The 71012-nt window shown below is 46.0% G+C and overlaps 4 protein-coding genes and 1 long non-coding RNA gene across 11 annotated transcripts; 2 read left to right on the forward strand and 3 right to left on the reverse strand.

Annotated features, from left to right (window-relative positions):
• Nucleotides 1–23155: 23155 nt before the first annotated feature.
• LOC120644149 (protein LEAD-SENSITIVE 1-like) lies at nt 23156–24271 on the reverse strand. Its single transcript, XM_039920710.1, has 2 exons — nt 24101–24271; nt 23156–23750 (listed from the first exon to the last, which is right to left on the reverse strand). Exons 1-2 carry the CDS (start codon nt 24210–24212, stop codon nt 23263–23265), a joined length of 600 nt encoding a protein of 199 aa, XP_039776644.1. The 5' UTR covers nt 24213–24271; the 3' UTR covers nt 23156–23262.
• Nucleotides 24272–27300: 3029 nt separating this feature from the next.
• LOC120644150 (eukaryotic initiation factor 4A-like) lies at nt 27301–29110 on the forward strand. 2 transcript variants are annotated; one of them, XR_005663456.1, is made up of 4 exons: nt 27301–27677; nt 27761–28312; nt 28428–28529; nt 28628–29110. XR_005663456.1 is itself a non-coding variant. In XM_039920711.1 (3 exons), exons 1-3 carry the CDS (start codon nt 28288–28290, stop codon nt 28762–28764), a joined length of 264 nt encoding a protein of 87 aa, XP_039776645.1. In that variant the 5' UTR covers nt 27314–28287; the 3' UTR covers nt 28765–29110. The 2 variants fall into 2 exon arrangements, 1 of the variants encoding a protein (XP_039776645.1); XM_039920711.1 differs by having other exon boundaries at nt 27314–28312.
• Nucleotides 29111–32708: 3598 nt separating this feature from the next.
• LOC120644151 lies at nt 32709–33315 on the forward strand. The gene is made up of 2 exons (XR_005663457.1): nt 32709–32903; nt 33009–33315. It is a non-coding gene; the product is annotated as an uncharacterized LOC120644151 (long non-coding RNA).
• A 4736-nt stretch (nt 33316–38051) lies between these two features.
• On the reverse strand, nt 38052–40792 carry LOC120644153. Its single transcript, XM_039920717.1, has 7 exons — nt 40695–40792; nt 40527–40619; nt 40087–40391; nt 39756–39968; nt 39578–39670; nt 38871–38975; nt 38052–38779 (listed from the first exon to the last, which is right to left on the reverse strand). Exons 4-7 carry the CDS (start codon nt 39912–39914, stop codon nt 38498–38500), a joined length of 639 nt encoding a protein of 212 aa, XP_039776651.1. The 5' UTR covers nt 39915–39968; nt 40087–40391; nt 40527–40619; nt 40695–40792; the 3' UTR covers nt 38052–38497.
• Nucleotides 40793–41319: 527 nt separating this feature from the next.
• Nucleotides 41320–46462, reverse strand: LOC120644152. Of its 6 annotated transcripts, none has more exons than XM_039920713.1 (7): nt 46076–46462; nt 45841–45940; nt 43107–45755; nt 42940–43027; nt 42602–42858; nt 41685–41905; nt 41320–41577 (listed from the first exon to the last, which is right to left on the reverse strand). In XM_039920713.1, exon 3 carries the CDS (start codon nt 45753–45755, stop codon nt 44619–44621), a length of 1137 nt encoding a protein of 378 aa, XP_039776647.1. In that variant the 5' UTR covers nt 45841–45940; nt 46076–46462; the 3' UTR covers nt 41320–41577; nt 41685–41905; nt 42602–42858; nt 42940–43027; nt 43107–44618. The 6 variants fall into 5 exon arrangements, 4 of the variants coding, with proteins under 4 accessions (XP_039776648.1, XP_039776647.1, XP_039776649.1 ...); XR_005663459.1 differs by having other exon boundaries at nt 41685–42858; nt 43107–45070; nt 45213–45755; XR_005663458.1 differs by having other exon boundaries at nt 41685–42858; nt 43107–45070; nt 45159–45755.
• Nucleotides 46463–71012: the final 24550 nt, after the last annotated feature.

A 71012-nucleotide genomic window follows, 5' to 3' on the forward strand; every position in this document is an offset into this window, starting at 1 on the left:
TTCTCCGCGCCGCAGCCTTGGTTTTTTTACATTTATGCTAATGAATTATTTAATAGTCTTAGAAATAATTTATATAGTTATTTATTAGTCTAAGAAATAATTTCTATATATATGTTGATAAATGTATCCTAGAATTTCCTAGAAATAATTTTTGTAGTTATTTACTAGTCTTAGAAATAATTTCTGTATATGTTGATAAATATATCTTAGAATTTCTAGAAATAATTCCTACAGTTATTTAGTAGTCTAAGAAGTAATTTCTATATATGTTGATAAATTTATCCTAGAATTTCTAGAAATAATTCCTATAGTTATTTAGTAGTCTAAGAAATAATTTCTATATATGTTGATAAATGTATCCTAGAATTTCTAGAAATAATTCCTATAATTATTTATTAGTCTTAGAAATAATTTCTATATATGTTGATAAATATATCTTAGAATTTCTAGAAATAATCCCAATAGTTATTTATTAGTCTTAGAAATAATTTCTATATATGTTGATAAATATATCTTAGAATTTCTAGAAATAATTCATATAGTTATTTAGTAGTCTAAGAAATAATTACTATAATTATTTATTTGTCTTAGAAATAATTTAAGGATTTTAAATTATGCATAAATTGTGGAATTTAAGAATTTTAGCATTATTCATTTGAAAGACTTAATTATTGTGTATATATATTAACTGTGGACTTAAAGGACTTTATTGTTGTACCCCTATATATAAGTTGTGGAATTAAGGATTTTAGCATTATTGACTGGAAAAACTTATTATTGTGTATATATTTAAAATGTTGACTATATATATATAATGTGGAATAACTCGTTTAATGTCGCATTCTGTTCACGTCTCCCTTGCCACATGCTGGCCATCGTATGACACGACTAAACTCGTTTGGCCATCCTCGTTTAATGTAGAAGTTGTAAATGTCTGATCCGTCGCCATCTTCCCTGCCAAGGGAAACGCCAATGTCGCAAGAGGCGGAAATTGAACAACTCGCCTCTCAGATGGACTGGGGCGACGCCGGAGTTGAAAGTGGGGATGACGATGGTCCCCAGGAAGGACAAGGGGCGTACGTAGCAGGAGTTGGTTGGATGCACTAAATCTACATCCGATCGCTCCAAGACAAAGGTCTTCATTGTCGGATTTTTATCCAGATTATGTTCCGAGTCCAGCTCAGGTAAGGTCGAGTATTTATTGTGTATATATATGAAATACACGTAATAAGTTGATGAATTTGGGTACGATCCATGTAGGACGCTGTGACAGAAAGAAGTAGACGTCGAGGCCAACATGCAAACGCAACAGAGGAAGAACTTGAAGGCAAAGAAAGCTCTGGTCCGGAACCTCAAACTACTTCCTCTGGCAGCCAGAATAAAAGGAAACGGGGTCAGCGTGGAAGAAACAAATACCTCGAAGGCCAATGGGTGGTCAACATAGTTAGTGCAGCAGACGAGCCCATAGAGCCTCCAGAGGTTTGCGCAAAGTTTAGGAATGCAATCGGTTCTATAATAAGGACAAAGATGATTTTGGATCCAACGATGCCCGATTGTCCAACAGTTCCTGAGGGAAGGGAGGAGGCGATGTGGCAGATGTTGAGGCAAACCTTTATTTTGCCAAGAGAAACTCAAGATAGGGTCAGGTATTATGCTAGGAAGATGTTGGGTGAGAGTTTCCGCCGGTGGAAGAGTGAACTCAACACTAATTATGTGAAAAAGGGCCGAACACCATTTGCGGATTAAGGGGAAATCACTCAAGCACAATGGGAAGAGTTTATTTGGCAAAAGAGCACCGAACAATCTCTAGCGCTAAACAAGAAAAATACTGATATGGCAATGAGCAATGTACATAAAGTCCATCTTGGCCCAGGTGGAGACCAAAGGAAGGCCCCTCAATGGCGGCGTGAAAGAGAGGCTGCAATAGCCGCAGGGCAACCAGACCCGTTTGAAGGCCTTACTGAGCATGCCTGGTTCTGGCTTGAAGCCAGGAATCCTAAGATAGTGGAAGGCCAGCCACATTTTGACACACCTGAGACTAAAGCCGTCTCACAAAAAATGTACGAACTTGTCAAGCTTTAGAAACAAGGAAAGTTCAGCGTCAAGAGGGACAAGGAAGTTCTTAGTACAGCCATTGGGACCAAAGAGCACGGAAGACGCATCAGAGGCGTGTCCTCAAATTTGACCTTTAGGGTTGGATTCGAGTAGGACCACTCTACCTACAAGAGGCATGACCGCTGTAACGAACATGGCACCATTTATGCCATTTCAAGTGATTTTGGTGATCGAATGACAACGCAATCAATGGGATTAATGCTTTTGTTAAGTGAACATTTCTAGATCCCAGGGATGAAGTAGAAAGGCCATGCAAAGCAAAACACGAAGAAAGAACTCAAAGAAACGCCGAATTGGACGAGTTCTATTGAAACCAGTAGCACCGGAAGAACCGATGCCCCTAGCATCGGTGCATCTGATGGTTGTCGGAAGATCCGACGCCCCGTTGTGTGGCACAAGTCTGTCCGCCTCTGGAGATCAAGTGAAGCAACAAGTGAAGCACCGGATGAACCGATGGCTTCAAGAGAGGCATTGGTGCATTGGATGTACTATGTTCCAGAGACGATGTCAAGCGCGTAGGAGCCAAGTCTTCAGCACCGGTTGAACCGGTGATGCATCAGAGCATAGCACCGGTGTAATGATGTCAGCAGAAGAGGGAGGCCCAACGGCTAGTCCAGTTGTTGTGTGTGACCGGTTGAACCGACACCCTAAGCATCGGTTCAACCGATGGTCGCTGGAACAGCTGCAATTGTGTCAGAGAAGCCAACGGCTACTTCGGGTCTGAGAGTGACCGGATGAACCGACGCTACCCCATGCAGAGGCATCGGTTCATCCGATGGTACGCAGATTTTTGCTGACCGTTGGAGCAACGGCTCCACGATTTGGAGGCCTATATATATGGCATCCCCCGGCCATTTGAAGATTGCTGGAGTTGCTAGATATCCCACACACACCCAAGAACATCTCCAAGCCATACAAGAGCATCAAGATCATATCCTTAGCCCTTAGCACACATTGAGAGTGTCGTGTAAATGATTAGCTCTTAGTGAGTGAGATTGCATGGCCTTGAGCCCTTGTGCTGTGGTTCTCTAGTGAACCAAAAGAAGAGCTTGGTGTGCCGGCCCCTTGGATCTTTGAAGCTCGCTGGCAACGTCATCGACCCTCCGACTTGGTGTGGAGCGGCGACGACACTTTGTGCGGGGGACGTGGAGACCCCCATCCTTTGTGGAGAAGCTCCTCAGTGGAACCCGGGGCTAAGGTGACCGTGACTGTGTTCGTGGAAGAGACTTGGTGGCCGAGTAGCAATACTCTTAGTGAGTGCTATAACAACGTGGACGTAGGTGTGCCTTTGTGGCTAACCGAACCACGGGATAAACACCCGCGTCAAGAGTTTGCTATCTCCTATCCCGCTCTTTAAGCTTCCGCATTTCATACTAGCAATTTGTATGCCTTTACTTTCATAGAGTAGTTTCTTGATAGGAAAGGCTATATGTTGCTAAACTCTTTTGAGATAGGGGTTTCACACTAGAACAATCATAGTTGCACATCTAGATAGCTTGTTTTAGTTTAAGTTTTATGCAAACTAGTTGGAGCCATAGGTCTATATTTTTTAGAGTGCCTAATTCACCCCCTCCCCCTCTTAGGCTAGAGCACCCGATCCTTTCATGTGGTATCAGAGCCGGGACTCACTTGTCAATTTGTGTTTACCGGCTCACTTGATCGGTTAGGCCTCACCGCCTAGTGAGTTAGCTCTTTTAGGGGAAGGGATTGATTCTCTAGGACCTCCTCCACGTTTCAATGGCACGGGCTTCCAATGATGGAAGATTTTGACGCAATCAGACCTCCAAGCAAAGGGCCTAAACGTTTGGGGAGTAATGAGTGAAGGAACTAAAAGCAATAGTCAAAAAGAGAAGCAATATGATGCTATAGCCATGTGTGCTATTTTAAATTCTCTTGGTGAAAGTGTTTTCAACCGTGTGTTTGCTTGCGAAAATGCTAAGGTTTTATGGAAAACTATTAGTGAGAACCATGAAGGCACAAAAGATGTTGCAAATGAAAGATATCATGTTCTCATTGATAAACTTAATAGCTTCAAGCAAGTTGATCATGAAAATGCCGAAACTATGTACTCACGGTTGAATATTCTTGTGAATGAGATTAATTCTTTAGATGTGAAGAAAATTGAAGATTTGGAACTCATTCGCAAGATCCTTCACTCACTTCGAAGGCCGGACTATGATTTGGTGACAACAATTCTATATGAGAAATATTTCACAACAATGACGCCAAATCAAGTCCTCAACAAGGTGATCGCCCATGAGCTACGTCAGGATATCAAGCCAAGAGCGCCACCTTCTTCACCAACACATAGTGCACTTGCATGCAAGCAAGTCAAAAAGTTGAAGAAGATGGCCATCAAAGGTAGCTCATGTGAAGAGGAATAAGAGGAGGCATGTCAAAGCTCCTCAAGTGATGATAAAGAGCCAATGCACCCCAACATCTACAAGCAAGCAAACAAGATGAACAAATACTTGAAGGAAATCAACTCAATGGGGTATATGGTCTTCCTCAAAGATGGGCCTCACCATCAACTTATGAAGGTTGAGAAGAAGTTCAAGAAAAATAAGCAAAAGAAGGAGAAGAAGCCCAAGCATAAATCATTTGCCATACTTGGTTAATGGGTTAGCGGTGGTGAAGAATCAAGTGTTAGCTCAAGCGATGAATCAAGCAAAAGATTCACCACCCGCACCAACATCGAATCATCATCAAACACTTGCCTCATTGCCAAAGGTATGGATAGCGATGTAAGTGATGATGACTCCGATTCTCCTTCAATTGATGAACTTCTTGACCTTGTTCATGAGCACCAAAAAGTCATTAAGAAGCAATCAAAAGAAATTAAAAACCTTAATGCTCTCAAGGATCTAAATGCTTCTCTTGCTACAAATTTTGATGATTTGATGTGCAAATTCAAATTGCTTAGCGAGGAGCATGAAGAGCTCAAATTAAAATTTGAGAGCACTAATGATACCAATGACAATTTGGAAATGAAGCAAACTATCCTGTGTGCAATTCCTATCTCTAGGGTAGATGCTTCAACTTCTTGCATTGATTTAAATGATGAATCTTGCTCTAACCCTTACAATGAGAAATGGTGTGAGAATGTCATTGTAGAATCATGTGATGATCTCATTGCCAAGGAGAATGATGAGCTCAAGCAAGAAGAAGAAAGGCTCATGAAGGACTTGTATAGATTGAAGGGCAAAGGCATAAAGAGCAATGTCCAACCTTCTCAAGATAACCGTGAAAACATGGTGAAGAAGCTTGAGAAGGGGTCCACCGTGACTTGCTCCAAGTGTCACAAAGAAGGCCACAAGTCCAACAAGTGTTCTCAACCAAGGAAGAAAGTTTCGGATGAGAAGAACAAGAAGAAACTCACAATCAAGAGTTCTCTTATCTACACCAAGCCCAACCGGAGAAATAAGAGCAAAAGCACCACCTATGTGATCAAGAAGAACACAAATGGCAAGGTGATTGCTCACAAGGTTGGGAAGCAAGAAAGGAGTTGGAACCACTCCATTTGGGTGCCCAAGGATGTTATAACCAATTTGAAGGGGCCTCAAATGGTGTGGGTTCCAAAGGAGACTTGAAGCCCAAGAATGGCTTCGGGGGATTTGGAGGCTTAGCTTACAAGTTGAAGTGAAGGTTCAAGCCAAAGAAGCTAAGCTCAAATACATTGTCATTTATTGCCCAAGTCCCCCATAAGGTAATGGTAGCTAAATTTCAATTCAAGCATCATGTAGCTCCATTGCTCTTTCTAGGTTGTTTGTATTGCATCACCTAGTGTTATATATGGTGGGTTGCTTGTGACATGATACTAACCCATGAGCAACCTACATGGTTTGATAAGTGTGTAGAAAGCTACACAAGGTTACCCTTCTGTTGTCGACCGAAACCCACTGGCGAGCAACGACGGGCAACACGAAGAGCCGGGAGGTTGCTAGGGCGCTAGAGGCACTGCTCCCTCGTCGACGGCCCGCAATTTCTGTCACGCGCCCGGAGGTTTTGTGGAAAACCGGGCGTGCCACCTGACCTATACCCGATCAGGAGGGTGCAGACGTGCTCCGAACAGTTTCCTGCATACAAAGACACGTGTAAACGTAAGTCCGAGCCGTGTTCGGCTCCCCGGGACGACTCTTGCATCGGCTTTGAAGAGCCGATCGAGACCCGGTGTCAGATGGGATCTGATTGTATCCGGATATGATAAATAGAGCAAATTACTATAAAACTGCTTCAGTCAAATCTAGTTGATCTAATCCACAATGGTAATAGCTTCACTGCTAGATCGGAACATCCTACACGTGACTAGGCCTAGCGAACGTAACAAATAACTAAACCACAACCTAAAACAGAGGCCTAAGAACTAGCAAGAGCCGATTCCCGGAACAATCCCTATCAAGGCTAAGATAAAGCATCTACTACGCCACCGGATCATCCAATCCGTTTGCAAGGCCTAACCTAGCAGATATTACGCCAACTCTTAAGATAAGAGCAAACCATAACAGATCGGATCTACTAAACATGAAAGAAGCAGGGTGTTGTCCCTGTGCGACTAATTCTATGCGATAAGAACTAGCATGAAATTGGAACGTGACTACACAGAGACAACAGGATATTCGTAGATGATAAGCAACAAAGCACAATGGATTTACTAAAAGCCATACTACGAACATCATGATAACTAGTACTACTCGCCATCAAAAACGCTTCAGTACGAGTAATACCAAGGTAAAAGCAAGAACAATACTGCCCTGATCGCAAGAAGCGATCAGGGCAGCATGGCACTTACTTGGATGAAACCCTAGGATTAGGGGTGGCGATACGCCGAGAGTTGTTGTTTGCGAGTCGTGATGACGCTCTCCCTTTACAAATGTCATAGGGTACATATTTATAGTCCGGAGACTTCTTGCCGTGCAAGGCAACCTCTAAACTCTTTCCTAAACGAAGACTAGAGATAAATTACAACTCAATAAAGACTCGAAGATTAGATAACATGATCTGGACTCTTTCCTCCACCGGTCCGGATATTCATGAAGCTTCCAAATAGCAGCCGAAACATGCCGTATAATCGTGGCAGATTCTGGTCGTCCTATTGTTTCGGAAGTTCCCGTCAACTCCGAGCGAATCTGGACGTGATTCTAGTTGTATTGGAAAGCTTATCTCCTTAGCTTTCCATGCATATCTAGAACGTCCAAAACAGAGTCCGTATGTGGCCTGGGCGTCCATTTTCGTCCGGCCTCTTCCTGCAGTCCGAACCAGCCTCGTGAATAAACTGGGCTTCAACATGGATTAGGCCTGTAACTCCATCTCGGCTTGAGCCCTGAGTGCACAGTTATCATCATATTTGGCCAAACTTATGATATAAGCCTGGTTAAGTGGACTCCTTTACCGTGGGCTTCTTCTGACATTTGGCCTACCAATCCTGGTCAAATTATGGCGATAATACATGCCCCCCCAAGTTTGGCCAAATATGACAGAACCTTCTAAGCGCCAGCCATAAACCAAATAAAAACATCATCTCCTCAAATTGTCTTCTCATGCCACTGATGGTCTTGCCCCCCGAGTCGATAGATCGGCTATTAGCCAACTGACTTTGTGACCGATTGCTTGAACCAGCCTCACGCCTTCCTCGACCAATCTCAATGTTGTTGCAGACCGGTCCTAGTTTTCATATTCCATGGATGACACTGACTTATGTGATCATCCTCGTGCTTCATCAGCTCAGCATCAACACATACGGCCTCTCCTGCAAAACAATCACTTGCCGAACCGGCGCTACAAAGATCATTGTGAATCGGCTAAAAGCTGATGAATCATATTCGGTTAGCCAAACAATCCACATAAACCAAACCATCATCATTGATAAAAATTTCTTCCCCCCACAAAAATATGCTATGTCATGCAAAGAGTGAGTGTGAGCTTCCAGGTATGTCTCAAAGCATTTACAAGTGCTAGCATGTATATACAGTGAGGGTATAGCATAAAGACACCGCATAGAAAAGCTCAAAAGAATATATCTATATTAGAACATGAGCAAGCAATTTTTAGGATTTTCAATAAAAAACATCACCACTTAGCCCAACCAACTAGTACATTAAAGCATGACAAGCAAAACCAGCAAGTACCTACACCAGTGAGCTCTTTCCGATACAAGGATCTTTTAACAAGATTGATTACTCATGCCCTCAGGTCTTGCAGGCTAAAACATATTGCATTTGAAACTCAAACAAGCCTTTTGTTCTATGCCAGGGGTTATTTGCTTATCAGGCCACTTCTTACCAACCAATGCTAAGCCTAGGTCCGTTGAACCATTAGAAGCTTAAAGCAAGGTTTTGGTCATTCACAGCCTAGTCCAAGTTCATGCTAAAGTGCAATAGCAAGCAGTCCCGAACTAGATCAGTGAGACAAAACAAACCCACCTGGATCTTTTCATTATAGCACAGCATGGATATCATTCAGATTTTAATGTAATTTAGCACAAGATTATCATATAAGCATTGAGACTCGAGCTGCATAAATGATTCCAAGAAAAGGATATAGCTACCAGGCATGTACAAGATAGTAAAAGCAAAGTCAGCCTACACATACTAGTAGCCAAGTAAAGCGGTGACCATATTTCAGATTTTCAAAAGAATAAAAGCCATGCTCGGTATCAGATATTCAACATATTCAAATGAGCCTAACCACACATGGTCACCAGCATCCACACCTCAAAATATATACACGAAACACAAGTAGAAGCTACTAAGCATACAAGGAAGCTAGTGCAAGTGATAAACGCATATACTGTATGATGATGCAATGGTGGGTTTGAATATTACCAATCAAATTAGTTGTTGACGAGCCGATGGTTAAAATCCCGCCTGGTCCGTACTTGCCATAATGCATTCTCATCACAACTATCGGCTGTTAGAAAGCCGAACATCTGTAGCCTAAAGTCCAATCAGCACATCTGTTGTCGTAGAGAGCTCTTCAAATGCTTCGTCGACGTAGATGAAGTAACCGATGTTGATCGCATCGAAGGAGCACAGAAATCGAATCAGCCGGCTGATGTGACGAATGCCTTGACCCCGTAGGAGCCGAATTTGCCGATGTCGATGGTGTCGCAGGAACAGGAATAGCCGATGACGATGACGATGCAGAAGTACTGTTGGCCGGATCGATCGGCTAATGTATCAGACACTCCCACGCCCACATGGGAGCAGAAGTAGCCGATGTTGATGGCCGGAACTGCGAAGGAGCGGAAGTAGCCGATGGCGAAGAAGCTGTAGGAGCACCGGCGGTAGTTCTTCATCCGGACAAAATTTTTTGTAAGGGTCTCCATATTTCATCAACAAATCTCCGCTTATGCCCCCCGAACCGGATCCTTCATGTATTGGAGGAGATTGGCTCTCCAATCGGCCGTGCCCAATTCACTATGAACCAGAGAATTCAGATGTTTTGTCGCCGATTGCTGGAATCAGCTGTGTTTGAGACTGCGCAGGCGTTGGACCCTACGCTTCTGCGACCTCGACAGTCCTCCTGGGTACCACCTCGGTAGGTGGCATTCGTCACGGCGCTGCCAGAATGTGTTTATTCTGTGAGGCCAGTGGATAAGACCAGCCTCAACCCGTTTTTTGTCACTTCGATCCGATCACAACCTTCCGGTGCGATCCCTGAGATCGGCTCTTGCCCTTCCGCATCCCAGGAGTTCATGTTTGCGAGCGAGACCTCGCTGGAGTCGTCTGCAGGGACCACCTCTACTTCATCGCCATCCCATTGGACCAGATACTAATGCATTGTGGAAGGGATACAACAGTTGGTGTGAATCCAATCTCTCCCAAGCAACACCGTGTATGTACTCTTGTTGTTGACGATGAAGAACGAAGTTGGGATTGTCTTGCGGCCCACTGTCAACTCCACATTAAGAACCCCCATTGCTTCTGATGGTTGTCCGTTGAAGTCATTGAGCATCACATTGGTCTTGATCAGATCAGCAGAAGAACGACCCAATCGGCGCAGCACAGAGTACGGCATCAGGTTGACTGCGGCGCCAGTGTCGACCAACATCCTATTTACAGGCCTGCCGTTGATGAGGCCCTTGAGATACAATCCCTTCAGGTGCTTGTAGCTTTTCTCCTTGGGCTTCTCGAAGATGATTGGCCGTGGGCCGAGATCCAGCTGCGCGATAGCCAATTCTTCCGGTTGGGGTGCCCGAAACTCCGATGGGAGCATGAACACCATATTCACGTCAGCCGATGGCCTCTCATCGGCTTTTGCCTGCTTGGGGCGCCACTCCTTCCTTGGAGAGCGCCTCTCCTCCCTTCGCGGTCGCCTGATTTGCTCCGCGAGATCCGGACGCGCCTTCCTCAGCACGTCGAGGTACTTGGCCTCTGCCTCTTCCAGGTTGCGCAAACGCTGCACTCTGCGTTTCTGCGAGTGATTCAGCCCGTCAGGACACCACCGTGGGCGATGGCACCTGTCTTCTTCTTCTGGCTCGGAATCACCCCTGGATGGTCGCCTCACATGATTGTCTTGACGTGTTCTGGGCCCCAAGCGCCGGAACACCGATGTCTCATCCTGGTGGCGCCCTCGAGGCCAGCACTCCAAGCAATCATCTATAGTAGGCAATCGGCTCATGCCGGAGTTCCAGCAGTACCTGAAGAACGGGCAATGCCAATGGTCGCGTATAGCCTGGCGCCTTCCCAACGTCCTTCCCGTGCGGTGCTCGTACTCGTCTTCTTCCGATTCGCGTCGGCGGCGCAGCTTGTACTGGTACTGGTATTTCTCCAGGAGCCGATTAGAAGCTGGGAGCTGGTTGCGGATATGACGTACTTGCTCTTCAGTCACATGTTGCTGCTCCAACTCGCGTTCATCCTGCGGCCGTTTGCCAGAAGTGGCCTCTCTCTTCTGCTTGTCATGGCGACGCACAGGTCCCACCATGTTGATCTGGAATGCTAGATCCTGGCCCTCGAATCCGAAGTCTGACAGCTCCACAACATTAACCTGTGGGAAGGGCTTCGTGTCAACCTTCATTGTGTGTTGAGCCAGGATTAATCGGCCTTGTTCGATAGCCGATTGGATCTGTCGACGCAGCTCCTTGCATTCACCCGTGGTATGAGTGAACGAGTGGTGCCATTTGCAGTACAGCCTCCCCTGCAGCTCTTGTGGCGTCGGTAGCTTGTGGTTCTCTGGGAGCTTCAGCTGTTTTTCCTTGAGGAGCAAATCAAATATCTGCTCTGCTTTCGTTACATCGAAGTCGAAGCCCTTCACAAGTCCCTGATGTTTGACCCACTTACACGGGACAGGGTTTGCCCCCCCCCCCCCGGGTCCACTCTGCCACGGCTACTTCTTGCTCCTCGCCGGAGTCGTCAGATTCTTCAGCTTGTGCCATGTTTACATGGCGCTTGAACTTGTCCTGGTACAGCTCAGGATGGTAATGCTCGTATGCTGTAAACTTCTGCACCAGGTGCGCCAGAGACGTGAACTCCAACTGAAAAGCCGCATCCTTGATCGGTTTAGCGAGTCCCAGGACAGCCAGATCGACTGCCTCCTTTTCTGTGATGCGCGACGAGTAGCATCGGTTCTTGGCCTCCCTGAAGCGCTGTATGTATTCTGACACAGTCTCTCCTCGCTTCTGCCTGACTTGAGCGAGGTCGGCAATTCCAGCTTCAGCAGCCTCCGAGTGGTACTGGGTATGGAATTGATCTTCGAGCTGCCTCCAAGTTCGGATCGAATCTGGAGCCAGTGATGCATACCATCCAAAAGCTGGGCCTATAAGGGTTTGGCCGAAGAACCGGACCCTCAACGGATCCGACACTGAGATCATCCCAAGCTGCGTTAAGTATTGGCTCACATGCTCGATGGAGCTGGCTCCTTCTGACCCGTTGAACTTGGTGAACTCAGGAAGCCGATACTTGGGTGGCAGTGGGAGCAAGTCATAGTCGCTTGGATACGGCTTGGAATAGCCGATCGCTTTCCTCTTGGGCAGGATGCCGAACTGGTCTCTCAGTATTGCACTGACCTGCTCCACACTAAGAACTCCTGGGGCCGATGGCTCAGCACTCGGCCCAGTAGCGTACTTTGCCAGCCATGCTTGTTTCTCTGCGTCTGCTCCAGAAGCTCCTGGGTTCACCATCTGTACCGAGCGTGCTGGACTGACGCTGTCTGGGATGTAGGCGCAAGTGTAGCCGTGCGGGATCTCCTTGGTTGGCTCGGTGAGGAATTGGCTTTCTCCAGGATCACCGCCGATCTTGTGGACGACGTAGATCGGCGAGCTCTGTGGTCTGGGAGCTGCAAATGAGAATGGCAGTTGAAGTCTAGAATGCAGTGCAGCTTCCTCTGTGTGACTCCCCAGGGTTGGCCCCGATGGAGAGTACTGGTTCTTGATTATCTCCTAGATGACGCAGTGCGCCATGCGCTCAAGCTCGTTCATCAAGCTCTGAGAGTGCCGATGAAGTGCATAGGCCACCATGTAGTTCATCTCCTGACGCAGGGCCCTGGTGCGCTCCTCTGATGGTATAGACAGGTCCACGTTGTCGAGAGCGCCTTCAGGCGAGAACCCCTTCCACCTGATGCCATGGTTGCGGGTCCTCTCAAAAGAGCCGATGAGATCGGCTTCCAGCAGAGCTTTGATCTCATCATATTTCTTCTTGTGTTCAGGAGAGAGCTCTTCATACGTGACGGGCTTGGGGGCAGCTCTTGATCTTGCGCTCCGGTCATTGTTGCAGTGGACGTTGTTGCCGAGAAGAGTGGTCCCACCGGGCGTGCCAGAATGTGTTGTCGACCGAAACCCACTGGCGAGCAACGACGGGCAACACGAAGAGCCGGGAGGTTGCTAGGGCGCTAGAGGCACTGCTCCCTCGTCGACGGCCCGCAATTTCTGTCACGCGCCCGGAGGTTTTGTGGAAAACCGGGCGTGCCTCCTGACCTATACCCGATCAGGAGGGTGCAGACGTGCTCCGAACAGTTTCCTGCATACAAAGACACGTGTAAACGTAAGTCCGAGCCATGGTCGGCTCCCCGGGACGACTCTTGCATCGGCTTTGAAGAGCCGATCGAGTCCCAGTGTCAGATGGGATCTGATTGTATCCGGATATGATAAATAGAGCAAATTACTATAAAACTGCTTCAGTCAAATCTAGTTGATCTAATCCACGATGGTAACAGCTTCACTACTAGATCGGAACATCCTACACGTGACTAGGCCTAGCGAACGTAACAAATAACTAAACCACAACCTAAAACAGAGGCCTAAGAACTAGCAAGAGCCGATTCCCGGAACAATCCCTATCAAGGCTAAGATAAAGCATCTACTACGCCACCGGATCATCCAATCCGTTTGCAAGGCCTAACCTAGCAGATATTACGCCAACTCTTAAGATAAGAGCAAACCATAACAGATCGGATCTACTAAACATGAAAGAAGCAGGGTGTTGTCCCTGTGCGACTAATTCTATGCGATAAGAACTAGCATGAAATTGGAACGTGACTACACAGAGACAACATGATATTCGTAGATGATAAGCAACAAAGCACAATGGATTTACTAAAAGCCATACTACGAACATCATGATAACTAGTACTACTCGCCATCAAAAACGCTTCAGTACGAGTAATACCAAGGTAAAAGCAAGAACAATACTGCCCTGATCGCAAGAAGCGATCAGGGCAGCATGGCACTTACTTGGATGAAACCCTAGGATTAGGGGTGGCGATACGCCGAGAGTTGTTGTTTGCGAGTCGTGATGACGCTCTCCCTTTACAAATGTCATAGGGTACATATTTATAGTCCGGAGACTTCTTGCCGTGCAAGGCAACCTCTAAACTCTTTCCTAAACGAAGACTAGAGATAAATTACAACTCAATAAAGACTCGAAGATTAGATAACATGATCTGGACTCTTTCCTCCACCGGTCCGGATCTTCATGAAGCTTCCAAATAGCAGCCGAAACATGCCGTATAATCGTGGCAGATTCTGGTCGTCCTATTGTTTCGGAAGTTCCCGTCAACTCCGAGCAAATCTGGACGTGATTCTAGTTGTATTGGAAAGCTTATCTCCTTAGCTTTCCATGCATATCTAGAACGTCCAAAACGGAGTCCGTATGTGGCTTGGGCGTCCATTTTCGTCCGGCCTCTTCCTGCAGTCCGAACCAGCCTCGCGAATAAACTGGGCTTCAACATGGATTAGGCCTGTAACTCCATCTCGGCTTGAGCCCTGAGTGCACAGTTATCATCATATTTGGCCAAACTTATGATATAAGCCTGGTTAAGTGGACTCCTTTACCGTGGGCTTCTTCTGACATTTGGCCTACCAATCCTGGTCAAATTATGGCGATAACACCTTCATGGTACATGGACTTCATGAGGTATGTATTTCATATGTGTACCATGAACACAAGCCATAGGGTAAACTTCCCAATTGTGTCAAAATCAATGTGCATACATTTGCTAGGTGATTCAAACACTAAATGCACACATTTAGGGGGAGTTCACTCTATGGGTTGTGATTTTGAGACTAATATTTTTTAAAGTTTATATTTTGTAGTCTCACGTGGAGTTAACACTCTAAGAGAATGTTTCTCACGATTAATGTGAACAAACAACTCTATAAGAGTGATTAGATAAATTGTGCTTTCATGCATATTGAGCCATGCTCTATCGAACTTAAATGCTCATATCTAAGTTCATAGGCTATGTGCTCATACATTTGCTTAACCTTGGTGTACCAAGTGCTCCTTGTTTAAAGACTTTAAATTGGTACATGCAAGGTAAACAAAGAAATCCCTCGGAGGTATGCAAGGTTCTAAACTCTTTTAATTGGTATTATTGTCATTTTCTAATTATTTTAGAGCTACCTCCATGCATGATATGATCTAAGCTCTCTAGGTATAACATCTAGTTGTGTACTTGATTTTCACATTATCATATTGGGTACACATCTATGGAGAGCTTAGCTCATGTCATGCTAGTTTCGTGATTTTGTGATCCACCGTAGTAAAATTTTCATTTGGTATCTTCATTGATATCATACAATTGGATCATGAGTCATGGAACTAACTCCCTAGGCTACTAATCCTCTCTTGAGCTATATTGTTTTGCAATACCTTTTAGGTGCACGACCTTTTAGGCGATTTGATTCCAAAGGGGGAGAAATGTGGATCAAAGCAAGGCATGTTCCCAACAATGGGGGAGAGATATTCCCAAGAAGGAAAAGTATACTTCAAAGAAGGAGACATGCCAAGTGAATCAAGTCATGAGGGAGAAGTAGCGAGATAGGGGGAGGAACAAAGGGGGAAATCATGGTTTTAGGGGGAGGCCAAGCCATCATTGGATGGTGGTAAACATCCAAGCAAGCGTAAGCGGTTTCTATTGGTATCAAGAGGTTAAATTTGTCAATTTTTGCAAATTTATGCTTGTTTTGATTGTGTTGTCATCAAGCACCAAAAAGGGGGAGATTGTAACGAACATGGCACCATTTATGCCATTTCAAGTGATTTTGGTGATCGAATGACAACGCAATCAATGGGATTAATGCTTTTGTTAAGTGAACATTTCTAGATCCCAGGGATGAAGTAGAAAGGCCATGCAAAGCAAAACACGAAGAAAGAACTCAAAGAAACGCCGAATTGGACGAGTTCTATTGAAACCAGTAGCACCGGAAGAACCGATGCCCCTAGCATCGGTGCATCTGATGGTTGTCGGAAGATCCGACGCCCCGTTGTGTGGCACAAGTCTGTCCGCCTCTGGAGATCAAGTGAAGCAACAAGTGAAGCACCGGATGAACCGATGGCTTCAAGAGAGGCATTGGTGCATTGGATGTACTATGTTCCAGAGACGATGTCAAGCGCGTAGGAGCCAAGTCTTCAGCACCGGTTGAACCGGTGATGCATCGGAGCATAGCACCGGTGTAATGATGTCAGCAGAAGAGGGAGGCCCAACGGCTAGTCCAGTTGTTGTGTGTGACCGGTTGAACCGACACCCTAAGCATCGGTTCAACCGATGGTCCCTGGAACAGCTGCAATTGTGTCAGAGAAGCCAACGGCTACTTCGGGTCTGAGAGTGACCGGATGAACCGACGCTACCCCATGCAGAGGCATCGGTTCATCCGATGGTACGCAGATTTTTGCTGACCGTTGGAGCAACGGCTCCACGATTTGGAGGCCTATATATATGGCATCCCCCGGCCATTTGAAGATTGCTGGAGTTGCTGGACATCCCACACACACCCAAGAACATCTCCAAGCCATACAAGAGCATCAAGATCATATCCTTAGCCCTTAGCACACATTGAGAGTGTCGTGTAAATGATTAGCTCTTAGTGAGTGAGATTGCATGGCCTTGAGCCCTTGTGCTGTGGTTCTCTAGTGAACCAAAAGAAGAGCTTGGTGCGCCGGCCCCTTGGATCTTTGAAGCTCGCTGGCAACGTCATCGACCCTCCGACTTGGTGTGGAGCGGCGACGACACTTTGTGCGGGGGACGTGGAGACCCCCATCCTTTGTGCAGAAGCTCCTCAGTGGAACCCGGGGCTAAGGTGACCGTGACTGTGTTCGCGGAAGAGACTTGGTGGCCGAGTAGCAATACTCTTAGTGAGTGCTACAACAACATGGACGTAGGTGTGCCTTTGTGACTAACTGAACCACAGGATAAACACCCGTGTCAAGAGTTTGCTATCTCCTATCCCGCTCTTTAAGCTTCCGCGTTTCATACTAGCAATTTGTATGCCTTTACTTTCATAGAGTAGTTTCTTGATAGGAAAGGCTATAAGTTGCTAAACTCTTTTGGGATAGGGGTTTCATACTAGAACAACCATAGTTGCACATCTAGATAGCTTGTTTTAGTTTAAGTTTTGTGCAAACTAGTTGGAGCCATAGGTCTAAGTTTTTTAGAGTGCCTAATTAACCCCCTCCCCCTCTTAGGCTAGAGCACCCGATCCTTTCAACCGCTATAAGGAAGAGATGATACAAGCGGCCGAGAAAGCAGCAGAATCAAAATTTAAGGAAATGTCTGCACAAATAGCAGAGCAACAATCAGGGCAAATATGGATGAATCATTGCAATTGGGGCAGCAGCAATCCGGCCAAATGGTGACGATGCCCCCTCTGGTATTAGCCCTAGCGAATACGGCCTGTGCTCAGAGCAGTGTTGCCTCAATCACAGCACAACCATATCCGGTAGATTGCATAACAAATACTACTCCATGCATGCTGCTCTATCGAAATAGCCAGAGCTGGAAAGAGGAGGGCTGCCAAGGCGCACATGGATCCTATTGCGGGTTTATTTGATGGAAAACCAATCCCGCCCCTATATGCATGCATGTGAGTGCAGGAGCTACTGAAAACAAGCTACGAGGACAACAAGATAGACATCCCTACTTTGGATGAGAGGACCACGCTTGGAGAGTGCATTGGCATCACCATTCTGTGGCACAAATAAGATACCGTACTGCTTGTTTCACCAGATGGGCTGGCACATCAGACTCGACCGGCTCCAGATTATCTACCGGCGGCCCCATCACCACGAGTTCCAGCATCGCCACCAGTGGCTCTAGCCTCACCGCGACCGGCTCTAGCATCGCCGCCACCAGCTCCAGCATCGCCGCCATCGGCTCCAGCTTCACCACAACCAGCAGCTCCATCTTCACCGACCCCAGTAGCTCAAGCTTCACCGCCACCAGCAGCTCCAGCTTCACCGGCCCCAGCAGCTCAAGCATCACCACCACGAGCGCACACGGCACCGGCTCAGCCACCACCACCACAACAATAACAACAACAACAACAACAACAACAACAACAACAACAACAACAACAACAACAACAACAACAACTAGTTGGGTATGTACCACTAGTGATACGGTCATACCAGAAGGAGGACTCAGATATTGTAAATAAATGGCACGCCGCAAACACCAAGCAGAGGTCAAAGGAAAAGTCAATGGATAAGGCAAAGGAAACATTAAAGGATGTTTCATATTTTAGTGCCACCAGATGACCGGGCATTTCCGTGCCCCGCACTGACCACGACTTCATTAGGAAAATTGGGGTCAATGACATAGCAAATTTATCGGATTGCCCGAAAAAATTTGAGTATGGTAAAGATTTTCTACCCCACTCTATGTTGGAAGGTGTCCAGGTTTTATGAAAAGGATGCACACTTGGTACAGAAGGGCATGTAGACTTCAGCTCAGAAGCATTTGGGCTCGGTACCCTCTGGAAAATTTTGGATTACTAACTGAGGGTATCACTAATATCATGTTCAATTTTGAAGACATCCAAGAAATGTTCCGCCTCAAAGAACTTAACATAGAAATGATCAGACTCTGGTGCATGTAAGTGTCGCATCGAAATTCATATCTTATATGCAATGGTCTATACTTATATATGCATACATATCTAATTAGTTGTGATATTTCGTTCTACAGGATGATGCAATGACAAGCGGATAAGACAAGTACGAAGGTCGCGTTCCTTGACCCGTTAGCTATTGCTGAGAAGCGCCATTACAGCCCAATGTTGTGGAACGACGACCACGATGATTTCAAAAACTGTTAATCGCGCAAGGAAATTAATGAAGTGCGGAAGAAGGAACATAGAAAAATCATTATGATAGTTGCTACGTACATATCGCATCAGTTTCAACTGTGGCAAGGCAAGGATGTCATATGGGCACCATATAACTTTCGGTAAGTGTAGTCTCAATGATTTGGTATAATATGCACTTCCTTTGAATATCTGACTAAGAAATCATATATGATATTTTTGCAGAAATCATTGGATTGTATTTATGATCAGCCCAAAGCGTGGATATATGCTTATATTAGACTCCGCTGATTTTGATCCGAAGAGTTATAAGGAATTCGAGGGCATCCTCAACATGTTAGCAAAATCGTTATCCTATACTTCGACTCCATGTTGAATCTTGCATACATATATAACTACTTATTTCTTTTCTTTTTCTTAAAAAATAGGGCTTACAAGCACTACGTGCTCAAAGGAGGAGAACACCCCCCGATAGGGAAAAGAATATGGTGATGCGCACACACTATCCATGCCACAAGCAACCTTCAAGTTCCGTGTACTGTGGATACTACGTGTGTGTTGTCGGTCGAAACCCACCGGTGAGCAGCGACAGGCAACACGAAGAGCTGGGAGGTTGCCGGGGCGCTGGCAGGCACTGATCCCTCGTCGACGGCCCGCAATTCCAGCACACGCTGCAGCTTGTGAAGACATAGGGCGTGCCACCTGACCTATACCCGATCAGTAAGGTGCGAATGTGCTTGCAACGATTAGCCTGCATATACAAACACATGGAAACGTAAGTCCGAGCCGTGGTCGGCTCCCCGGGACGACTCTTGCATCGGCTTTAAGCAGCCGATCGAGTCTCGGTGTCAGATTGGATCTGCATCTATCCGGATATTGATAAATAAAGCAAATAACTGTAAAGCTGTTTCAATTAAATCTAATTAATCTAATCCACGATGGTAAAAGCTTCACTGCTATACCGGAACATCCTACACGTGACTGGGCCTAATAAACGTAACAGATAACTAAACCCGTTTGCAAGGCCTAATCTAATAGATATTACGCCAACTCTTAGAGATAAGAGCAAACCATAACAGATTAGATCTACTAGACATAAAGGAAGCAGGGTGTTGCCTTTACGCATCTAACTCTATGCAACAAGAGCTAGTACAAGATGATGGCATGATCGCGTAAAGACAACATGATATTTGTAGATGATAAACAACAAAGCACAACAGATCTACTAAAAGCCATGCTACGAACATCGAGATAACTAGTACTACTCACCATCAAAAACATTTCAGTACGAGTAATACCAAGGTAAAAGCAAGAACAACGCTGCCCTGATCGCGAGAAGCGATCAGGGCAGCATGGCGCTTACTTGGATAAAACCCTAGGATTAGGGGTGGCGATGCGCCGAGATTGTTGTTTGCGAGACGTGATGACGTTTTTTCTTTTTGAATAACACAGGGTACATATTTATAGTCCGGAGACTTGGGAAACAATCTAAACTAATCTTGTCCCGATCAGACTCTATCTCTAATCTTAAATTAAATCTAAAGATACATGGCCCATGTGGCCCAAATGCTCATGCAGGAGCCGATTTACAAGCCTTCTTGAATCTTATGCTTTAAGCCCATCTTGCTCTCGGCCCATAAATTAATCCTGCTAATTTATGGCGATAACAGTGTGCGAGCACATGAGGGAGTTCGGGAGGTACACAACAGATCCCGAACGGGTAAGCATCTACTCTTTGCTAGGATAGATGCATAACTGCATATTGTAAGTGTTTGCATCTAACACTTGGCTTAATTTTGGAATGAATTTCTTATTTTCAGGATCAACGGCCACTCCACAAAGGTCCACTCCATGAGCAACAAGTTCTTTTTATAGTCGACGATTTATGTCGCTTCATTTTGCATGAAGTGGTCCATATAGGTGGAGAATTTGTTCACCCTGAGCATCAATTATCAACCGACCCAAAATATGAAAGCCTCCGTCAGTGGGAAAATCAGGATCTTTAGGCCGGCTCTACTAGCGTTTCTCAGCGTAAATGATGTCTGTACTCTACGCACTTTTATGATGGATGTACTCTAATGATGCATGTAATGATACTTTTATATGATTTTATGTTGAATTTGTAATTAGTAATGTTTAAGAAATATATTCATAACCGATCAAAAAATCCTCAATAGCGCACTAGCTGGACATGTGAAAATTGGAGGGAAACACAAATTTAAATATAGCGGAAATAGAATTTTGAAAAGCTGAATCGAATCGCGCAATTGCTTTACAGGTGAAAATTGTCGGGAAATGAAAATTAGAATAATTAAATACAGAGAGAAACGGATTAGAATAAATTAACGGGAAACAGAAATTTGAATGGAATAATAAAACGGGAAACAAAAATTTGAAATTTCAAATCTGGCTTGGCGGGAAACGAATTTCAGGGGCGGCTCATGCTTTGAGCCGCCCCTGTAAAAGGATTTCCAGGGGCGGGTGATGGCATCAGCCGTCCCTGGAAACATCATTTTCAGGGGCGCCTCGTGAAAAAGAGTTTCCAGGGGTGGTTGGTGCCGTGGCTGGCCCTTGGAAATTGATTTTCAGGGCGGGCCCTTTACCCGGCCCGCCCCTGGAAAACTTAATTTCTAACTGCGCGAGACAGGGACGGGTGGCGCGCCCGCCCTTGAAAATGCCAATCTATCCGCCCCTAGAAATGTTGGTGACTTCGGGAATCTCCAGATCTGCCGGCTCAGTACTTCGGAGGTGCTCATAGGGGTAGGGTTTGCATACGTGTAGTCATAGGGATAAGTGTGCGTGCGTGTTGTGAACGTCTGCGTTGTACTGCGTAATTCTAAAAAAAACAGAAATCAGCCGAATGATGCCTAGCCCTCCCATCACAAATACCACTCGTGGATAATGGCGTTTATGGACCTCCAGAAGCTGACTCATATTTAGGCCAAAAAGAGTAGTCCCTAATCCGCAAAGATGTGTGTACTCCCTCCATTCCAAAAATAGTACCGTTTTATGATTTTAGACATCTTGTTTGATCATCCGTCTAATTCAATTTTTTTATAAATATTATTGATTTTGTTATGACTTATTTTATCACTAGTGATACTTTAATAATGATTTATTTATTTTATAATTTTCACAAAAAATTTAAATAAGACAAATGGTCAAATATGATGTCTAAAAATAAAAACGTCATTCTTTTTGGGAGGGAGGGAGTATATGTGAAATTCCTTTGTCCTAAATTATCTGTCGCTCTTGGTTTCCGTACCACAAGTTTGATTCAATTTGTAGAAAATACGTGCAACATTTGTATATCTAAATAATTTTTTATTAAAAATCTAGATTTAAAGATCTTTCCAATGATATCAATTATGTATCATAAATATTAATATTTTTTAATATATATTTTGTCAAAGTTATTTCTCAAAAAGCAAACAGCGCATATTTTGGGACGTAGGGACTACATATAGACGTCGCTTCTGGCGCAGCGTAAGGTCAAAATTCCTGCAGCACCGGCATTTGAAGCTAGCCATTATCACTACTCGATATTTTGTCAGGGACGAAGCAGCAGCAAGCCAGGTAGCCAGCAACTTAGGCTGTGTTTAGTTGGTGAAAAAATTTGGGTTTGGATACTGTAGCACATTTCATTGTTATTTGATAATTAATATCCAATTATGGATTAATTAACGTCATTAGATTCATCTCGTATGAATCAGTTAGACTATATAATTAGTTATTTTTTTTCAAATACATTTAATGCTCCATGCATATATTCGAAAATTTGATGTGACAGGTACTGCGTAAATTTTTTTTGGAACTAAACGCCCCCTTACTCCCTCCATGCCTCCATCCCAAAACAGATGTCATTCTCACCTCCTGAGAAGTCAACGTTTTTTAACTTTGATCATTTATATATTAAATAATATTAATACTTATAATATATAATTAGTATCATTAGATAGATCGTTGAATATACTTTCATAATAAACTTGTTTGGAGATACAAATGTTGCACGTATTTTCTACAAATCTAGTTAAAGTTGAGAAAGTTCGACAGGTATGCATCCCATAACGGCATCTATTTTGGGACGGAGGAGGGAGTATTTAAAGTATCTCAGTTTCGTCAATACGATAAAAAAGCTAGTCTGCTACAGTGCTACACGTGACGAAACCTGCTGCATGGCTTGTGTGTCTAAACCAGCCAGCGTTCATTGGTCACAGCAAGGTGGACGATGTTGTGTTTAGTTCCTGGTCACCTCACTTCAAAAGCCAAAAAGTTTTCAAGATTTTCCGTCACATCGAATCTCTTGACGCATGCATGGAGCATTAAATGTAGGTAAACAAAATAACTAATTACACAGTTTGGATGTACTTTGCGAGACGAATCTTTTGAGCCTAATTAATCCATGATTGGACACTAATTATCAAATATAAACGAAAAGTGCTACAGTGCTTTTTCAGCTTCACTTTTCAGTTTCCAGGTGAACTAAACACAGCCGTAGTCAAAAGATGCTCAAGGCAAAGCAGAGATGGAAAAGCCTGGCAGACCTTTATATTTTCTATATATATGATATGACAAGAGCCGTATGGACCCCTCGAAAAAAAAAGACAAGAGCCGTATGTCTATAAGTATCTCTACATGATTGTACATGCCCTTGGGGGAGACGTCGAGGGGTCAACAAGCGCCTCTGGTTGTAAACGATATACATAACCGCGTCCTGTTTTGCAGTAAAAGGCAAAGTGGAAGCAGTTATTGTGCACAAGGTCATAAGTGCCGAAGTCGCCGTGGTCAAGCAGGTCGTTGGCCACGTACAAGACCTTGTCGGGGTGCTCTTCAGGTACCATGGAGCAGGTGTCTTGAACTCGACCAATAATGGTCAGATTATAGAACCACTCAGGCACCGAGTAGGCGAAGAGGTGAAGATTATTTCCTTCTAGGAAGCAGTCAAGGCAGCACTTGACAACACCGCCTGCACGCATATTGTCACGGCACTTCGAGCAGAACGGAAAAGAGGAGGACGAGGAGGAGGAGGACGACGACGACGACAACGCCGAAAAGCCAGAGGAAGCAGACTCCGCATCGTTGATGAAGTTGATCACCTTGCCGTTGCTTTCGTAGATTCCTGTACGTACGCTCAAGTTAATAGAGAGAGAGAGAGAGAGAGAGAGAGAGAGATTTTGACAGACACAAAAGAATTACTACTTTTTGTTAGTATAGGAGTACTTATTTTTTTTAACAGGGAGTACTTAATTATTAACTAGGTCGCGGTCCCAAAACCAAATCCTGCCAACAGCAACGCCCGAGTGCAAAATCGCTTGTGCACAACGCCAACGTTATATACCTTGGGATTCGTGCACTCATCAGGACAAAGCTAAACTAACCTTCGCCCTCTTTTCTTTTTAATAAATCATAAATGTACGCTTCTTCCATTAAGGTGCATGGGACTAAATACGAATATACGATTGGTCTTACCATGATGAGCGTAGGGAATGATTCTTTTATAAAACCAGGCGTAGATGTGATCGCCGGGTCTGAGCTGCCACCGTTCTATACGGCTTGAGTCCACCGTCACCCCCCTGTCCATAAGGAAAAATGTGCAAGCTACTAGAGAAAATAACTGAAGGCAAAATGATACAACATTCAATTCGGATGGAATTATATATAGCCATCATGTTTATTCGGACGACGGATGGCATCCAAATCTTTCGCTTAGAGAATACGCCATCATGAAAGATGTATACAGTGATCGTATTTATTCGGATGGCATATATTTGGATTCTGCGTGATCTGTCCGAGGGTGAGTTCGATGCATATACGCCTCCTCCAACGGCTAGCGACGTTGCCGGCCAAAATAATAATTTAGGGTGTGTTTGGTTGCCGCCACGCTGCCGCTGTGACAGACAATTCGTCCGCCGCACTCGGCCACGGCCACACCGCAGTTAGTTTTTTTTCGCGATCAAGACTCCAAATCTTATTTAGACTCCAAATCTTCACGCAAATTAAGAATGAATGTCAGAGAGACAAGTGAACCATATAAATCAAAGTAACACACTTTATATTGAGAAGTATAGTTTCTTGTGATAGAGTCTCTGAGACTTAGACTCTATGAGTGGAGTCTGCATTGGAACTGTCCTGAGTGACAGGTCTGTACGGTGGTAGCCTGCTGTCCCTGCTGCTCCCTTGTTCCGCGCGCACTCTCTCTCTCTGCTGGTCGGTTTCAGTACGTGCTGTACTAGTAGCCAGTAGCCAGAGCGCAGCAGCAAACGACAAGCATGGCAGTGCAGTGGCGCGGCGAGCAGTGGCGCCATCCAAACAGCGGCCGGCGTACCGTGGCGGCTGCGAGTGTGGCATGGCGAACAGCGGCGCTGAACCAAACAGCGCCTTAGCAGCGTGCTAGGCTGCTAGCGCAAAGCGAAGCGCCCAGTCTCGCACGTTTCCATAGTAAGGATGGATTCTGATGGCTAAACATCCAAATTATCCATATTCATATCCGTTTAAAATGTAAATATAGATATTCGTATTCATATTCAATTTTACTATAAATGTTATATGGATGCATCCGAATCCGATTTTGAGAACTTTTCTCTATCCGATTCCATATTCATATTCGAGGAATATCCAATCACATCTGTATCCGTCAGTATCCGCAAAGAAAAAGTGACTAGTGAGATAATCTTAAATTTATCTTTATACCTAATTACTTAATGATGTACACTATTTAAATTATTTAGAAAGCTAGATAACTAATAATATATTTATTAAAATTAGTAATGATATAAAAATTAACTTTAACTATTTAATATATTTATTTCATGATTAAAATTATTTTATACGTGTCAAATTAATTATTTATTTAATGATAAAATATTATATATATATATATATTACTTATTAAGTATTTAAATATTTATTTATTTTACCTTTAAAATTAGTATTATATATTTAATATAAAAGCTATACATAGATAATTATATTCTTTTTTATTAGCTATCTTCTAATCCTTTACTCGCTACTTGTATAATGATTTTGATCTATTATAAAATTGTTGACAAAATAAATGGATACTCGTGATAGCTCTTTGTTTCAAATCAATAAGATATCCGGATTCGAATCCGGATTCGAACTATCCGTTTTGTATTCGTATCCGATGAGATCCGCATTCGCATTCGTATCCGGATTAAAATATGGTAAAAGATGACACTCGGATCCGATTTCATCTGTATCCAATCCAAATCCATCCTTATCCATACCATACGCGTCCCCCTCCCTCCCTCCCTCCCTCTCCCTCTCTCCGCACACTTCCCAAAGCACTTGCCCCTCCATGTCCGCTGGCGACATCGCCACCCCATTGGAGGAGGACTTAATATTATCATGCCGTAACCAACAGGAGGTTTCTTATGGCAGACCTATTAAGGTCTAGCTTGGCCTTTATGCGTTAGTTTTATCACAAATGAATTTATTCTCAGCGGCCTAGACATTTATGCATTGGACTATCACAAATGAATTTATTCTCAGCAGCCTAGGCATTTATGCATTAGATTATCACAAATGAATTTATTCTTAGCTAATTGACAGTTGTACTGCCACCCTTTATTCTTTTCTCTGGCAGCCTTAATTCCATTTATATGCTTGAATAGTACATTTAGTCTCCTTAGAGTCAGGCTAGGAATGTATCCAAATGCTTTGGTGCCCCTTGATGGCAGAATAAAGAGCCATTTTTAGGAGGCATCTGCACGCGACGCACTCATGCATTTCCTAGGATCCGAACCTAAGGCCTCTTGCTCATCAAACATACTCCTACACATCACTTGTTCACTAGATAAGGGATATTATTCTTTTGTATTCACCTCTGAACTTTGAATTACGTATTTATTTGGTATACTCTAAGCAACCTCAATGGAAAAAGTCATCAACTACAAAAGTTATATATTTCATCGAGCTCTACAACTTCGGTACCAAGAAGTCATATGTTGACGATGTGTTGGTGACCAAATTATAGGGACTTCACATCCCAAGTCCCGAGAAAATCAGTTCTCTCCTTTGTCCTTCGCGGATGGACGCATGCATTGAAATGAACCAGGTTCTCTTACCAAGAACCCGACTCTCTGCTCCATTGTGGTAGTCTTAGAATTAACAGCTATCACATGTAGAACTCATCTCAGCATAGTATCACATCCATTATATGGGTGAACAATGTACAATAACTTGTTACATACTAAAATAATATGGAAATACGAATTTGATATAAGCCTCATGGTAATCGGATTGAAAAGAAAATCCTACGCAGTGGTAGCTAGGGCATAGAGTCTCTTCCATGACCTTGACGTCTCCTCCATAGGCGTTCCCAAGCGAAGCAATGCCACCTTCAGTGATACCACCCATCATCAGGGGTGGGCATTTGATTTTCGGTTTGGTTTCTCGATTTTCGAAAAATTCGGTTCCTAGAGAATGGGAACCACATTATGCCAAAGCAGCACAAAGGAGATACCATAATCAATGACATATAATCGAAACGAGTCACTAATGTAAGATTAGTGACGCGGATCAATGGGACACGTGGCTGGTTAGTTGTTATCCAGGACCAAAGAATAAAACGCGTCACTAATAACACATTATCAGAGACTCTTCTCAACTAGAAACGTCACTGATATCAGCATCTTTTATCCGCAACTCTTCCCCATATGAAGACTGGTTAACTCAGGTCAAGTCCGGACTGGACTCCCGTCGCCTCTCCGAGTCCGCTCTCCCCTCCTCCCATGACCCCCCCCCCCATGCGTGGTCCTCTCTCTCTCTTTCTCTCTCATCCCCTCTGCCGCCCCTGCTCCTCCGCCGTCGCCGCCTCCCCCTCTTTCTCCTTCACTGTCACAGCTGCTCCCCTCCATCGCGGCGGTTCGGGAGCTGGCGCTCGGCAGATCTGGCGAGGTGCTGGCTTGGCCGGGGGAGGCCATGGCCGACGGTGGATTTAGGTGTTGCGGCACCCCCATCCCCGGTAGCCCAGCGGACGCTGCCTCTCCCAGATGGACCGCGTGGTGCGGCTCCCCCGTCCTAGGTGGCCTCCTCCTCCCCAGATCGACCGTGCTGTGTTTTGTGATTCTAATTGAATTCATTCACAATTATTGGGTCTTTGGTTAGGTATGAATTTGCCTTCTCCAGTGAGAGTTTGTGAAGTTATGTATGACGAGCAGGTTATATGCTTCAAGTTCGGGAGATTGGAGGCTTAGTCGTGGCCTGAGCCCAAGGGATCCCGAGCATCTGTACCTGCTAATATCTAACAGTACACAGTATTTAATTAAAGAAAATGGGCTTGATCTTAACTTCTAGATTAATCATGCCACTCGCTGCTCGACCTGGTTGTTTTACAGATCCAGTGTGGAGTCCATTCCTTGAGTGAATGGTTACTTGAAATTGCTGTGATTCTTTCTTTCTCTGACTTGGATATAACATGGTCACTTCTGGTGTGATATATTATGATGTGCATGAGCACTAAATGTCTTCAGAGTTAATTCGATGGTCCAGTTTGCTATTGATGTCTTGTTTACTGTGTGTTCCTTTGTGGCCATCATTACTAGTGTGCTGACTTCGTGATTTATTGGTTACCTTCTCCATTACAGCCATGGCAGGATTGGCACCAGAAGGGTCCCAGTTTGACGATAAGCAGTATGACAAGAAAATGCAGGAGCAACTGTAAGTCCTCTTGCATAAATTTGTTACTTAGTCACTTTGATGCTATATTTAGTTATTCACTTGTCCTATAGCTTTGTTTTACCGATTTAAGTTTACTTTTGTACTGTGCTTGCAGTGTACAGGACTGAAGACTTCTTCACTTCATATGATGAAGTTTGTGAAAGTTTTGGCGACATGGGCCTACAAGAGAACCTTCTGAGAGGCATCTATGCCTATGGTATGTAAAAATCTCATTTACTTCCCAATATTCCTTCGTCCAGTGAGTTTTGATCCACCGAACAATTACATTACTTGATTCGCAGTTGCGTTTTTCAGGTTTTGAGAAGCCGTCAGATATTCAACAAAGGGGAATAGTTCCCTTCTGTAAGGGGCTTGATGTGATTCAACAAGCCCAATCTGGAACTGGAAAAACAGCTACCTTTTGTTCCGGAATCTTACAGCAGCTTGGTTAGGGATTGGTTGAGTGCCAGGCTTGGTTAGGGAATGGGTACCAAGCAGCAGCACCTATAGGACCGTGGTCAAGTTTTTTTTTTTTTGGGTAAATTGTCATCAGTGAAGTGTCTTGTCTGAATGAGTCTCTGAAGAGATCCAGTCTAGGCTGAACGAGTCACAGTGAATAGTCATTAGTGACGTGTCCTGGCTGTATGCATCACTGTTGAGGGGTCATTAGTGGCGCGTCGTGACTGGACGGGTCACTGGTTAGGTCATTAGCGATGTGTTTTTACGTGTCACTGCTATGTTCACATCAGAGACGCAATATAAGTGACGTGTTTATTACATGTCACTAATGACTGTCAAGACGCATCAATAATGTGCTTTTCTGGCATGGTGTCGGTCGGTTATGAGAAATTCTAGGAATCGGGCATTTTGATTTTTGGTTATTTCAGTTTGGTTTCAGTTCTAACTGAACTTTTTAAGCAAAGGTTAGGACAACAAAAAATATATATATACAGGTTCTAAAAAAATTTAGGCAACACTACCTCTATTTTAGATAATAATAATTGATAAGAGAACAATAGCAATATAGTAACACAAATAAATTAGTTTGAATATGAGACATCACACATTAACCAAACATAATCGTACAAAATGCATGTAATAAGTGAAGCACAATTCATGTATTTCGGTTAATTCAGTTATCTGAGAGTAGGAACCAAACTTTCTTTGGTTATTTCAGTTACTTGATATCTGGAACCGAATAGGGAACCGATTTTTTTGGTTCCGGTTCTTTCGGTTCGGTTATATGGTTTTAGTTAATTATGCTTACCCCTACTCATGATGGTATGCATAACATAAGATGCGTTGTACTACCTCATTCTGCTCACACCATCTTTGGAGAAAAGCTCAGAGAGAGCTGTTTACCAACCTGGAAAAATGCATGGCCACCTCGATGCACTGTTCAGAGGATCAAATAGAGCTCATCCAGACGACCCACCAAATGCCGGATTTTTTTTTTGAACAAGTCACCGGAGGGGTGAGCGCCCCACCTGAATAATTTCCATTGATTCCGGCAAAGCCGGTGCATGGAATTGCCCGAGGGCACGAGTACAACAAGAGTTTAGGCTACATGAGTAATACATGGAAAATAGAGGGCTCCAAACATCACAGATGTTTGAAACCGAAGGACGAAGAAGGTGAGATTACAACACGAAGAAACAACAGCCAGAACAGCAGGCAGCAGCACATGACCAAACTCAAGGAGACACCTAGACCCAAGCCGAAGGATGGTAGCCGATCGTCGATTTGAGCCCCCACTGAACAGCATACTCACCGGCGTCCCCGTGACCATAGTACTCTCCACCAATCCTCGCATGATGGTGACAACCTCAGCACATCCGAGCCCACGTACCACCATCCAGCGCCGTCCACGGGGAGGAATCCTTGGAGGGGAATGGCGGCAGTGGTGGAAACACCACTCGGCAAATGATATACTTCCACCATCGAGGAGTGGTGACGGGCACGCAAGCCTAGGATCGTCGGACACGGCGACCTCCCATGAGCAGAAGGGGACAACTGCAGCATATCCGGGCCCACGTGCTAACATCCAACGCCACCCACGGGAGGAAGCCTTGGGGGGAATGGCAGCAGCGGTGGGAACAACACCCGGCATTTGATCTTCTGGCACCATCAAGGAGACCGTCGACGGAGCAGAGACGCCAGAGGAGGACACTCGTCGGAACGACGGCAGCACCCGCCAACTAGGGACCAAACACATCCAAGAGGGGCAACAACAACAGGGATGAAGAGCACACGGAGAGAACACAACACGAGGCCACAGCAGGAGCTGGAGCCAATCCTCCACGATGGTGCCCTCAGGAGGGTCACGGCGTCGAAGATGTCGCCACCACCGGCTATAGAAGAACTAGAGCTAGGCTTTTGCCAGGAGGAGAGGGACAAACAACCGTCACTGGGTTGGGAGCCAGAAACATCGACGCCTCCAAGGAGGTGAACGTCGCCGGGGCGTCGCCGTCAATCGCACCAACAGTGTCATGCATGGCTTTCGCCTAGGCATCCAAACCCGGAACCATAGCTTGTTAGCTGAGAGACCAGGGACCATACCTCGCCGACGTAGGAGCCGGACACAGCTGTTGGCATCGGTGGAAGCAGAGTAGTCCACGAGGTCCTCGGGCCCTTGGCTGCCGACATCAGCCATGCCGCGGGCAGGACGTGGAAGGCGGCACCCGAACGGAGGCCGTGGCCACTGGGCCAACGGCGGAGAGGGGCCCCGCTAGCGAGCGCAGCCCCCCGGTGGTTGGCGATGCCGGAAAAGGAGGTGCGGGGGGGGGGGGGGTCGGAGGCGAGCCCACCACGAGACCCGCACGAATCCGCACCCCAACCCATGGCTCCGCCCTTCCTGGTGCCGCTGCTGCCACCGCCACTAGCCATGGGAGGCCCCGACGGCGACGACACGGCCACGCCACCGTGCAGCAGATCCGGGTTGCGGAGCGCCGGATCCGGCCCCCAGAGGCCCGGATCCGACGCCCAAGCCCGCCGGCGGCCACCCCTCACCGTCGCAATTATTCAAACTTTTGGGGGGAAAGAGAGAGGGAGGAGACGAAGGAAGGGAGGAGGCGGCTGCGAGGGAGGTCTTTTGAGCACCCCGCAGCAGGCCGCCGCCGCCACTGGTCGAAGTGGTGGCGGTGGCCAGTTATGGCCGAGGCGGCGGGACTGTAGCGGTGAGGGGCGAGTCGCCCTGAGAGGACGATGCGAGGGCCTCATCACAGTTGACTGTTTTCAAATGCCGGATTTGGGTCCTTCTTGTGCAAGTACTTGGGCGTGCCGCTCTCAATTTACAGGCTCAGAAAAAATGATGAATTGCTGCTGATCGAGGCGGTGGCTACCAGAATACCCAACTGGAAAGGAGGAATGCTCAACTTGGCTGGCAGGGCGACGCTGACGACGGATACGGTCTCCGTGATTCCAGTTTACGTTTCGATAGCGCTCTGTCTGTCTCCATGGGCAATCGAGGCCATCGACAGGCGAAGGAGAGCCCTTCCTCACGGTTCAAGTGCTCATAGAGGGACATTAATCTTGAGGACGTCCAGCTTCAGCCTGGAGATGTGTCCGACAGGGCAGGCTGCTGTGGAGGTGGTCTTTGGATTGGATGGTTGGTCCGTTGGTGTTTACTCGATCGGCGTCATCGGCCCCGCTTACAGGGCGCCGTTTCTGGGCTTGCACACTTGATCTCATGGGGGGCCAAGGAGTTGTGGAAAACCAATAATGTACCGCCTAGGGTAAGTATTTCTTCTGGATGGTGCTCCACAAGCGATGCTTGACGTACGAGCGCCCGTCGAAAGCGTCCAGAAGCCGATGCCTGTGCTCACAGACTCTGATGCCTGTGCTCTCTGCTCTCAGCACGCTGAAACCATCGACCATCTGCTCTGCTCGTGGGATGTATGCAATGTATCTTTAGCAACAAAATCTAGAGTCATGGTATCTCCTGGGAACCTTGGGCTTCATGGCAATGCTCCACTACTAGAAAACAAGCCATCGGTCCAGACCAAAAATACCACCTGCAATTGTACGCATCAGTACCGGGTGCAACGGCAGCTGGTACTTTTGATTTGGACCAAGTGTTTAGGGGAGCTTTTGGCACCGGGTCGTGGCACAACCCGGTGCCAATGATCAAGAATTGGCACCGGATCATGCCATAACCCGGTGCCAATGAGAGAGACCCCTTTTAGTTTTGGGTAATAAAATAAACTGGTACTAAATGTTGAGATTGAGCACCAGTGGAAGAAATCACCTGGTACCCATGCCTCTCGCGTCTGGATAAGTGCTGGCCGTCCTCTCTCTCGTCTCTCTACCGCTCTCGTTCTCTAGCACTCATCTCTCTACCTCTCTCTCGTCTCTCTAGCTCTAGCGGCGGTCCGGCGTGGCCGCGTGTCGACGGAGGCGCGGATCCGGCACCGCCGCCTCGCCGCCGCCATCCTCTCCGCCTCTACCGTGTGCCGCACGGCCCCTCGGCCTTGAAAGCTCGAACCTTGGAGGAGCCAGGAGGCTGTAACTATCTCCGCTACCCTTTGTCGCCGCCGCCATCCTCACGGCAGGATGGGGAAGCGCAAGTCCATGCCTTCCGCCACCGTTCGAGGTACGAAACCCTGCCCCCAACCAATGCGGCGCCACCTCCTTCTCTCTATCCGAGTTGTCTTGACGTGCTCTCCCTCCTTCTTTTTTGCTGCTGCTGCAATCGCAGGAGCCAAGAGCCGGCCAAAGAGGCCAAGGTCCGCGAAGCAGGGAGACGAGTTACAGGAGGAGAATCCCCAACTGCCGGAGCACGACGACGGTCTGCTCTTCTCGCATTGGATTCTTTTCCTTTGCTTCCTGCAACAGAGTAGTGCTTGCGCTCGTTCCTACTGAAAATTTTCTTCTTTTTTGAAATTTTTCTGAAATAGAGATAGCATGTGGAATTGTATTGAATGTATAAATCTTGTAATTGATTCTTTGAATGATTTGTGAGATTTATGAAATTTGTATCTGTTGATTTAATATTTTGTGGTTGATTCTTGAAATGATTTGTGGGATTGTATGGCTTGTATCTATCTTGTGGTTGATTCTTTGAGGGGAGCGAGAGGGGATAGGAGGGAACGGGCTTATTTTTTTTGTTTGCCAAAAATGCTTTGGCAACCGGTACCAATGGATGTCTAAGGCACCGGGTGAAAACCTGGTGTCCTAGACTGAGGCCAATGGTCTCGGTTTGGAGGTACCGGTTGTAAAATCGGTGCCTAAGTATCTCTTCAACCGGTTCCAAAGGCTCGTTTTCTAGTAGTGCTCCAGCCTCACCAGCCGTGCTAGCTTCTGGACCTGGTGGCTCGCTGCTAGGAAGCAAGGGCCAAGGGCCAAAGCAACCACGTCGGGGCTTCGACTAATCGACTCGTTGGTAATGCTGGTTGGCTGGATGCTGTGGAAGGAAAGAAACAACTAGCAGAACGTTCAGAGAACAGGCGTCACTAGTAGAGAAAATGACTTTTGGTTCAGCACATTAGTCTCGGCTAGAATTGGACCAAGTTTCTTAGACGTTGGTGTTACCAATCTGGACTAAAGAGTCTATATTAGTCCTGGTTAGTGTTACCAACCCGGACTAAAGGTCTCTCACCCGGGACTAAAGGTCCCTTACGGGTGAACTCAAAAGGAGAGCGCTCAGGACTTTGTCACATGTGTTATGCAGTTGAGTTGTTAAGAAAGCTATGCGCGAGGCAAGAGATCCTAGGTTTGAATCTCACGCACCGCAAGAGAGATCCCCCGGGATTTAAATTGTCCCTTTTGTTTCGAGAAAGGGCTTTAGTCCCGGTTGCGTGACCCGGGAGTAAAGGTTCCGGATCTGTAATGCCGCGGTCCCAACTAGGATTAAAGTCCACATGTCTACTAGTGCATCCTACACTACTAAAAAAAACTTAACCATAGCGGTTTTTTTTCCATTAACCGTGGTGGTTTTTGTGACCGCCACGAATGGAAGGCCACGGTTAATCGACCCATTAACCGTGGCGGTTTCCTGACCACTACGGTTAATACTCTATTAACCGTCACGGTTAACATATTAACCGTGGCGGTTTTTGTTACATGCCCGCCACAGTTAAGTATTTCTAGATTAAAAAACAATTTTAAAAACATTATGAAAATGCTGTTAATATTACAATAATCACCTCTAAAATGACAAATTAAAGAATATGCACACAGAAGATAAATATATATCACATTTGTTCATTCATATGTCGTCCAGGTTGTTCCTCCACAAACTCCAACACTTAGTTCATATTACAAACACACTAAGTTCAAATTAGATACATGGGAGAGCATCTAGGTGTCCGGCAGCGTGTAGTCGCACATTGTCAGCATGGTCCTCCAGTGGCGTACTATCTCGTACTTGGGATCCATCCCCAGCTCGCTCTATTCGTTGAAGAACATTCCATCCCAAGCTGCACAGTCGCCCGTGACACACTTACAAATGTCGGCGACTATTCGCTTGAATGTCAGGTCCATCTCTGTGTCTTCCTGGCGCTTTTTGGATTTCTTGAGCTGCCGCCAGCTGTTATTATACTTGGACAAGCCCTGAGGTGCTCACAAACAAAGTATCCACACAGGACGGAGCCCGCAGGTTGCTTCACGCACTGCATGATGTGATGCCACTGTATACGGGTGGGATCGGAGTTCGGAGGTTTTCTAGATCTGCATGAGAAGTCTTTCCCTCTTAATGAAGTATCGTGGGGGCGTCATCCCCCCGCAAATTTATTTTTTTTTCACGCACTGCATGCATGCACGATATATATGTAGCACATAATCGTTAGGCCATATCGAGAGCATTCAATATGTACTAGCACACATGAGTCTTGCTACGTACCGGGAATTCTCGGTTCAACTTAAGTTTGTTCCCGTGATTCTTCTTCCGCGTCGCGGTTCTTCGATCGTAGCAGTCAGGATCGGCCAAGTATTTAGCGTAAGCGCTGTATGAAATCCAACAGTGTCAACAACTTGGTCAAACTTGATACGTACGTTGAGTGTATAAAAGAATAAGTGTCGTCACTTACCCTTGCATAGTCTGTTCGAAATGCCTGTAATGTAATTTCTCGGTATCATACAAGGAATCGAATATTGCGCACATTCCATCCTGAGGGTAGATCACAAACAAAATCCAGTGGCCGCCATGGTAAATGGAAGCCTATATAACACTACTAGAAAACAGGCCAAAGGTCCAGGCCAAAGGAACCACTTGTTGTTTGAACCGGTACTAATAGGAGACATCAGCACCGGCTGCATCAATAACCGGTACTCTTGGCCTGCTCCGAGCGCTGATAAAGCACGTCACAGCACAAACCGGTGCCAATGTACTGATAAAGGCACCGGTTAAATCCATCAGCCGGTACTAAATTGGCCATGCATCAATGGCACCGGGTAGTGGCACAATCCGGTACTTATAAAACAGACATTAGCACCGGTGGAAGAAACCACCCGGTACCCATGCCTCTGGCGTCTCTGATATTTCTAAGTGCTCGCGTCAGACATTAGCTCTCTCTCGCGTCTCTCCAAACACGGCCAGTGTCTCACCTCAGCTCTCTCTCTCACTCGGCAGGTGCTTCGGCCGGCGTAGGAGCTTCCGCTTCGGCGGCAGCGTGCCCGGCCCGCTTCGGCGGCAGCGTGCCCGGCCCGCTTCGGCGGCGGCGAGCTGCTACGGGGGCGTGCACGCCCGGCCGGCGCCAGAGGAAGGGGCCCGCCGGCGGCCACGCGCAGCAGGAAGCTTGCGCGAGGCGGAGCGGCGCTCGGGACGCGCAGCAGGAAGCTTGCGTGAGGCGGGATCCAAGGCGGCGACTGCTGCCAGATGCAGCGGCGGCGGGATCTGCGGCCTCCGCACGGCAGCGGCTGCTCCGGCGGTGGTGCCCCTAGACCTGGGGGTGGGCGCGACGGATCTGGGCCTCCCCGAGCGGCGCGGCGCGGCGGGGGCGGAGAGGACGGCGGCGGCGATGGGGAGGGGATGTGGCCGCGCTCGCCGGAGTGGCGCTCCCCTGGCTCACGCGGAGCAGCACGCCGGCAGGGGGGGCGCTCGAGCCCTGGCTCACGCGGAGCAGCACGCCGACGGGCCATCTCGGTCGGAGCAGCGGCGGCCCGCGGCGGATCTGGAGTTGCGGTCGCTCTGCGCAGGCGGCGTCCATGGCGGCCGGCGGCGCGAGCGGGCTTCCTCCCTTCTGGTGGTCGACGTCGGGTCCGGTGGCGGTCCTGGCGCGTTCCCCCTCCTCGGCCCCTCTTTTCCCACTTCCGTTGGGCGGCGGCGCACCCCGCGGGCACGGGCCATGCGTGGCCTTGCGCGGTGGCGGCCGCTCGGGTGGTGAAGGGCAAGCGGCGCCCGAGCAGGGGCGCGAGGACGGCGGTTCTTGGCGGCGCGGCGGCCAAAGGAGGAGCGGGCCCGAGCGCGGCAGCAGGAGCGGCGGCCGGCACCACCGGCTCAGAGCGCGGCAGCAGGATGTCTGCTTATTTTTTGTTTGTCAAAAATGTTTTGGTACCGGTTGGTCTTTCCAACCAGTACCCATGGATGCCTAAGGCACCGGTTGAGAAATCCGGTGTCTTAGACTGAGGCCATTGGTCGCAGTTGTGGGACACCGGTTGGGAAACCGGTTCCTTTGGCCCTTCTCAGCCGGTGCCGAAGGCCTATTTTCTAGTAGTGTAAGCGTAGGCAGCCGCCCGAATCGGCCAAGTCCTTTGCGTCGCTCACATTGACCCCAAAGGGCTGTCCACAGATAGCAGTAGTGTAGTAGAGTAGTGGTAGAGTAGGAGTAGAGAGCAGCAGACACCAGCAGCAAGTAGTAGTAGTAGAGAGTAGTAGGAGTAGTAATAATAAGTAGCAACAGCCAGCCACAGTGCAGAGTGGACAGTGGAGAGTGGACAGCAACAGCCAGGCATAATAACTGGATTACAGCTAACTGAAAATAGCTAAGTGAGGCCGAGATACAGACCAAAAGCAGCCCACACGCTATACAGACAAAGAGCTGGATTACAGCTAACTAAAAATAGCCCAGCCATGTGCTCAAATTATCTCAAATTTGGCCACTGATGAACAACATTTCCAAGAAAATAGCCTAGCCATGTGTGAAAGGTCCTTGTTTGATTTTGTAATTGAGTGACAACATTAGGTGGACTAATAATGTGGTATGGAGATATCACTACAAGAATCCTGCTAATCCATGATGGAAATTTTCTGTCACGGATCACTGAAAACCCGTCAGCAAATAGGATCTGTGATGGATTCAGAAATCATCACGGATTGAGCGTCATGGATTGTGCTGCGTGACGGTTTGTCGAAATCCATCACAGATTAATAGAATCGGTGACAGATTTAAACCATCACGATAGAGCCCGAGACCCAGTTAACCAAGCCCAAGCCCATTTCCTGTGACAGAAAATAACCGTCACGGATGAATTGCCACATCATCGTAGGTGCTTACATGGTTGCTTACGTGGATGATGACATGTACACTACCTCAGCCCATTTGTAACAGGCCAGAATCAAAGATGGGCCAATTTCGGCCCAATTTAAACCATTTTCATAGTTATTTTTAGCCATTTTTGCAAGCCCATTTCAGAATATTGCAGCCCAAATTCGTTAGTAACTTTTAGCCCACTTTTCAGCCCACTACTACCAGCATATATAGCCCATATGCACAGCCCATTATCGAAAAGTCAGCCCACATACACAGCCCACAAGCTGTTACTGTAGCAGCTCAATAAATAAAATAATCTTACATTTGCATTCAACAGATCACATAAATTTTCATAGATCATTAGACAAGTCTTCATCTCAACAGTTGACATACAAAAGTGCATATAACCTTACAATTTACCATGGCACAAGCCAATAATACAAACTCCAAGAGATGCATACAAGGCTAGCAGCTTGATGCAAAATGCAGCAACAACAGCAAAATAGTGCCAACATACGGCAGCAGCATGCAACACAAGTCTAGCAGCTTTACTCGCACAAGTACAGTAGCAGCAGAAACAAAATAGTGCCAAAAAACATCAGCACAAGTCCAGAAGCTTGAGGCTCACACGTACAGCAGCAGCAGGCAGCAGCAGCAAAATGCAAGCAGCGGCAACAAAATATATACCACCATGTATGACTTAACTTGGTCGAAATTGACTTGACACAAGTTAGCAGCAGCAGAATGCATGTAGTTAGTGGCAAAGGATATGCATCTCTTAACTTGGTCGACTTTGACTAAGCAAAAGATCAAGTTTTGATGCCATCTCAAACTGACTCCTCTTCAAATCAGCCACATGTTCACGAAGTTCAGCATTGGCCCTTTTCTCCGCTTCCAGTTCTGTGTCTTCACTAGATCTAAGCTGGGCATTCTGAAACCCCACGTTCTGCAAGAACTGATTCTTCTTTGTGTTCTCAGCAAGCACATCAGCAACAACATGAGCCACGGACTTAGGTTCTTCACCTTCTTTTGTTGTAGATAGCTTGTTTTCCATCCAAGTCTAGCAAGCAAATAGCAAACAGCAAACATGATTAATGTTGAGAGAATTAAAAATAAGCATTATAAATATCAAAGTCCGAAAATTATCTTACAATAGCCTCAAGTACAGCAGGGGTGTAGCATTTTTTTTTCTTGCTGTAGTGGCACACCTTGAACAAATCAAGTGCAGTAGGTTCTTCATCATTATATTTATCATCCTGAGAACAACATATATGCATTAGGTCCAGCATGAATTAAGATGTTACAAAAATATGGACAGCTTCTGTTCAACTGAAAACCTGGAAGAACATGTTCAACTAAAAATAGACCTGGATAGCTATTGTTCAACTAAAAATCTGGAAGAGCATGTCAAACTAAAAAAATAGACAACTTTATAATAGCAGCAGTAGTTTCATGTGTGGTGTGCAGAACAATATATTCAAGCATGGACTACAGGACTGTGCTATTATAACAAGTTTCTAAAAAAATTCTTGCTGTACTGTGCTATAATACCGACAATAATGGATTACAGAACACTATATTCATGTGTACAGCAGCTTCTCGCATAATGGACTACAGAACAATATACTTTTCATGTGTACAGAACAATATATTTAGGCATTGACCACATGGCAGTAGCTTCAAAACTAGCAATGCTACTTCAGAACAATTCCAGGATCAGCATTCCACAAACTAATGGACTCTCATGAACATAACAGCATGAGCATGGACATCATCTTATTTAGGCTGAGGCACAGGTATTTAAGTAGTAGCTTGTTGCATACATTCATTTATATGGTGGTTAACATGGCCCACTTACCAAATTTTCAACATGAACCATGTAGGCACGAGATCCGGTTGTGTGATGGTACTTAACATTCCCTCGGTTATCTTTGTTCTTTTGACACATCTCCTACATCAAAGACAAAAATGCATGTAAGTTTGGCGATAGATTAGCATGTACAAGGCATCAATCTGGTTTTTCAGAGAAAATATACCATCTTTTTAGGACTCTTCCATGATTCTAAAAGTTGAAGCCATTGTTCATTAGTCATGCATTTGACAGGAGAAGTTTTTGTAACCAAACGTAGTGGAAAAGGATCAAAATATTCTTGCTTCAGCCTGTATCTTTGTTGGCGAACTGCAGACTTCATCATCACAATACAAGCCTTTTCAACTGTCTCATCATCTATGTTTATGTCAAACTTGGCCTAATTGAATGGAAGAACATGTATAGAAAAGAATATCAATTCAGTAATTTATGGCATAAAACAACAAACAAAGGTTCTTATGAGACTAAATGTGGAAAGGACCGGAAAATGTATGTACCTTTAGTTTTCCTAAGAATAGATCGATGTACGCAGAATCGCAGATGCAGGTTCTTTCTCTTTTGGTTCTTTCTCTTTTGATCTTGACCTAGGTTCTCTCTTTGTACAGCTTCCAATGTGAGAGTATAGGCACATGGTTCCTAACTATGATGTTGCATTCACTTGCATACTTTGCAGCAACAAGAGGAACCACTGGCCTTATATTCCCTTCAGTTATGACAACTTGCAGCTTGCCATGGCGCGTTCGGTTTAACCTTTGGAGGCCAAGTCCCATATTATTTCCTCAGTCCCTTCTCTCCACTCCCCCTAGTTGTAAATGTACATTGAAATTGAAATTAAACATATTGACTTGAAGCAAACATTGATCCAAGATGATCATGAATTTAAAGCTATGCATACAAATATTGATCAACTATGGAAAAGAGATAAACAAACTGTCACCTTCATTGGTAATCTGGTTGTGGTCACCATGTTGGGTAATGCCATCAACTACATCAGCCACGAGGATGTTGTCATCATGCTGGGTGAAGCCATCTAAAAAAGGGCAGCAAGTAAGAAAGCATTCATCATACAAACAAAACTTATAGAACGACAGTAAGAATTCATCACCTCCATTGTCCATATGGTTGTGCTGATTATGCCGGTCAATTGCATCAGACCCGGTGGTCATGTGAGTGTTGTCAAGTTCAGCAGAGTCACCACCTAAAATTAATGGCAGTAATTAAGGGTGAGTTCACCATGTTACCTAGTAGGTGCATATCTCTTCTCCGGTAGAGAAGGCAAGACTTTAATTCACCTAAAGCATACTAGTTTCTGGTATGTTCAGTATATCATCAATGTTTCATAAGACACCACAGCATGATCAAACAACCATTTACAAGAAAGGTATGAAAAATAAGACACCATCAATGTTTCATAAGACACCACAGCATGAAAAATAAGAAACTGTATGAAAATGGAATTTTTGATACAGGTTGACCCCACTTTTTAGTATCAAACAACAGATTTCAAAATTTTCCTGCATATAGCATGGTACCAGAAAACTATGAAAATTGGTTTCATTATTTTTTATTGCTAAAACTCAAGTTAACATTTTCAAAAGCTAAACAAGCAATCAACGTAAATAAATAGGTGCATCACTTAGACAAACTTCAAACAGCAAGTTAAACATTTTTCATAGCTAACTCATGGTAATGGAATGTAACAAAGTAGTGTGGAAGTAGAACTGGCCTTCAACAGCAGCCTGTGTGTGGTCATCTAAGTTGCCAACATGTTCCCCAGTGTGGCTCTCATTAGCTTGTGATGTATGTGGCACACAAATGTCACTTGGTGTGAGACTTGCATCTTGCTGGGCAATGCTTATTCTTGACCTTGTAACTTTAGGAGTCATTTGCTCTCTATAAACTCTCTTGCGAGACCGAAACTTGACTCCACCAGTCTGGATGCTTGAAGTTTTGTTATTAGAGTTTTTGCAAGTCTTCTCCTTAGTGCACTGCTAGAAATCAAAGCATGGATTAGTCAACATAGTATTAGAGTTAGATTGAATTATTATGATGAAAAAGAACTAATTAAGAATTGACAACATGGAGGAATTACGACCTTAGCATTCTCATCATCAATCAAATCTTCTTCACCAGTATCATCACGTAAAGGATCGTACTCGGACTCCAAATCTTCACTTTGATTCTGGTCAGACTGAACACCAACATGGCCTTCCAAAACTGGGGCGTAGCAGTCAAGAAGTCCAAGCTCCTTCAGCCTTGCACTGTTCTTCATGCATTGTTTTAGGCGCACCAATTCATATGGATTCACCATAGGTTCTAAGATGAAAAAAAAAACATGACCAACATATCAATAATTTAGATAGTTCATGAACGAAATAGTACTCCTAAAAATAACTCACTACAATCATTAAATAACTAGTCTGATTCAAAGCATACAGCAATTAATTCTGGAAAACTAATATGCAGCTAATGAAATCATCATATACAAGAGAAAATAACATATATGCTTTACAATGAGCACACACTCGATGATAAAAATAAATAAATTAGTAAACAGAGGTGCAGGATACTATCCAGTTTCATTAGTAAATTTATGTTCAGGTAGACAGGCACAATAAAAATAACAGGACCAAATGTATGTTCAGGTAGACAGTGATAATAAATTAATGTGTTACAGAGGTGCAGGATACTATCCAGTTTCATTAGTAAACACTAAACAGCATGTTTTAAACCACGCTTAACCACAGTCAGCAGCATAGCAGGGCGCCCTAAAAAAAGTCTCACATTTTCTGCTATCCCATGCCCAATCCATCATTCTATCCCTATCCCTAAAAGCAAACAGAGCTTTGAATCTATCCCTCCCTCCCTTTTCCCAAATCTACCGGTCATCTCCATAAATCCAAACGCCACAATCCAAAGGACACCAAAACGCCAAGAGCGAGGTGATGTTAGGAGCAAGATGGTTAGGAGCAAGATGGTTTGAACCAGTCACACTTAAACAAAACTACAGACCTCTCCTCTAAGTTATAGTCCAATTGAATTATCTCTTTTATGTTTCCAAAAAAATCAATTAGCTGTCCATTATGTGTAGCTTGTGACATTACTCCACTGTTCTGTGTCTTCTTGTTCTTGTCACGGTTAACAGTGTTAAACCGCACACCATTCACTATGCACGAGGAATATTTTCTAACTCTCAAATCAGGACCACATGCCAAGGAGAAGATATCAACATCCATCTCTTCTGGATTTGTACAGTACTTCTTCAAAATCTGCCACATGCATGCAGCACACATATATTAGAAAAATAGAAGTTACATTATGCAATATATAACTTGACAATGAATACTAACATGGTTCCTAAACCAGGTCTGAAATCCTTGTCGAAGCATTCTTTCAATGTTTGGCACCCATTGTGTCTCTAACTCTTCTCTGAACAAACTGCAGAAAAAATATAAATTAGTGTGCACAGTTGTTCAGCACAGTTGTATATAAAAGTCTAGAAGTATATAAAACATACTTGACGTAATCCTCAACTTGGGCACAGTTGTTCAGCACAAACCACACCATTTGATCAATGCCATTTTCATCATATATATATTCAGGTGCAGAAGTAAAATTAACTCCATGCCCAAAAACATCAACACCATAAGCTTCTTCACTGGAGAAACCTTTATTTCTTGGCTCCCGATTAAATCTTGTTTCAACATCGTCCATGTATTTAGAGCAAAATGTCAGACACTCATCAGCAATATATGCCTCGGCAATTGAACCTTCTGGTCGTGACCTATTCCTCACATATCGCTTCAAAGTATATAGCCGCCTCTCAATTGAATACATCCAACCATATTGCACAGGACCGCTGAGCAAAGCCTCATCAGGTAAATGTACAGCAAGGTGTACCATCACATCAAAGAAAGCTGGAGAAAAAATTTTCTCAAGCTTCACCAAAATTATAGGGATTTCTTTCTTCATTTGAACCAGCACATCCTTTTTAAGTGTTCTGCTGCACAATTCCCTAAAAACCTCCCCAACTCAGATATTGCTTCATAAATATCCCTGTCCAGAAATCCTCTCATGGCAGCAGGCAAAATTCTTTGCAAAAGAATGTGACAATCATGTGTTTTTAGCCCTTGTACCATTGTTCCCTCAGTATTTAAACATCTTGAGATGTTGGAAGCAAATCCATCTGGAAACTTGACCTCTTGTAAAAAAGCACAAAAAGCCTTCTTCTGTTCAATGGACAAGGTATATCTAGCATGAGGCATCTCTCCATCCTCTCTAAATTACAGCTCCTTTTTAATTCCCAAATCTTTCAAATCAAGCCTAGCTTTAGTTGTGTCTTTTGTCTTGCCCTTTATATTGAGAATTGTCGCAATTAGGCTCTCACATATGTTCTTTTCAATGTGCATCACATCAAGATTATGTCTCAACTTTAGCTTTTTCCAATATGGTAGCTTCCATAAACTAACCATCCGGCTCCAAATTTCCACATGACCCCCTTCAGAGTTGGAACGCTTCCTTTTCCCAGTTCCTTGTGGCTTCCCAGGTCTGACGTCTTAACTCTCTCCAATTCAGCCAGCAGCTCTTCCATACAGAATTTACCTGGTGGATCATTGCTTTCGTGAAGTCCGGTAAACTCATTGTTTGTCCTCAAAGGATGTTCCTTTGGAAGGAAACGAAAGTGCCCAAAATAACCAATTTTACTCCTTAGGCCATATGAAAGAGGATCCTTGTCACAATGGAGACAAGCAAAATAGCCCTTTGTTGTACACCCTGAGAGAGTGCTCAAAGCTGGGTAATCATGGATGCACCACAAAACTGCTGCACGAAGTTTAAATGATTTTCCAGTAATAGCATCATAAGTATCGACACCTGTCCAAAGCTCAAGTAAATCCTCTACAAGAGGCTGTAAAAATACATCAAAGTCCTTCCCGGGTGATTTCGGACCTGGAATAAGCAAAGCCATCATAAAGTTTGATTCCTCCATGCACTCCCACGGTGCTAGGTTGTATGGCACAACAAAGACATGTCACATGCTATATTTTGTGTTCTTTTCTGAAAAAGGATTGAACCCATTAGTAGCAAGGCCAAGTCTAAGATTTCTTGCATCCTTGGCAAAATCTGGATATTCACGGTCAAAATCTTGCCATGCCTCACCATCAGCTGGGTGGCTCATATTCTTCTCAATGGGCTGCCGCTTTAACTTGTGCCATTGTGCCGCTTTTGATGCTTCTTTGGTCGAAAACATTCTCTTTAGCCTAGGTGCCAATGGAAAATGCCGCAACACTTTTTGTGGAATCTTCTTTCTTTCTGCATCTTTCCATCTTGAGAGACCACAAACCGAGCAATTGTCATAGTTCTTATATCCCTTTCTGAAGGGCACACAATTATTATAGCACACATGTATTGATTCATACCCAAGACCCATTTCCTTTAGAATACCCTTTGCTTCATCATATGATTTTGGGAGTGCATTGTATTCTGGGAAAGCATCAGCCAAAAAATTCATGTGTGCAGAAAAAGCAGAATTGCTGATCCTATATAAGGACTTCATATGAAAAAGCCTTACCACAAATGAGAACCTTGAAAATTTGGTACAACCAGGATAAAGTTGACGTTTTACCTCTCTCATAACAATCTTCAAAAATGACTCTCTATCACGAGGTTGTTCAGCACCAACTTGATTTTCTACATCTGGTCTTGCTGGTGCCGCTGCAGCCTGTAGGTCTCCTAAAATTCCTTCCAAACGATCACCATAGTTGTCATCCTCTGTCACACCTAACCAATGTGTGGAACCATCATCATTGTCATTCATATCAACACCTAACCCATGTTGGGAGCCATCATCATTGTCATTCATATCAACACTTAAGCCATGTGTGGAACCATCATCATTGTCATTCATATCAATAGGATGCTCAATAACATTAACATCTAAGCTCTCTCCATGATGAATCCACCGAGTATAAGTAGTCTCCATACCATTCATCAGTATGTGCTTCTTCACAAGAGCCTGTCTTTGGTATTTCTGATTAAGGCATCTGCTACAGGGGCATAGAATTTCAACATTCTCATTGAATTTCCCCTGAATGAAACTCATAAATTCTTTGACACCATCAACGTATTCAGGGGAAAATAGTCTGCTGTGCACCCAACTTCTATCCATCTAATCAAACATGGTAGATAAACCTCAATGAGCAAGCTGCACCAATTCAAATGCTACATCCAACAAAAAAAAAGAAGAGATATACCTTGGCTGGCTGTCACCAGGTGTTCAGGCGAGGCAGATGGGGATCTCCTCAGACAAAAGGCAAGTGGTCAGCGATTGACGATTTCAGTCGTGCTCAGAGGCTGCATAGATATATAAGTTATGATATCTCAATTTCATACTTAAATCTATATCTCAATTTCATACTTAAATCTACGGTATAATTGATCTCTTTTCAACATTAAATTAGAAATTTTAGAAGAAGAATGAGAAGTTACCAGGCTTGGAAGTTGGAATCGGAACTGATGAACTGTGACTGCAGCTACAGCGTGCAGTCTGGCGGGCTCGCAGGCGCTGGGAGGCAGGGGCGCACTGGTGCACCGCGCGCAGGGCGTCACCCCGCGGACCTCGGTGCTCAGCGGGCTAGAGGTCCGAGCTGGCCGACGGGCGGCAGAGGCGCGCAGCACGGGCGGACGACGGCTAGGGTTAGGAGCTCCTGGTCGTTGGTGCGGCAATTGAAGTCGTCAACATTGGTGCGGCAATGGAGAGTGGCGGTAGTGCCGGATGCGCGATGACGCGGCAAGCAAGGAGGGGCGTTGCTGAACGGCGTGGCAGTAGTGGGCAGCGGCGCTCCTGCCAAATCTCGCCGTCGGCGGCGGTGTCTGAGTTCGTGAAGTGGGTAGCACCGAGTCCGTTATCTCATTTTAGGATGACTTAGTCATATATTCAATCAACAAAAACAAGAAGAATCCCAATCGAAAGCATACGAACTACTAGCTCATTGGTAAGGCAGTCTGTTGCATTCGCTTGGTCCTGGGTTCGAGTCCCGTGAGCGCCATGTTTTTTGCTTTTCCATTCATTTTACCAAATATTGTGCCAACTCAGTGCTGGGCCGCGCCTTGGGCCGCATGCGCCTGCTGGGCCAACGCCTGTATGGGCTAGTAATAATAAAGAAATAAAAACATAATTAAGTGCACTTTTTAGACTAACAATAATTGAATAGAACACATTTCAAAAAAAATAATTGAATAGAACAACTACATTTTAGTCCAAAATCCTATGTGCTGCATATTTTTTTGTTCCCAACCGCAACATATATATTGAGAATAGTTTTAGTTTTGCCATATGCATCGTATGAATGTAACATATTAACAAAATTATTTTATCAAATAATTTAACAAATCGTCTTTTGGGTTTGATTCTTCTTGTAATCACATTTTAAATTTTTTGAGCTAAATATTATAGCGGGCCTACTGTTTTGGGCTAACTACAGTATGACGAATTTACAATCATACATTGTGACAAATTTACAATCATACATTTGTGACGGTCCTGATAAAACCGTCACGAGTTTACGGGCTGTTAGTATCCGCTGGGCTCATTCGTGATGGAAAAATAGAATATCGTCAAGGATTACGTCTGTCAGTGACGATATGAGAATCCGTCATGGATTAGCAAGTTTCTTGTAGTGTATACACAGGTGATTAGTCCACATGAGATGATGAGAAGGAGCTCATTGCGTATGAGACATGACATAGAGTCATGTGACCAAGATGGTGAAGATCAAGACAAGACTTGGCTTGATGGACCGGTTGCAATGATGAAGGGCAAGTCAAGGCTTTGAAGCGACGGACCGCGAGGCGGTGAAGCTTGGGCAAGACTTGGCGCTGATGGACCGAGGCGACGGTGAAGAGCTAGCAAGGTCAAGATTGATGGATCAAAGAGGTCATGTGATGATATAGATTAGATCATATCATTCTTGATCGTGTCGGTGCATGTGTTGCATTAGCACATTGGAGGCGATGGAGGAAATGGAAATGCGCAAGGCAAAGGTATAACCTAGGGCATTTCATTTCACCGGTCTAAGGTTGAGTAGAGAAGTGCTTGACTGGATTTATGATAGATGGCCGTACTATCAAGAGAAGCAAACTTGTTTGCATATCGGTCATCTAGTTCCACTTGGAGCAATCTAACTTTGCAACGTGTTAGGATCGAGTGGCGCGGTGAGATCAAGTGAAAATCCTTTGAAAAATGATTGTGAAAATGCTAACACACGTGCACAAGGTGATGGTGACTTGGTGGTGTTGGCACATTTGCAAAGGTGTTGAGAAAAGGAGGTCAGGGTGCCTCTGTTCGTGCATCGAACGCTGCATCGGACGCTGAGTCCATGCATCTGATGCAGCAGGCAGCTGTGGCGTTGATGCGTGGCTCGCATCAGACGCACGATGCGCTGAGCACCGGACGTGTCCAATGGGAACGTCGACATCATTAGTTGTGGCAGCAGGCGAGGGTTTGCTGAGGAGGCGCATCGGCACGTCCGATGGCCTGGCGTCGGACGCGTCCGATGGCCTGGCGTCGGACGCGTCCCATGCGGGTTCTTGCGGGACCTTACTGGACCCGCATCGGACGCTGCACCGAGGGCACTGCTGTGCGTTCGATGAGGTGCGTCCGGTGAAGTGGTGCAGCGCGGCGGTGTGACTGACTGGTCGCATTGGACGTGTCCGGTGCGAGGCACATATGCGTCCGATGCGACATTAACTCGCGTGCGGGGTGAACTAGCCGTTGGAGATCAACCGGCGAGGTTCAAAGGTAGGACACGTAGACGATGTCTGTGCATCGGACTCTCGGACTTGTGCGTCCGATGCGTGCGTCCGATGCACGCGTGGCCGGTTGCTATTGAGCAACGGTTGTTTTCGAGGCTTGGGCTATTTAAGCGCCCCTTGGCCGGGTTTGGCCGGTAGCTGAGCACACTCTAGCCTTGGTGGCTTGTGTGGTGGTGGTTGAGTGCCCTCTAACTCACTTGTGCTTGAGAGTGTACTTTGAGAAAGTGAGAAGAGCGATTCTAGTGCGTTGCATTGAGAGATCGCATCGTGTGGCACTAGGTGATCGAGTTGCAAGCCAGTATGCTTGTTACTCTTGGAGGTTGCCATCTCCTAGACGACTTGGTGGCAAGAGGCTCCATGAAGCACACCGTGGGTATTGTGTGGTGCTCCGGAGAAGCATTGTGAGAAGTTGGTGCTCACCTCGCGGGGATTGTGAAGAGCAACCCTATTGAAGTGTGTCATTGAGCTACCTCACTTGCGAGTGGTGTCTTGTGGCCTTGCGGGGCACGGTGGGGGATTGCCACCAAGAACCATCGGGGTGTTGGTCGACACAACGAGGAGTAGGGGAAAGTTGGCAAGCTTCTCGATACCTCAGTAAAAAATCACCGTGTCAACATTGTCTACTCTTCTCGGTGGTTTGATACCTTCGATCACAAGCATTGTATTTACATTCATATATATCCTGTGCTTGTGTAGTTGCTCTTGCAACTAGAAGCTTGTGTAGCTCTCTAGTTGTCTTCTTGCTTGTGTAGCTGGAAGTAGAGATCGTAGTGTAACGAGTTAGCTTGTGTAGCTTAATTAGTTGCTCTTGTTTAACTTGTGTAGTTAAGCAAGTTGAGCTCTTGGTTTTGGATTGTGTATCCTTGTCGTTGAGCATCTAGTGAGCTTAGGTTTGGCTTTGTGCTTTTGCTCATTAGAATTGAGTAGGAGCTCCCCGGTGTGTAAAGTCCTAGTGCTTCGGTCTTTGTGATCTTGCATTAGAATTGTTAGGTAAGCTCTAGCTAGCCCGGCACTCCATTTGCTTTGTGTAGGATCTTTTTGGAGGTACCTTAGAGTCATAGTTAGAGGGTTGAAGTCTTGGCTAAGTGATTAGTTTCTATTCCGCATTGATTATTGTTGACGGTCGTTAAGTGCTAAAATTAACCGTCAACTCCTGCATCTTTTCAGGATATTTAATCACCAAACTTAGATATAGGGCTTGTAACTAATCAATTCCACGAGTTTTGGTGAATTGTCATCTGCAGGCACCCACAACTGCAAAGCGGAGAAAACACAGGAGAACACACGATAAAATGCACAAAATACTGCTACCCAGAAATGCCACTTACAAGAAGGGCCCACAAATCAGAGGAAACGGGCGCGCCACGCAAGATGCACCTAAGGATAAGGCTCAGGGCCCACGTGTCAGCCTACCAGAGGAAGCAGAGACGAAGAACCTGCACCTGGGGGTCGACCGACCCCCAGGTTCGGTCGAACCTGGACAAGCGTACGTCCAGGTGCAGCTCGACGTGGAGTAGCCTCTAAGCAACCTCATCCCGGGGAGATATGGTTTCCATGTAAAGAACCACGTAGAGTAGCCCCTACTCCACCTCCAACACTATATAAGGGGGCCCCCTCTCCTCCTCTCATTCATTCACCATTCACCATTCACCCACCAAGTGACACACCATTTCGTATGTGAAGGAGAAGAGTAGAGAGGCTCCACCTCTTTGTATCATTAGCCTAGGAAGTATGTGAGGAAGGAGTTCAGAGAAGAGCCGGACTTATCGGCGTCTCTTCGACTTTGTACCTCTACGGATACGGTACATTTGGAGTACATATCCGGGTTCTTCTATTCGGTGAGTTCTAGTAAAGTTATTCTTCTGTTCTCATTCGTTCGCGGGTTCATCGTCCGTTCTCGTAGCGGATACTCTAGAAGAGGGCCCATGATAAAGACGGGATAACCCTACGCGACTCTAGAGTAGTAGTCGAAGGCATAGGCGTGGTGTCTTGGCCTTAGATTACCTTTGTTTGTCTCGTATTCAGCTGGTATTGTGGGGTAGATAGCAGGTGGTGACAGCCCTATCCGTCCGCTACGGAGACAGTCTACGTGGTTAGTGCACTCCCCCCCCCCCCCCCCCCCGCCTGGGTATGACATAGAGCGATATTGGAGGTCCCTGGCAGACCTGGGTCGGACCGGTGCCTGAAGTGGGCGAGTGAAAACATTAGTGTATCTTCCCTTGAACCCATCCTTAGATCAGAACCACACTACCCTAAGGTCTCTCTATCTCTTATCCTCTTCGGGGTAATCTAGTTAGAAGACAGTTACACACCCATTCCTCGTGGAAAATACGATACCCTGAATACTCCCGGGTGAAGTGCTACAACGGTATTTCCGTGCGCTTGCAGATTTCTCTGTAAGAGTTAAGAAATACCAACAAGCATTTATGGCGCCGTTGCCGGGGAACGGTTGTCGTAGTAGTCTTCGAACCTAGTTGCCCGTGTGTCTTTTTTTTTTACCTTTTCTTTTCTTTTATCCTTATACCATGTCATCCTCTTCTATCCCACCGACTCTCTACCTCCGAGAAGGAGTTCTTAGAACCATCAACCTCTTCAAGGCCTTACTCGGCTTCTGGCTATGAACTCCATCCTCGCTTCATTGCCATGGTTCGGGCACAAACCTTCTCTGGACTAGAAAATGAAGATCCCGAACATCATTTGCAAGCGTTCGAGGAACTGTGTTCATGCTTGGTAATACCAGGCATGTCATAGGAATCCTTGAGGTGGAAGTTGTTCCCTTTCTCTCTCGTGGGGAAAGCGGAGCAATGGTACACTCACAACGTGAGGGGTACAATCCAAGATTGGGAAGGGCTCCAAGATGACTTTTGTCTCTCGTTCTCTTCTTTATCCCATACAACCTCTCTCCGAAGTAAAATCCTTGCATTTGAACAATTAGAGAAGGAGACCATAGGAGCAACATGGGCAAGATTCTCACGCCTTTTAGCTTCATGCCCAGACTGGTCTATACCCGATGATGTATCCTTGCACAACTTTTACTCGGGTTTAGACATGGACTCATCCGACGATCTCGATATCGCTGCTGGAGGATCGTTCGCACATAGAACTCCAATAGAAGGAAGGGAAATCCTAGATCACATTTTAAGAAACCCTTCTCTTCTTTCCTATCCTTGTGAGCCCCAGGACCAGTCCCAGCCACACCATGAGAGCCCCTCATTAGCCGAATCCAACACTTCACCTCCTACACCCCAAGATTCATCTGATGAGCCCTTTCCCGAACCACGAACATCGAAGGAAGAAAAAATTCAACCTTCAAAGTCCTCTTCCCAACTCGAGGATTATCTTTATGAAATCCTTACAAACACCTCGAGTTACCTTTGTGATAGGAGACCGACGACATCCCTTTCTTCTCCTAGAAAAAACATGAACGAGGAATGGTTGGAGGGAATGAAACGCTCTTCTGAAGCATTCCGAATTAGCTCACTCTCCATGACAATTTCTTGTTCAATAAGAGGAACTGTTGTAGAAGCCCATCATGACCCCACTGCCGAGGCTTGCATCATGTCCGAATTCCTCAAAGACACCTTCATAGGAAGCATGCCTCTAGCCCCAACTGACAGACTCCTCCGATGTCCTTCAGGATTATTCTTTGAATGTCGAGGGATCGCACAGACAGTGCCGGTCAAGATAGACAAAATCGAGTTTTGCTTAGACTTCCACATCTACCCGATTGTCGATTTTGATCTTCTTCTAGGCTCCCCTTTAGAAAACCTTCTATAAGAAAAATCATCACAAGGGAGCCTTAGTTATGAATCTAGGGAAACTTCAGCTATCTCTTACACGGAAAATCCAATGGCGGAGCATCATGGTGATCACAACCCATTCAAAGAGATGATGCTTACGTCACCATTCATCTCTCCAAACATTGCTTCTCCTCCCGATCCTCTCAATGACGCACTTCTCAAAGAAGACATCAGGGAGGAACTGTCAAATAGAATAGTAGACTTTTCCGAAGCAGTTTGGATTGAGTCACCCTTCACGATCATTCCATGTTCCATATGGGGAATCACCATAGAAGCCCAGCTTATCGCCAACGTGGAGGGTAATATCATGCCATGGCACTTGGCACAATCTCTCTTAGGTAGTGTTTCTCTAGCGCCATCTGGCAAACTCTTGAAAAGTTGTCCCTTTGGACACATTCTTGAGTGCCGAGGGGTTGCTAGTGCCGTGCCAATTACTATAGACAAAATCGAGGTCAAACTTGACTTTCACATCTTTGATGTCCTCGATTTTGATCTTCTCATAAGCTACCCTCCGGACAACCTTCATCATACACCTCTAGGGAGCCTATTCAAGAAACTTGGGAAAATGACTTCTACCACACCTTGCTTAGAAAATCCCTTGGCGAAGCCTTTTCCCATGAGGAACTTGCTCGAGATGATAGTTGTTGACGCTCCTTAGAGCGCCAATTTACGTACCGCAAGCGCACGGATCGTGTAGCTTTTCCCTTAGAGTATTCCCCCAAGGTTTATCAATCCACGGAACAAGTGTATTACTATGCTTAACTAAGCACTAATGATGTTGGTAAAAGATCTATATTGAATGATTGAGTGTGAAATAGATCTAATCTAACCAATCTAATCTAATCTAGACTAGTGAGCAATGGTATGTGTGTGCACAAGATATGAAGAGCATTTGTCCATAGGCTCTAGGATCACTAGAGATGTAATCGCCAAGCAACGAAGAACGGATCTAATCTACCAAAGGTGTGTTCCAAGATCAAAACCTTTCCCTCCCGCATACTGTCACTACACGAGGATAATCGGTAATGAATCAACAAGAACACAATAGTTGATGTAATCTAAGTAAACCATGCAAGAGCAAAGCAAACCCAAAGCCAAGTCACGAACTATTAGGCATCAAAGCATCATCAACAAGAATCATGATAGATCAATCTCATAAAGGATTCGACAATTACAACTCAAGATCTCCTTACAACCCCATGAACAAACGAGGACTTTACCCCATGAAGCTAAGCGAAGCGTAGTCGATCATGGTGGTGAAATCTCCGGCAAGGGATGGATCCCTTGCTGTCCTCCAACTTGCAGTGGCGCCGAGAGACGATGAGGCCTCCGGTGTCACCTTTCTCTTGTGTCTAACTCGAATGTATCTCTGGATGCTCTTCACTGGATCCTCTAGATCTGCGATCTCTCCGCCTTTCTCCTTTTGACGGCGGCTTCGGGGTATTTATAGGCAGATATGGTCAGTGGTTTTGGTAAAACATAGATTAGGGTTGACGCATACTTCGTGCTGAAGAAAACCGAGATCGATTGGGCTCCGAAAAGGGCTAGGCCGGCCGGCCCAAGGACTCCAGGCCGGCCGGCCTGGGCCTTTTCTGGCCCCTTTCGGTCCCATCTTTCGCATGTTGAATCTTCCTCTTATTCCTCATCTTAGCCCAGTTGTAACCATGCGTCAAAACATCTCCGAAAATGTCCAATTTCCTGTCAAAATGCAACATGCTCCAAAATCCAGGACAAAATCGAAAACGGTCAAGTTCGGGTGCCATGTGGCGGGTTAGTACATGAATCATCCCGAAGAATTTACCAAAACAACTCCTAATCATATAGTAAAATGGGTACTTAAGGAGCGCCAACATTCCCCCCATGCTTAGCTTTTGCTCGTCCTCGAGCAAATCAAATCATCAAATCCTTCCATGGGTTGCTCAAGAGTTCTCGAACTGCAAAATTTACTTATGCAAACAAGTCTAACAATATTTCTCCAAACAAAGGTCAGAGGAGCAGCGAGGATAATCATATCATGGGCGTTTAAAAACTCATCCAATATTACTCCACAACTCTTACCTTTAGCCGGCAACTCGAATATCGACAACACTTGCTTTTCTTGCCATCCTTGGAGGTTTTTCTCTCTTTTTTTTATTTAAGAAACAAAATACCCTGCAACAAAGGTTAGACCAAAAATTCTTGCACAAGTCCTTTCATGTCTCTCAATATAAGTGGCTACCCTTTTTTTATTTACAAGCTCTCATCTCCCGAAAGTCTCTCAAGTATAAAGTGGGGCTATAGGTGAGGCTTAGAAAAGTATATACATATATTGTCAAATTAAGAAAACCTTCTAATGATTGCTTACCTTCCGAGCCAATGATCATGAGAGTTTCTCCGTAGTGTAAAGGGTTCAAGGGTAAGAAGATTTAGAATGGTGGACATGTGCAAAGGCATACAAAAAGATTGACTTCAAGGCACAAGCATCGTCCTCGTTGTCGGATTGCACATGGTTGGAATTGAGGATATTGTTCTCAAACAACAAGGTGATATCTCTTTGCACTTCTCTAACCATAAAATCCCTTCATTTATTTTTTTCTTCTCTTCTCATACATTTTTTCTTTTCTCTTTCTTCTTCTCTTTTTTTTCTCTCCCGAATTTTCTCTCTCTGTTCCGACCCTTTTCATAGGACACTTTCTATAAAATATAGATAGCCAAATCTCCAAAGCGTCTCCCTAAATTTTTAGAACCCGAACCGAGACCAGAGAGGCCTAGGCCGGCCGGCTCAAGAGGTGTAGGCCGGCCGGCCTGGGGCTTTCCCAGGTCGGATTCGGTCCATCTTTTGAATACTCCTTCCTTTCTTCATCCCAAAGTTATGTTTTATACAAATCATGCACAGAAACAGAACGTATCCTCACAATTGGGTTGTGGTCAAGGAAGACGATAATAAACAAGAAAATCTCGGGTTCGGGTTTTGCAATCCGGTAGATCTCATGAGTTGTTCCAATGAGGAATTCTCATTACCGAATATTGACGTGGCTAGCAATTCAGAGATGAAAAAATATGGACATGATCATTGCTCGAAATTAAAACTCCCAAGAGAAAGAAATCCTAACTCAACTCAATGTACATCCAATACTTATGGTGGAATGAATATAGCTTGTTGATGATAGGATTTTTACTCTCAACTTGCCAAGAACTTGATCAACCTTATGTTTGTAGGGGTTTTATTATTTTTATGAAATTAAAATCCTCCAAATCATGCCTTACTCGCAAGCGTAATCAAAACCAAGTGCTAGATCAAAGCTCAAGTGTGGGTATTAGCATGGACGAATAATTTACTAAGCTCCACAAATAAGATATAAATTTCATGACAATGCTCGTGAACAATTGCTTTAAAGAAAATAAAGTAAAACTGAATGCATAAATAAAATTGCACGATCCAACAAAAAACAAAGACTCTTTTTATTTTGTTTTCATGACTCAACACTAATTTAAGACTCACTCTCACACATGCGAAAAATAAAGCACACTCACACGACGAACTTTCGAGTAAACAAAGCCCAAAATTCAATCTACGAGTCGTCACACCTTCCTCCCCATGCTTAGATTATGCGGCGTCCTCGTCGCAATGATATAAAAGACGGGTGTGACACTCGTCGGTGTTCTCAACGGCACCTCGGGCAATTGCATCTTGGATGCCCTCCTCCTTGCTTTTGTAGATTTCCGACCATCCCGAATAACTTCCTTATGTTGCGGAGAAGGAAGTTGTAATCTCTTTCGGCCAAGCTCTCGATGTCGTCCATCCTTCTATCCATTGCCATGATTCTATCGTGGCACCTATCAATGGTGGCATGGAGGTCCGCGATGTCATTGCGACACTTGTCACAGCACCCGAAGTGATGCCTGCTGCGGTTGGGGCTGTCGTCTTCGGGCTCGTCGTCGTCCTTCTCCTTCTTGCCGCTATCACCTCCGGAGGGGTCATCTTCTTCTTTTCTCTCCTCTTCGGCCCACCCCGGCCAATCATCATCGTAGTCACGACCGGTGGCACCCCATGAACTGGGGCTCATAATGCTCTCCCCAATCGCTGTCCCCCGCATAGTCCTTCGGCTCCGGGGTGTGCTCGATGTAGTTCTTTCTTTTGACTCCGAGGAGGCGCAAGGAACGCCTAGGCGCGGGTGGCTTTTTGTCTTGTCGCTTCTCGCCTTCGTCTTTGTCGCTGCTGACGACGACGACCACCCTTCGGGCTTTAGCTAGCTTCTTGTTGTACCATTGAAGGCCCTTCCCTCCGACGCTCATCCTTGCTTGAGTATTGAATTTCTTCGGAGGGGCTTTCGCTTCACATCGCTTTGCTTCGACAAGGAGGGACTGCGCACCGGTTGCCGAGATGGGGCTAGGCGTCTTTGGCGTGGGGGTGTCGGGCGTCAAGCCCCTCTCATTGATCTCCATTGCTTCAATCATAGCACTTGCGCTCGCTAGACCGGCCATTGTCGATGTCTCTCACGAGGTGGTGGTGTAGATTGAAAAGTATGAGAGAATAGATCTAACCCGCGCCTCTATTTATATCCCGAAAAGACTTGGACGAGAAGTCCAAAATCTCTTCGGTTTTGGCATGCGAAATCTATAAGGCACAGGTTTGAAATTTCCTTATCTCGTACCTACCAAAAATTGAGACCGATTCGCACACGAGGAGGCTTAGGCCGGCCGGCCTAGGGGTGTTGGGCCTGCCGGCCCAGGGGGTTTTTCGGCCCCCTGGACTCCATCTTTTTCCGAGGTGCTCACCAATAAACTAGAAGCCTATGTTTTACTCAAAGTTCGTCCAGAATAGAAATAAAACTAAGAAAATAAAATCTAAAAGAGAATATTTACAAACTTACCTTGCTTAACGTCGTTAGGCTTGACGTTCCGGTTCCTCATCCATGGTGTATATGTCAATGTAATGAAGGGGCACGACATCGGGCTCCAAGAATACCTTTAGTCGCTGTCCGTTCACCACATATTGGTCGCCTTTCGCATCCATGATTGTCACCGCTCCCGTGGGTGAAACCGAGTGTACGACGTATGGTCCATCCCATTTGCTTTGTAATTTTCCTTTGCCAAAGAGTTTGAATCTTGAATTGTAGAGTAGGACCTTGTCTCCTTCTTTGAATTCCTTGTTTTGTAATCGTTTGTCGTACCATCTCTTCATCCTTTCTTTGTAAATTGATGTACTATTGTACGCTTTCAATCTTAACTCCTCCAATTCTCTTATTTGGATTCTCCTTTTAATTCCAGCGGCTTCCGCATTAAAGTTCATTTCCTTCATTGTCCAATACGCCTTATGTTCTAGCTCAACCGGCAAGTGGCATGTTTTTCCATAAACAAATTGATAAGGAGTCATACCAATCGGGGTTTTATGTGCCGTACGATATGCCCATAGTGCATCATCTAGTCTCTTCGACCAATCTTTTCCTCCTTTTACCACGGTCTTCTTTAAAATGTCCTTCAATTGCTTGTTCGAAGTTTCCGCTTGTCCGTTTGTTTGGGGGTGATAAGCCGTAGACACTCTATGTTCAATTCCCAATTTCTTCAAGCATTTACCAAAGTCCTTGCCCATGAAGTGTGTTCCTCCATCGCTTATCAAGATTCTCGGGACGCCATATCGAGGGAAGATTACCGATTTAATTATGTGTGTGGACTCCTCCGTTGATGCCTTCCGACACGGCATAGCTTCAACCCACTTAGAAACATAACCCACCATCACCAATATATGTTCGAACCCATGTGAGTTCACAAATGGTCCCATGAAATCGATTCCCCAGACATCAAATAGATCTATTTGCAAATTGTTGTTCAATGGCATGGCATTCCTTTGCGAGATATTCCCCATCCTTTGGCATTCCGGACAAGTCGAAACAAACCTTTTCGCATCTTCATGCATCTCGGGCCAATAGAATCCACTAGCCCATACCTTAGCTTGAGTTCTAAAGTGCCCATAATGTCCTCCATATCCCGACAAGTGACACTTTCTTAGAACTTCTTCACGTTCCTCTCTCGGTATGCATCTTCTTAGGACTCCATCTTCTCCATATCTATATAAGTATGGTGGATCCCAATAGTATTTTCTTCTTCCCGTGATCACTCTTTTCCTTGCATTCTTGTCCAAGTGATCCAAGGGCATCCCTTTTATTGCCCTTATTATTTCATTCATCCAACTATCTTTGTCGAGAATTCTATATAGGTGATCATCTCTCATTTGTTCCTCGATCGGTTCTTTTCCATCATCTCCATGGTTCATCCTTGATAGGTGGTCGGCCACAACATTTTCTGCTCCTTTCTTTTCCCTTATCTCCACATCGAATTCTTGTAGCAATAGGATCCATCGAATCAAGCGTAGTTTAGCATCTTTCTTGGACAAGAGATACTTGATTGCCGCATGGTCGGTATAAACTATCACCTTTGAATTTACTATGTATGATCTGAATTTTTCGAAGGCGAATACCACGGCAAGCAATTCTTTCTCCGTTGTTGCATAATTAAATTGGGCTTCATTGAGAGTCTTGCTTGCGTAGTAGATAGCATTTACATTCCCCTCTTTCCTTTGTCCAAGAACAACTCCTACGGCGTAGTCACTTGCATCACACATGATTTCAAAAGGTAGATTCCAATCTGGAGGTTGCATGATAGGAGCACTTATGAGGGATTGCTTGAGTGTTCGAAATGCGTGAAGACAATCACTATCGAAATTGTACTCCACATCTTTTTGGAGAAGTTGTGTCAATGGCTTGGTGATTTTTGAAAAATCCTTTATGAACCACCTATAGAATCCGGCATGACCGAGGAAGCTCCTCAAAGATTTGATGTCCGTAGGTGGTGGCAATTTCTCCACGGTTTCTATTTTTGCTCTGTCCACCTCTATCCCTCTCTCGGAGATAACATGACCGAGAACAATTCCTTCTTTCACCATGAAATGACACTTCTCCCAATTAAGCACAAGATCAACCTCTCCACATCTTTTAAGAACTTTCTCCAAATTTGCCAAGCAATTATCAAAGCTAGTACCATGCACCGAGAAATCATCCATGAATACCTCCATAATCTCTTCTATGAAATCTGAAAATATAGCCATCATGCACCTTTGAAAAGAAGCGGGAGCATTGCACAATCCAAAAGGCATCCTCCGATATGCAAAAGTTCCATACGGGCAAGTAAACATGGTCTTATGTTGATCATCCGGATGAATAGGTATTTGGAAGAATCCTGAGTATCCATCAAGGTAACAAAAGTGTGAATGCTTTGCCAACCTTTCTAGCATCTCGTCAATGAATGGTAGTGGAAAATGATCCTTCCTCGTTGCCTTATTCAATTTTCTATAATCGATGCACATCCTCCATCCCGTGATGGTTCTTTGCGGTATCAATTGCTCCTTCTCATTTTTCACAACCGTGAGTCCTCCTTTCTTCGGAATGCAATGAACAGGGCTTACCCATTCACTATGTGGCACGGGGTATATTATTCCGGCATTCAACAATTTGATAACCTCCTTCACCACATCACGCATAGCATGGCTCAACCTTCTTTGATGCTCTACGACCGGCTTGTATTGCTCCTCGAGTTGTATACGATGTGTGCAAAAAGCGGGGCTAATACCTTTCAAGTCGTTAATCGAGTAGCCGATCACCTTTTTGTGCTTCTTCAATAAATTCAGCAACTTCTTTGTCTCTTCCGGGCTCAATTCGTCGCTAATAATCACCGGAAAAGTCTTGCCATCTCCCAAAAATTCATATTTCAATCCCTTAGGGAGTGGCTTGATCTCAACATCGGGCGCACCATCCTCTTCATGATCTAACTCTCCAATGTCTTCAAATTTTTCTTCCTCCAAATTCCCGTGTTGCGGCTTCAACTCTTCAATTGTTTCCACCAGCTCTCCATCTTGATCATCTTGAGCGTCTCCATTCTCCAAAGCGCCGTTATCAAGAGGTAGAGGTGACGCAAAAGACGGTTTTGAATGAAATTCAAATGTGCGCTTCTCTCCATCTAGATCAAAAGTGACAATCCCTTTTCCAACATCTAGAACAACATTTATTAATTTGAGAAAGGGTTTTCCAAGGAATTTTTTTACCCGCTATAGCAACATTTAGATTTCTGAGCACTCCTAGCGGTTTGATTAATCTACCATCTCCCATGATCTATTTAATGATTGTGGCATCTAGGTTTGACGTTTCGTTAAAAAGCTCAACATAAACCTTGGAACTCATCACACTAACATGGGCGCCAACGTCACATAAAACATTGCAACATTTTATTCCTTCTATTTTGCAATCAACACGAGGTGTGGGTGAGGGGTTACCTTCGCCTCGATTGCTTCCAATCGCATATACTTGGGCTATGTGCGCGTAGGGTGACGATTCCGAGTTCACTCCTAGGGTCCTTTTGATCTCCAGCACTTCGTCTAAGTCAATCTCTTCCTCTTTTTCTTCAAAAAGTTTCCGAATAATATCACCGGCCGATTCCTTGCCAAATGTATATCCCGTGTGATTATCCGGCGGGAAGTCTTCTGCTATCACCTTCGCCATTCCTCACTGATTTGGATGCGGTCTTGCTTTATCGAACAATCTTCCGAAGTCAATTGGTATCCAATCCATTTGCTCGAATTCCCTTAGCGATTTGGCGGTGCCCATGGTTCTTCCTTTCTTTTCCGGGTCGTCTTTCGTTGCACTCCGGATCGATGCTTCTTCATCGTGGTTTGTCTCTATGACTTTCCCATGCTTCGATTGTTCTTCCCTCACTTCCGATGTCTCTTTTCTGAAAATTCTAGCAAGCACCCGCACTTGAGATTCTTCCTCGGAGCTTGCCGAACATCGTTTTTCCCAATCTCTTCGCATGGCCGCACCCTTGCTGATTTTTTGTAGGAGTTGGGCGGCTTCCGTGAGTGTTTTCTCCATGAGATCTCCTCCTGCACACATTTGAACAAATTGCATGCACTCGGGGGTTAGGGAAAAATAAAAAGTATGCAAGAGTACTTCACCGGAAAATCCGAGCTTCGGTCCTTGTTCAATCAATCCATTGAATCTATCCCATGCTTGATCTATCCCTTCTTCTTCTCCTTGCGCGAAGTTGATCACTTAGCTTCCGAATATGTTGAACATTGCTTAATGGAAAGAACCGCTCGCAAAATTTCTTCATCAAGTCATCCCAATTTCCTTTTACCTCGAAGGATGCAAGTGCAAACCATCTTCTCGCTTCTTCCGGAAGTGAGTATGGGAAAACATTCCATCTAAACCAAGCTAGCGGAACTCCGTCTTGTTGTACCGTATTGCATAGCATTGTGAACCATTTGATATGTCTATATGGGTTGTCCGTCTCATCTCCTCTAAAGGGGTTTGCCGCCTCCATCTTGATGATTTGAGGCTTGATCTCGTACTCGGTGGCTCGCAACACTAAATCTGATTTTTGCATGTCGAAGTCCTCCGATCGCGGGCTTGCATAATCCCTTAATGATTTTTCTCCTTCCTCCATGTGTTGAATGAGATGGCCCATCTAGACAATCAAAATAAAAAAAAGAAAACAAAAAATTTTCTAGGGAAAAGGTTAGGTGTTAGTAACCAACAAAATTAATACAAACTTAAACGTAGCAAAATTGCTTGTTCCCCGGCAATGGCGCCAGAAAAGTTTGTTGACGCTCCTTAGAGCGCCAATTTACGTACCCTAAGCGCACGGATCGTGTAGCTTTTCCCTTAGAGTATTCCCCCAAGGTTTATCAATCCACGGAACAAGTGTATTACTATGCTTAACTAAGCACTAATGATGTTGGTAAAAGATCTATATTGAATGATTGAGTGTGAAATAGATCTAATCTAACCAATCTAATCTAATATAGACTAGTGAGCAATGGTATGTGTGTGCACAAGGTATGAAGAGCATTTGTCCATAGGGTCTAGGATCACTAGAGATGTAATCGCCAAGCAACGAAGAACGGATCTAATCGACCAAAGGTGTGTTCCAAGATCAAAACCTTTCCCTCCCGCATACTGTCACTACACGAGGATAATCGGTAACGAATCAACAAGAACACGATAGTTGATGTAATCTAAGTAAACCATGCAAAAGGAAAGCAAACCCAAAGCCAAGTCACGAACTATTAGGCATCAAAGCATCATCAACAAGAATCATGATAGATCAATCTCATAAAGGATTCGGCAATTACAACTCAAGATCTCCTTACAACCCCATGAACAAACGAGGACTTTACCCCATGAAGCTAAGCAAAGCGTAGTCGATCATGGTGGTGAAATCTCCGGCAAGGGATGGATCCCTTGCTGTCCTCCAACTTGCAGTGGCGCCGAGGGACGATGAGGCCTCCGGTGTCACCTTTCTCTTGTGTCTAACTCGAATGTATCTCTGGATGCTCTTCACTGGATCCTCTAGATCTGCGATCTCTCCGCCTTTCTCCTTTTGATGGCGGCTTCGGTGTATTTATAGGCAGATATGGTCGGTGGTTTTGGTAAAACATAGATTAGGGTTGACGCATACTTCGTGCTGAAGAAAACCGAGATCGATTGGGCTCCGAAAAGGGCTAGGCCGGCCGGCCCAAGGACTCCAGGCCGGCCGGCCTGGGCCTTTTCTGGCCCCTTTCGGTCCCATCTTTCGCGTGTTGAATCTACCTCTTATTCCTCATCTTATCCCAGTTGTAACCATGCGTCAAAACATCTCCGAAAATGTCCAATTTCCTGTCAAAATGCAACATGCTCCAAAATCCAGGACAAAATCGAAAACGGTCAAGTTCGGGTGCCAAGTGGCGGGTTAGTACATGAATCATCCCGAAGAATTTACCAAAACAACTCCTAATCATATAGTAAAATGGGTACTTAAGGAGCGCCAACAATAGTGCAAACCTCATCATTCAAGATCGAGTTTGAACCTCATCCCACTAGCCCACATTGTGTTGTTCTCGATCATGATCGAGATACAACCATGATCTTCCACGATGAACCTCTTGCAATAGAAAACTGTTGGGCTACGGAATCTAGTGAGGCACTGCCTCTGGAGTGCGAAGAAAAAGGCTCTATAAACGAGCATGACATCTTCATCCTGGAATCACCACCACCATGCTCTATTAGCACCCCTCCAGAGTTAGGCACTTGTTGCACCAGGAATGCCTTCGTGAGATGCAACCTCCTTGCTCTCCCTAGCAAAATGTTTAGAAGGATGGTTGTAGACACCTTTGTTTATCATAAGCATTGTAAATTTTGTGGTTGCACTATCGCACTAACCCTGCAGCTTAAGTACAATCGACGGATGGTGGTGAAGGTGGGGGCTACACCACCAGTTGATAGCTGCAGGAAGAAGCCCCATGGTCAAGCTCATTACCTTAAATGAAGCGCTGCCGAGAGACAGCCTGGATTATCAAAAAGAAAAAAAAGAATATATGTAATAAAATTCCTTCTTTATAATAATAAGCATGAACATGTTTTCAGTTTAGTATGCACCTTCCGGTATTCTTGGCCCTAACCATTGCAGGTTAAGATTAAGAAGAATAGGGGACATACGATGGCCAGAAACATGGGGATTGCATCAACACTTTGGTACATCTGCGATGGAGCACACTGTGAAGGAGGCACCAACACCGCACACTTGATTTAGTGTCATATGACATGAAAGTCCAAGTGTGGGGGAGATTGGTAATCGCCGCACAATAAAATCCATCCGTACCAAGGTTGGAATTGGCAAAAAAAAAGAGAGAGAGAGATGAAGAAAAAAAAGAAGGAAAACAAAAAGAGTGAAAAAAGAAGGAAAAAAAAGAAAGAGAGAAAAAAAGAGAGAAGAAGGTATAAAAAAGGGAAGTGAGAAAGGAAGGGAGTTAGAGTGAGCTAGCTAGCTCTACACACATCAAAGGCTATCTTGTGCACTCCTTCAAGGTGTGGCAATACACTTCAGCAGAAAAACATTTCGCCACCTGACTCCACCCAACCTTGCTCTCGCGCGATTGCAAAGCCTTGCCATAACTCTCATCCGCTGCCAGCTTTGCATAGCGTTGCTAGCAGCCCCAACGCACGCAACAGAAGAGGTGTGCCCCTCAATTTAATTTCAAACGCTAACTTATGCGTGGGATTTAATTTGAATCGAACCATTCAAATTAAATCCAAAACCTCTACCCTAACTCGGACCTAAGCAATCGACCCTAACCCAAGTTCCGACCAGTGACCCGGACCCCGATGCAAACCCAAACATCGGTCTAGCCCAAACCCACATAATCCCTAACCAGCCCAATGCCAAAACCATCCCTCCAGCCCAGCTGGCGAGAGGCCAATTCGGCCTGGACTCAGCCTGGCCTGTTACACCATACACCAGCCCGCTCACCGGAACAACCGGCGCTCAGCCCCGCGGACACGCGAGCCAGCCCGCAGCACCCTCCTTTCCCCTGCCGACCGTGCCCGCCTGCTAGAGAAAGGGGAATACTATTCCCCTTTCTTCCCTGTCGCATGGCCGCCCGCTCTGCTCTGCTTTCCACCCGCACGCAGCGCACGCCTCCGCTCCGTGACAGCGAGACGAAATGGCTGCGCCAGCTCGCCGCCTGCACCTGCCCGCTCCAGCCCTGCCGCCTTGCCTTGCTTTTTTGCCTTTTGACCGCCAACCGCGCCCGCTGCGCCTCTCTGCTTTTCCGCCTCCGCGCCGATGCCGCCTGCTCCACTTACGTCACCAGCGCCCACATTGCTCCGCGACAACACGTAGAGGAGGCTGCCGCGCACCTTTACCCCGCTCACATTTTGACCGCCGCGTGTCGGGAACCCTAGCGTCCCAGGCTGGAGCCCCGCGGACGCCGCCGCGTGTCCCTGCCGCCGCGCGCGCATACAAAACCAAACCCTCGGCATCTGGGCTGCGACGCGCCCTCCAAACCTTAGCTGGCCGCCTATAAAACCCGCCTCGGCCGCCCTTGCGAACCCTATCTTTTCTTTTCCCTGGCCGCCGCCACCAGCCGCAAGAACAGAGGAAGGAGGAGAGGGGGAGAAAAGAAGAAGGAGGAGGGAGAAGAGGGGAGGAGCAGCCGGAGCACCGCCGGAGGAGAACACCGCCACGCCTGAAGCCCAGCAAGGAGGAGGAGGACTGCCGCTGCCGGACGTTGCCAAGCCTGCGCCCGAACGCCGACATCGACATAGCTGCGCCGCACGGCACGGCAACGACATTCCCCTGCTTCGCCTCTTCGCTACGCCAAGCATCATGAACACGAGCCCGCCAGGTGAGCGCCGCCTCACGACCTCGCCGTAGTAGAACATCCCTAGGAACGGCCTTCCCTTGCTTGTTTGCAGGAGCCTGATGAGCGCCGATGCCTGGGTCATGCCCGACGCTCGCACACACACGTGGGCACCCGTCCGCACACCCCACGCGCGCCACAGCCCGCACAACCTCGCCCCGGCTCCACCAGACCAGCCTGCGTCGCGTCGCCATCGTGACGTCATGCGCGCAAACACCTGGACACCACTCGCCATGGCCATGTCTGACTCGCACACATGCCACACTAGCTAAGACCGAGCCCTTCTAACCCTTGCACCCATGGCCCTGCATTCCGCCCTGTGCACGCCGTGCCTCGCCGAGTGTCGCGCCACTCACGCGCGTGCTCTGGCCGAATGCGATGGACAGGGCAATCTCGCCACGATGCGCTGCGTCGCATCCATGCCACATACGCTCCGCGCCGCGGCCCGCGCAGCCAAGCCCCGCTCCGCTTTGCCTTTCTGGGCCACGCATGACGCGTTAGCGCCGCGCCTTGGGCTTTGCCGCCCCCAAACCTGGCTTTGCGTCTTGCGTCGCCGCCGCCTTGACCTCGCCCCGGTCGTCGCTACTGCAGCCACGCGCTCGCCTCCGTGTCGCCGCCATCGTAGTCAAGGACCACTCTTTCGGCCTTGACGCGCCCTGACCGAATCGCCACTATGGGTCTGGAGCGCCAGAACCCTGCGCGTGTGCCCACACCCGAGCTAGCTACAAGACCAAACCGTGCCCATGCCTCGCCTCTGCTCTGTTCCGCCGCTACCTAGCCCCCGCCGAAGCTCCACCGAACCCCAACCTCGATGCTGGAAGCCCGACGACGCCACCATGGATTTGAGATGCTAGTCCCTATTGCGCGCACAAGGAGCCACAACTGTCATTGCCGACTTCGCCTCGTCGCGCCGCTGGACCACCGCTACGGAGCTCCGCCGCCATGAAGCCCCGATGTGCCTCCGCCCTTGTTTCCCCGTCTCACCACCTTGCCTCTGCTTGCCTCCGCCCTCATCCTCGTGCCGTCGCGCCGACCATCACCACCCGGAGGAGGAGCCTTGTCAAGCTAATCCAGCCGCCACCGCCACGCCTCGCCGCTCCGCCACACGTACAAGCCTCGGCACGAACCCGCCGCGAACCTAAGGACCTAGACCCCAAGTGCGCCATCCAGAACCTCGACTTCGCCATGGGACGCGGGACCGCTTCACCGTCTCTACCCCTCCTCGCCAATGACCCGAAGCCACTTCGTCACCGCCACGGAAGCCCGGCAGGCCTGGCCGCCGCGGGAGGAAGCAGAGGAGGCAAAGAAGAAGGAGAAGAAGGAAAGAAAGAAGAAGACAGGCCTCTTTCGGCTCAGCCAGCCAAGCCCAAGCCATGTTCCCAAGCCAGCCTCCTACCGGAGCCGCAGGCCGAGCCGGCCTGTGAGCCGACGCCCGAGCCGACCCACGAGCTCAAGCCAAGCCTTGTTGGGCCGTTTGATTCACTTCCGGCCCAATAAACCCCTAACCCCTTTTTCTTTTCTTTTTCTGGGTTAACCCTTACACGCGGGTCCCACCTGTAAGCGTCTGCTGTGAGACTGACCAGTAGGACCCACTGACCTGCGGACCCCACTGACCCGGTTGACCAGTCAACGGTAAACATTGACTTGGTCAACGCTAACGTCAGGAGGGCCCACTGCTGATGTCAGCAGAGCTGACCCCCAGGTGAGATCATGATGACGTCGTGCTGACATCATCATGCCACGTGGCACGCTCTGGCGCTGACACATGTTACCTCTGTGTTTTCCTTTTTCGATAATCATTTAGTAATTCCGGAAAATGCTTTAATCTTATAAAAATCCTAGTAATTCAACCGGAGCTCCGAAAAATATGAAACCGGTTTCATAATTCTTCTAAAATCATGATCTACACGTTAGAATAGGTTTTGTTGTGAGTTGGATCTTATTTGAGAAGATTTGTGCACTCTTGCACTTTGGCCCCTATATTTATACGTATTTACGACTAGGTCCTAACGGGAAGGAGTTGATCGATGTTCCAAGCAACCAGCAGATCCAGAAGGACTACCCTGACACCCGAAGGATCCAGAAGGACGTACGGATGACTAGAAGACGTCAGAGATCAAGGAAGACTACAAAGACCTATCAGGTTCACGCCCGTCCGCGATTGAATACCTATTAGGCATTGCTTGCTAGATACGCTACGCTCCCAAATTGAGTGTGATGAGATGAGCTTGCATGGCCATTTACTTTCCGTACTCCTTGTTTCCCATACTTAGCTTTGATTGATACATGCTATTGCTACTATGAGTGAGATTTGGGGTATGGGAATATATGATGTGATAGTCCTTGCTTGCTGGAAGATGCCTCCACATATATGGGAGTTGGTGATGTGATTACAGCGAGGCGAGCGGACCCTTTTCTCTGATCTTCAGATCGAGAGCTGGGGATTGTGTGTTGGGCATGATCCTGTGAGCACCTGTGATGGGTGACGGGCACCTGTGGCGGGTGCTAGACCGTTCCTGTGGGAACATAGTAGAGGTGTAGTTTTGGAGGAGATACTTGTAATGGGTATCAATTGCAGACCGTGTTGACGGAATGCCAACTTGGATGAAGACGCTCGCCTCGGCTGGATGAAGGACTTGACTTTGTGGCCCTAGTGACGGAACTATGTCAAACGTGCACACCACTTATCCTTTATGAGGGGGGACCCAGCCCGAGCTAGCTATGCGCGGCACCATTACTGCAGGAGGATAGTGTTTCAGTGTCAGGGGGAGAGGGCAGGACCCTATCGCCCCCGATTGCAGGATCCATGAAGATTCCATTCTAGATAGCTTCACAGCCCCGGGCGACCTACTGCGGGAGGAAGCGCCCCAGACTGGGAGTAGGATGGTGCCGTAGCTGTTAGTTTCATTGACTGGTGCCTCAAAGAAAGTCGGCTGATCCCCGACTGGATTCGGGGCGAGTGGGTACAGGTGTACAACCCCTGCAGGGTGAAAACTATACGTATAGCCGCGTACTCGGTCATGTACAACTCTGGATCTGACACCACACTGTAGGTAAATCCACTTATACTTTTCTACCTCCCTCTAGTCTACTTTTCATGCTCGGATAGTAGCTAAGGTGTGGGGAGAGGGAGTTCCCGCACCGAAACAGGGTTGAGACAGTTGTAGTGGAAGATAGGAGACCGGGAGTCCGGGTTGCCGGAGCTGCCCGTGTTGAAAGGTGTTTTGGATGACTTATACATATATTGCTTGCATTAGGAAAACATAGCCTACCCTTGTTATTACTTTTATACCTCTGCATCCACATAAAGCTTGCATACGGATGGTGACGTGAACCTATCCCATCCTTGGGGATAGCCTAATAGATGCAGGATCCGAATAAAGGAGTCGACAAGAGGACAAAGGATGACGATGTGAAGGATGACCCGAGCTACACTCCGAGCTGCCTGTGAAGGAGGATCGAGAAGATTCGAGAAGATGAAGTTGCCCAGAAGATTAGACATCGTTTCCGCTTTCTGTTTGTTTTATTTTAGCCCAAGGGGCTTGTACTCTAAGATTCGTATTACAATGCTTTGGATTATGTAATAAATAAACCCATGTGATGTCATAAACGTGAGTTATGTCTGTGATATTCAATTGAAATGAGTTATGTATGTGATAGCTACTGATCCAGGGACTATCACGACGATATAGAGGTTCGGGTTCACCTTTCGGGAACCCGGTCTGTTTCACTAGAGGTGATTAGAATTTAATAAAGAATTTTCTAAATTGATGGGTATCTAGCGTTTGATTTAGAGAGTACTTCGCTGATGAAGTAAACTGGTCTCTGGACGCCGTAGGCGTGGCCTTCCTCCGGGCGTTCGACTACTATTGCCGTGCTAACTACGTGAGTAGTAGTAGCAATGTAGAGGAGTAGTTCCTCTTCTGGTAGTGGAGCTGTAAGAATTGGCGGTGACTGGAGATGATGCTTGAGGTTCTCGAGTGCTTCCGCGGCTTCTGTAGCCCACTCGAATTTGTCTTGTCATTTGAGGAGCTTGAAAAAGGGTAACCCCCATTCACCAAGTCTGGACAAGAATCGATTCAAGGCTGCCATGCAGCCTATCAACTTCTGGACATCATTGATGGTGGCTGGAGCATCCATGTCCATGATGGCATTGATCTTCTCTAGGTTAGCTTCGATTCCTCGGTGGCTGATGATGAAACCGAGTAGTTTTCTAGAGGGTACGCCAAAGATACATTTGGTTGGGTTGAGTTTCCAGCGAAACTTTCGGAGGCTGTTGAAAGTTTCTTACAGGTCTGCTATGAATTAATCCTGGGTCTTGGTCTTGGTCTTGACGACAACGTCATCAACATAGGCTTCAACATTGCGATGTAGCTGATCAGTAAAACACAGCTGTATCGCACGCTGGTAAGTGGTACCAGCATTCTTCAACCCAAAAGACATGGTCTTGTAGGCATATGCCCCGTATGGGGTGATAAATTCCATCTTGATTTGGTCTTCTTCTTTCAGGGCAATCTGATGATAGCCTGAATAGCAGGCGAGGAAGGATAGTAGGACGCAACCTGCTGTTGAGTCGATTACTTGATCAATGCGAGGTAGCCCGAAAGGATCCTATGGGCAATGCTTGTTTAGATCGGTGTAGTTGACGCACATCCTCCACTTGTTGTTGTTTTTCTTCTGGACGAGTACAGGGTTGGCCAACCACTCAGGATGGTAGACCTCTTTGATGAACCCTACTGCGAGTAGTTTTGCCAGCTCCTTCTTGATGGCTTCTCGCTTATCCGGGGAGAAATGCCGTAGCCGTTGTTTCTTTGGTGTGGCTTTGGGGTCGACTTTTAGTGCGTGCTGGATCAACTCCTTGGGCACCCCTGGCATATCCGCTGGTTTCTATGCGAATACGTCTCGGTTGGCCCTAAGGAAGTTGACGAGCTCGAGTGCCTATTTGTTGCCCAAGCCAGCTTCGATGATAGCAGTTTTGGAGTCATCTCCCTCTTGTAGCTGGATGGTCTTGGTGCCCATGTTCCCGGTTGGTTTTACCAATGACTGGCTTGGCTTCTTGGAAGGCATCGAGTCCGTGTTGAGTGAGAGTTCCTTGGCGGCGGCAAGTATTTCGCTGACAGAACTAGGAAGTCGAATAGTAGAGACATGATCTATCACCTCCTTGTCGCACTCGAAGGACTTGAGGAGGTCTCCACGTAGAGAAAGGACTCCTGTGTTGCCTGGCATCTTGAGGAGTAGGTAGACGTAGTGTGGCACTGCCATGAACTTGGCCAGTGCCGGTCTTCCCAGTATGGCATGATAGGAAGATTCAAAGTTAGCTACTTCGAACTTGATGTACTCCATCCGAAAGTTTTGTTCTGTACCAAATGTGACTGGGAGGGTAACCGAGCCAATTGGTGTAGAAGAGTTTCCGGGGACGATGTCGTAGAAGGGGGCTTTGGTCAGAGTGAGTAAGCTCATGTAGTTAAGGCCCATCTTCATCAGTGTACTTGCAAAGATCAGGTTGAGCCTGCTTCCACCATCAATAAGTACTCGAGTGAGCTTGGATCCTTGGACGACAGGGTCGAGTACTAGTGGGAATTTTCCTAGTTCAGAGAAGCTGGTC

The sequence above is a fragment of the Panicum virgatum genome, chromosome 8K, assembly GCF_016808335.1.
Source record: "Panicum virgatum strain AP13 chromosome 8K, P.virgatum_v5, whole genome shotgun sequence".
In the NCBI taxonomy this organism is placed as follows: domain Eukaryota; kingdom Viridiplantae; phylum Streptophyta; class Magnoliopsida; order Poales; family Poaceae; genus Panicum; species Panicum virgatum.

What these genes read in the sequence shown, in the direction of transcription:
- LOC120644149 (XM_039920710.1), bottom strand. Translation starts at nt 24,212, where the DNA reads ATGGACAGGGGGGTGACGGTGGACTCAAGCCGTATAGAACGGTGGCAG. An exon ending in CATTCCCTACGCTCATCATG is followed by an intron (nt 23,751 to 24,100) that starts GTAAGACCAATC and finishes GCGTACGTACAG; the next exon opens with GAATCTACGAAAGCAACGGC.
- LOC120644150 (XM_039920711.1), top strand. Translation starts at nt 28,288, where the DNA reads ATGACAAGAAAATGCAGGAGCAACT. An exon ending in AAGAAAATGCAGGAGCAACT is followed by an intron (nt 28,313 to 28,427) that starts GTAAGTCCTCTT and finishes CTGTGCTTGCAG; the next exon opens with TGTACAGGACTGAAGACTTC. An exon ending in GAGAGGCATCTATGCCTATG is followed by an intron (nt 28,530 to 28,627) that starts GTATGTAAAAAT and finishes TGCGTTTTTCAG; the next exon opens with GTTTTGAGAAGCCGTCAGAT.
- LOC120644153 (XM_039920717.1), bottom strand. Translation starts at nt 39,914, where the DNA reads ATGATGAAGTCTGCAGTTCGCCAACAAAGATACAGGCTGAAGCAAGAA. An exon ending in TGGTTCATGTTGAAAATTTG is followed by an intron (nt 38,976 to 39,577) that starts GTAAGTGGGCCA and finishes TGTTGTTCTCAG; the next exon opens with GATGATAAATATAATGATGA. An exon ending in CTGCTGTACTTGAGGCTATT is followed by an intron (nt 38,780 to 38,870) that starts GTAAGATAATTT and finishes TTTGCTTGCTAG; the next exon opens with ACTTGGATGGAAAACAAGCT.
- LOC120644152 (XM_039920714.1), bottom strand. Translation starts at nt 45,755, where the DNA reads ATGGATAGAAGTTGGGTGCACAGCAGACTATTTTCCCCTGAATACGTT.